The sequence below is a fragment of the Salvia splendens genome, chromosome 7, assembly GCF_004379255.2.
Source record: "Salvia splendens isolate huo1 chromosome 7, SspV2, whole genome shotgun sequence".
NCBI lineage: Eukaryota > Viridiplantae > Streptophyta > Magnoliopsida > Lamiales > Lamiaceae > Salvia > Salvia splendens.
In genome coordinates this window covers 7,453,608-7,509,373 of record NC_056038.1, presented here as the reverse complement: position 1 = coordinate 7,509,373, position 55,766 = coordinate 7,453,608, and the positions used below count along the sequence as shown (strand labels likewise).

General features: G+C 38.5%; 3 protein-coding genes and 2 pseudogenes across 4 annotated transcripts; 3 read left to right on the top strand and 2 right to left on the bottom strand.

Moving 5' to 3' along the window:
- The first annotated feature begins 8,413 nt into the window (after positions 1–8,413).
- On the top strand, positions 8,414–12,072 carry LOC121811625 (SNF1-related protein kinase regulatory subunit beta-3-like). 2 transcript variants are annotated; one of them, XM_042212500.1, is made up of 3 exons: positions 8,439–8,548; positions 11,317–11,414; positions 11,496–12,072. In XM_042212500.1, the coding sequence occupies exons 2-3, from the start codon at positions 11,343–11,345 to the stop codon at positions 11,805–11,807; spliced, it is 384 nt and encodes a 127-aa protein (XP_042068434.1). In that variant the 5' UTR covers positions 8,439–8,548; positions 11,317–11,342; the 3' UTR covers positions 11,808–12,072. The 2 variants fall into 2 exon arrangements, 1 of the variants encoding a protein (XP_042068434.1); XR_006052736.1 differs by lacking the exons at positions 11,317–11,414; positions 11,496–12,072 and adding an exon at positions 11,151–11,285 and having other exon boundaries at positions 8,414–8,548.
- Positions 12,073–25,581: 13,509 nt separating this feature from the next.
- Positions 25,582–29,321, top strand: LOC121810334 (annotated as a pseudogene).
- A 4,805-nt stretch (positions 29,322–34,126) lies between these two features.
- LOC121810333 lies at positions 34,127–38,451 on the bottom strand (annotated as a pseudogene).
- A 3,183-nt stretch (positions 38,452–41,634) lies between these two features.
- On the top strand, positions 41,635–46,503 carry LOC121742340 (ABC transporter G family member 3-like). The gene is made up of 12 exons (XM_042135453.1): positions 41,635–41,842; positions 42,247–42,922; positions 43,016–43,095; positions 43,381–43,667; positions 43,839–44,010; positions 44,244–44,357; positions 44,575–44,703; positions 45,045–45,236; positions 45,356–45,442; positions 45,556–45,828; positions 45,918–46,025; positions 46,160–46,503. Exons 2-12 carry the CDS (start codon positions 42,448–42,450, stop codon positions 46,415–46,417), a joined length of 2,175 nt encoding a protein of 724 aa, XP_041991387.1. The 5' UTR covers positions 41,635–41,842; positions 42,247–42,447; the 3' UTR covers positions 46,418–46,503.
- Positions 46,504–51,638: 5,135 nt separating this feature from the next.
- LOC121742055 (ABC transporter F family member 1-like) lies at positions 51,639–55,354 on the bottom strand. Its single transcript, XM_042135083.1, has 6 exons — positions 55,198–55,354; positions 54,880–55,092; positions 53,911–53,984; positions 53,608–53,818; positions 53,284–53,518; positions 51,639–53,066 (listed from the first exon to the last, which is right to left on the bottom strand). Exons 2-6 carry the CDS (start codon positions 55,090–55,092, stop codon positions 52,009–52,011), a joined length of 1,791 nt encoding a protein of 596 aa, XP_041991017.1. The 5' UTR covers positions 55,198–55,354; the 3' UTR covers positions 51,639–52,008.
- Positions 55,355–55,766: the final 412 nt, after the last annotated feature.

The following is a 55,766-nucleotide window of genomic DNA, read 5'->3' as shown; positions in this document are numbered from 1 at the left end:
CTATTCGCTTTAAATTTTGTAAAAAGGTTAAACAAATTCAAATTCAAAGTGGAATGAAGTAATAATCTACTGGAATGAAGTAATTAACTATTGGAATGAAGTAATAAATCTATTGGATGAAGTAATAAACTATAAATGAAGTAATACACGCCTTTGTCATTAGGTATTGCTCTGTTGTCACTTTGGTGATTGAATTATGCAATTCCCCTGGTGTACAAAATAGGTAACAGCCTCTCCCTTGGTAATTGCTATGTTGTTATTTTATTCAACTTGTATTGTTATTGGCTACGAATTTGGAGAAAAAAAATATAAAAATCATCGTTATTTAGATTTCTATATTACTTCATTCAACTAGACTATTACTTCATTCAGTTACATTATTACTTCATTCACCTAGATTATTACTACTTCATTATTTAACTATCTATATTACTTCATTTGACTAGATCACTACTTCATTTTATTCTATTATATTATTTCATTCAAATATTTTTATCACTTCATTCGACTAGGTTATTACATTAAGGGATTCTTGAGCATATGAGGAAGAGTGATCACTACTTCATTCATATGTGCATTTACTTCATTCAACAAGTATACCACTTCATCACAATAGGATTTTACTTCATTGAACTTCAATTGGGTTATTACTACTTCAGTCCATTACCTTATTAAATGAGGTTATAGCTTCATCAACATTGACATACATCATAATAAAGAGTAAACACTTCATTTTGAAAACACTTCACACTGTCTATTCGCTTTAAATTTTGTAAAAAGGTTAAACAAATTCAAATTCAAAGTAGAATGAAGTAATAATATACTGGAATGAAGTAATTAACTATTGGAATGAAGTAATAAATCTACTGGATGAAGTAATAAACTAAAAATGTAATTTGACAAAAATACACTCGGTTGAAGTAATTTGGCTACCTAATGAATGCGAAAATTTTCACTACATCATCTCATCTCATCCATTAAAAATGCATATATTGCTTGATTCGGGCTAGAGAAGCTTCGAGAACAATTTATCGTCATCCGGTTTGATTTAGAAGTATTTCTGGTGGAAATCGTCGCTGTAGATTGAAGGAATTTTGGGGAGCGGAGAAGAACAGTTGGAGAACTGTGTTGTATGTATAGTTTGCGAAGAATTAATATTGTAATGAACTAAATAACGCACTTGATGAAGTTATAACCTCAAATAATGAAGTGATATGAACATAATTGTATTATATGCATAGTTTGTGAAGAATTATAATTTTAATGAACTAAATAACGCACTTGATGGAGTAATAACATCAAGTAATGAAGTAATATGAATTGAACCGTGTTGTATGCATAGTTTGTGAAAAATTATATTTGTAATGAACTAAATAACGTACTTGATGAAGTTATAACCACATGTAATGAAGTAATTAACCACTGAAATGAAGTATCAAAACTACGGGAATGAAGTAACAAATTACAAACAAATAAATGTATCATTATATTGTCAGAAAACAAATAAATGAAGTAATAAATTACAAACTAATAGATGAAGTGATGGAACTATCTGAATTAAGTAATAGCTTGGTTAAATGAATTAATATATAATGAATGAATAATATTAGAAATGAAAAGAACCAAATGACTATTAATATTGACGTATAACATATTGTACTAATAAATTGAAAAATACCAGTGCAGAACTTATTTCCAGTAGGTATTACTTCATTCCAATAGGTTTATTACTTCAATCCAGTACGTAATAAATTGAAAATGAATATATTTTTACTTCATTCTAGTACGTTTATACTTCATTCAAGTAAGTGTATTACTTCATTCCATCCATTACGTAATAAATTGGAAATGAAGATATTTTTACTTTATTCCAGTAGGTTTATTACTTCATTCAAATGTGTCATTACTTAATTCAAATAGGATTTTAGTTCATTCCAATAGGTTTTCACATGATTCAACACATGTTTATTTCAAATTCATTGAATTTTTTTTACTTTATTCACCGTAAATAATAGCACAATTTATTCCAGTAGGTTTATTACTTCATTCCAAAAAATTAATACTTCATTATACTAGGTTTTTACTTCATCCAGTAGGACTCCAAATTCTTCTACAAAACTCTGCCCCAATAATTGAACAAATGGATTGACTAGGAATGTAAGTTACGAAGTAAAGACTGAGTAAGCTTCTAAAGCTGGATCCTTTAAGGAATTTCCCCTACAGACAACAAAAAGATAAGTTATTAAGCTCCAAAGAGATCAATGAAAAAATCAATATCATCGTTACACCGTTTTCTACTCTGTTAATCGCAACATGGAAAGTACAGAACAAACAACATGAAACAACTAGCGACAACAACAGGAAGAAGAGGGAGAACATACTCGGAAGAAATGATTTGCTCAAACAATATCTTCATCATATCAAGTGTACGCTTCATTCTCAAAAGATTTCTCGTGTTACTCCTGATCGTGCGCACGCAATCAGATCTAACATCGTTATCTATCATCACTGGCTGCACAGATACTGATTTTGAAGCCTCCACAAGATCCTTCACCTGAAATGAATCGTACAAGAAATTCTGCAACCATGTCGAACAATACAATACCAATCATACATCGCCTATCATAGTAATATATATATCGCGAATCAACGACTAGCTTCAAGGACATATGATTATGGAGCAAAAACATACTCCACATACCAAGAGAGATCAAACCTTACATTACATCTGTTCAATTATGGATGGTGGCTGGTACGACAGATCTGCCACTATGGTGAGGTGACGACGCTGAAAGGGCGTGACAGCCGTGAGAGTGACGGCAGCACATGCCATCTCACTCCGGCGATGGCAGCGGTACCGCGAAGGAGGGCCAAATGCGTTGAGGACGACGAGTTCTAGGGATTTCAATTTTGTTTAGAGAGAGAGAGAGATGGATGGAGGAGAGATTTAGACGGAGGAAATAAGAGAATATGAGATGGGGTAGGAGATGAGCTCATATATGTTTTGACCGAAATACCCCTGCATTGAAGTAAATTGTCTACCTAATGAAGGAGCGAAATTAATATAGCATGGTCTAATCTCATCCATTAAGCCCTAGATCTAAGGGTCCTAATTTGGTCTCTAGTTCGGTCTTTAAGAGTGGATTTGTGAATAATGAGACTATATATATATATATATATATATATATATATATAGGGATGTATTCATTTCCTTTTCCTATATTTCCTCCTTTTTCCTTCTTAATATCAGCCATTAGATTAGAGAAATGGACGGTCAAGATCAACATTGGGTAATTAATCCCGTGTTGCATTATTTGTCATATTTTGTGCATTATGAGGGTACAATAGTAATCTAATAATGGCTGGAAACCGCTACGAATAATGCACCACATGGTCACGAGTAATGCATATAATTGCCTATATAATGCACAATATGTGAACTGCAATGCATACGAACAAGATGTGCTGTGTTATGATGTTTGACACACGTATTTTGTTTCCCCTAAGGGTTTAATAAGCTTAGGGGCTAGGGTATAGTACGTAGACATGTATGTAATCTTCACATGGTAACGAGTAATGGATATAATTGACTATATAATGCACAATATGTGAACTGCAATGCATACGAACAAGATGTACCATGTTATGATGTTTGACACACGTTTCTTGTTTCCCCTAAGGGTTTAATAAGCTTAGGGGCTAGGGTATAGTACGTAGACATTACTAAATGCACGTATGTAATCTTCAATCCGTTGATTAACCCATATACACAATACCTCTAATAATGCATAATATACTGAGATAATGACAATTAACAGCTACATAATGCACTACCTAAACCAAATAATGCACATACGTATATTCCAATAACAACAATTTGTTAGTAATGTCTACGTACTATACCCTAGCCCCTAAGCTTATTAAACCCTTAGGGGAAACAACAAACGTGTGTCAAACATCATAACATGGTACATCTTATTCGTATGCATTGCAGTTCACATATTGTGCATTATATAGATAATAACATCCATTACTCGTGACAATTTGATGAATTATTCGTATCGTTTTATAATTTGTTATTAATGCGTACGTACTATACCCTAGCCCCTAAGCTTATTAAACCCTTAGGGGAAACAAGAAACGTGTGTCAAACATCATAACACATCACATCTTGTTCGTATGCATTGCAGTTCACAAATTGTGCATTATATAGTCAATTATATCCATTACTCGTTACCATGTGAAGATTACATACGTGTCTACGTACTATACCCTAGCCCCTATGCTTATTAAACCCTTAGGGGAAACAAGAAACGTGTGTCCAAACATCATAACATGGTACATCTTATTCGTATGCATTGCAGTTCACATATTGTGCATTATATAGTCAATTATATGCATTACTCGTGACCATGTGGTGCATTATTCGCAGATACCAAAATGTGGCAGTTACTTTTCCGTCAAATGTCAATAATAACCCTGTAATGCATACAACCACCTTCTATAATGCAACACGGAACCAGTTTTATAGAATCAATCTGATCCGTTGATGCCTTAGATCTAACGCGTAATATTAAGAAGGAAAAAGGATCTAAGATGTGAAAAGGAGAATAACGCTCCCCTATATATATATATATATATATATATATAGTGTTCTGCTGAAACTGAGAATCTGATGAATGAAGTTAGTACAAAACTAAAAAAGAATTGTTTTTATGTTATCAAAACTAGATAAAATATCACAGATCTATTTCACCTGCCGAGTGCAGACTGAAATAGTTCCCTCGGTTTTCACTGGTGTAACAGAAATAATAATACTAGGAGTACATAAAAAGAAGAAAACCAATTAACCAATTGTTTTCTGGCTTGTGGTGGCGATAGTCGTTTATTGCCGATGCAGCATCCTCAAGATTCTCATCAGGGTTGAGATCATCTGCAAATTAACCAACAACCCTTTGCCTTGTGAATCTTGATGATGCTACACCAGAAAACAACGACTCTCTATCTCGTCGTCTATGTATGTATCCGCACACAGATCCATGCAAAAAGCCTCCAATCAATCCAAAGATCAAACTCTATATGACTATATGTGTGTGTAGAGAGAGACTTGAAAAAATAATGACAAGGAAATACTGAAACTTAAATTCATATGGAATCGAGAGAGAGAGACGCAATGTGGCTTAAACAGAAATACTGATAAAAAAAGAAAAAAGAAATGAGGATGGGAGTAACGATCAAGAATCTCCTGCAATAAAAACAAGGGAGAAACAGAAATCAAGAAATCCAAATTAAAGGGCAGCAAGGTCATTGGATTCTCCAGCTCATACATCAGTTAACAACTTACAAGTATAGACAACGGTCAAGTTTAACAATCAATTAAGCAAATACTCTAAAATATCAGGGATTAAAAATTAAAATACTAAGAGACCGTTCTGATATAGACTGGTGGATTCATTAACATTTTAATTTGAAATACCAAAAATTACAACTCCACTAAATGGAATAAGTAATACTCCATGAATTAAATTAAGACTCTTTCCTAGCTCACGAACACACACATCAAGATGAGACCTGAGAGAGAGGCGAGGATATGAATGCGGCTTATAGATCCAATATAGTACTACTATTAAGGCATTGAAATTGCATTTGGACTGATGCTAATATTGCATGTGAATGTCAGTTTAATTCATGAAGTATACTAATCTATAAACCCTAATTTCTCTCTCTCTCTCTCTCTCAAGATTTGTGGAGGTCTCACCCACCCTAGTACACACATTAGATACCATGAGTCATTTTCATCCATGGCCAAACACCAAAGTTGTGGACCTGCATTAAATTATCAGTCCACTACAACAACTATTTCCCTTTTCTTTTCTCTCTTTTTTTAAAACAGGGAAATACGTGGCAAATGGGTGGTTAATTATTGGAAATTCATATGTTAGAGTTTTCTCTTATATACTACAATAAATCATTCACGTTTGACCTTTTAGTCCCATTTCTTTTAATGTCTTTTCAGAAACCATTTCTTTTAATGTTGAATATGTGTATATATAATGCTATTAAAAATGCATCACATATTTAATAGGAGTATATGAAATATGACAACGACCATTTAAAATAATACTATCGTCCAAATTTGCAATCTAAGGGTCACAATTAATCTTGCTTTTTCAATTTTTCTTAATGAAACGGTAGTTTTAATACTTTAACATATGTTTTCATAAAATTTTAAATTTTACATAAATTTTATTGTAAATTAATTGTTTTTAAAATTATACTCCCTCCGTCCGGCATTAGACATCCGTTTGAGCCTGCCACGAGTTTTATTTATTTGAAATGTTTAAAGACTTTGTGATATTTAAAGTTTGTCAATTGTTATTGAAAATGATATACTATAACACTATATAACTATAATCGAATACTTATGTTGATATTTATGATCGATGTCGATTGGTCATTATTTCCTATATATTATATGAACGATGATGTGTTGCTGATGTTGATTTTCAATTTTATGACCTCACTATTATATTATTTTTTTTATAGCTCAAATCACTTTAAGATCGATGAGCAAAGGAATCAACGTTCAGAATAAAATCATTGATCCAACAAAGACAAGAAAACAAAACACCTCAAACTAATACAAGCAAGCTAAACAGGAGGCGACCGAGAAAAGACTAAAAAGTGCATCCTCCAAAAAAAACAAGAAAACAAAAAACAAAGCTACCAAGAAAAAAACTGATTAGGAAGTAAGGCTGAGCTACATTTCACCTTAAATTTCACTAGAATTGAACTATCACATTATTTATATTTGTTTATTATACCCCATTAATTAATTAGAGCGTCATATGGTCAGAGAATTCTTATCATTTGTCAAAGTAATGATTAAGTAAGTGAATGCTTTAATAATATACCAAAAGTTATAACATGATCCTTGATTTATGATTGAAATTTAAATTAAGTTGGTTGCACATGATCCTTGATTTATGATTTTTGGCAGCACAAAAAAAAAATAATAATAAACTCTAATTATGGACACACTGAAAATAATAAAAATGATCAACTCAAAAATAAGATAGCTATACAGCTTATGAGCTTAACTATTTTTTTTTCTATCTTAATTAATTTGGATACAAAAAATGGGAAAAATTGATGGAAACATGAGCACGGCAAGGGCACAAGATATATATACTGATAATCTCACCTTAAGACGATAAACAGATTTTATCCTCAATAGTGATCCATACCAATTACCATAATAAATTATCTCACTTACCCTAAAAAAGACACGTACGTAGATGTGAAAAGTTTTATTGATTCATTCACCCTCATATAAATTGGATTGGATCCCTACAGTGTTGAAAACTTATTAAACCATGTTGTGAACTTTATTCATCATAAACAAAGTTCAAATTTGATCCTTTTTACATTTGCTCTAAAAAAAATTTAAATCTTTCAAACAATATATTTTAGTCTAAAGTTAACCTTTTCTGTTACACTTAATGGAAAAACGTGACCAAACTAGTGACTTAGTTATGAATTTAATTAGTCATTAATCTAATTAATTTAATATTAAAATTTATAAATATTTTTTTACCTATAATAAAGATTAACTTTAAATCTAAAAAATATTTTATAAAAATTAAATTACATTAAAATTTATAAATTATTTTAGCTATAGTTTTTTACCTATAATAAAAATTAAATTTGTGAATATATAAATTTTAATTCAATTATATTTTTATTATAGGTAAAATAATTATTTTATAAATTTAATATTTTTTATTATATGTATTAAAACATTTTATGATATTAATATATTTTCATATAGGTTAAAAATATTTTATAAATTTTGATATTGAATTAGTTATGTTAATTTTTTTAATTATATTTATAATTAAGTCATAATTTGGTCAAATCATGTTTGACCGTTAAATTTAACGAAAAATGTTAACTTTGGACAAAAACATATTGGTTGGGTCTAAAGGTAACAAACTTATTATAAAAGACCAAAAAGTTTTTTAAAACAAATGTAAAGGATAAAATTTGGACTTTAGTCTTCACCATACTACAGCTTTGGTCCACTTTTCTATTTACATTTTTGTGATACAATGCAATTTTAGAATAAAATGAATTTGTTATCTTTTTCTTTTTGTTCTTGTATTACTCAAAATTATGAACCAATTTTTTTATAATAGTATTTAACTAAAATTAGTTATTTAACTTATTTAGGTAGTCATTTATGTTATGTTTTGGGCATAACTATGAAATTGGGCCTGATCTAGCAATATGGCCGAATCATTCACCTTTCCATTCAATTCTATTGAGCCCATTCACTTTACTAGAATCTGACCAACTCATTTTTTAATTATTTAGTATTTATTTACTTATTTTTATGAGATGATTCGAATATGAAAATTGTTTGTCATGACTCATGAGAATATTGTAAATCGTCTCTCCCTCTCTCACGCACGCACGCACGCACGCACGCATAGAGACACGCAGAGTGATACGATTCTTTTGAGAATCTATCGGCGGATTCTACAAGGTAGAGTAACATTTTCACCTTATTTCTTATGCAATTCAGAAATAAATTTGTGTATCTTCTTTTACGCGTTCCGTAATTTGTCATGAATTATTGGGTTTTAAAGTATATTTTTCTCTGCCACTCTTTCACCTGTACCATTATTCAGGTACAAAAACTCGATGTTCAAGTTCTTGTTGGAATTTGGTCGGGGATTAAATTGAATTCTGGAATTTTTGTCTTCCTTTTCAAAGTTTTATCTTGCTCGTATCATCAATTTCGTGATTTATTGGATATCCTCTTTACCGTGTGTGTCTAATTTGTCGAATTATGTGATGGCAATTTTTTGAAATATTGCATGATAGTAATAATTTTTCTATTCAGACGAACTTTTGGGTTTTTGAAATTTAATTTGAAAATTTCCGGCTTGAATTTCTAGGGTGAATTATTTTTAGCTTGTCTTGCTTATCTGAAGTCATTGTTCGAGTTGTTGCTGCAGCAAGTGGAAGATACATGTGCCAATACTGCCTTTAGATTTGTCCTTTTTTTTAATTTTCATGAGTCTTTTAGTTTAATGATGTCACTGGATTAATTTTGTTAGAGAATGGAACTTGCCCTGTCAATGCTTTCATCGTTAGTAGTATGCTAGATGCTTGATGATCATGAAGGTTCAAAGTTAGTTTTCGGTTAACATTTGCTACTTAGCTATGCCCTGTTCCATCAGTCTTGGAGAAAATCAAAAGATAGGACTTTTTATACTTGGTCTTCAGTCTTATGTATGGAAGGCAAATCCTGTTGAAAAATTATTACCTTCAATTCTAGTTGAAATATATCAAATGCTCAAAATAATATGTATACCGGTTCATAAAAGTAGTATATATCAGTAACTAGATCTGAACGTATGAACCGTAGTGATTTTATTCATATTTGAATGGTGTATGTGCATTGCCATAGAATTTTATTGCAATATACGGATGCTGTAATGAGTATGAATACTGGTTCATAACAGTATTATGCCAGTAACTAGATCTTAAGAAGTAAACCATGTTCAATGAATACAGTGTATATGCATTGTCATGTGTCTGCAGGGAAACCAAGTAATCTAAATTGATTTAAATGTTGTTCCATGCTTTCTAGCTGCATTAGAAATGTGCAGAAGTGGAGATAAAGCTTCATATTTGTTTTCTTCTGCTCACTCATGACTCATGAGTATGAGCTCACCGAGATATTTGTAATTTTGCTGTTGCGAGCTCCTCACCCGTCCCTCCTATACATAGGGCCAAGGGCTGTAGTTAGTTTGCTGAAAACAAATTTGTTAGATCTCTACTTTTGCAGCTCCAGATATTGAAACTCCATGTGAAGTAGGCTTCGAGGTCATAAGTCCATTTGCGATATTTTATCCTCTTTATTGGCTGTAGTGACTAGTGTTCTCAGGTTGGAAAGAAGTAAGCAAAATATTCACCTCTCCCTTTAGTTTAGAAAAGATTACGATCTTTTATCTGCTCTATTTTGGAAGAGCTTAACCTTCCATTTTTCATCTAAGTACGGAAGGGTGATAACTAACTGCAAGAGGTCAAGAAGAATTACTCGTTGCTGAATACAGAATTTAGTAGCACATCTTTATTTTCCAAAAGAGTGTTTTATTTACTTAAATTAGATTATAATGAGTGAGAATTATCTTTTCTCAAATCTCTAGTCAAGGTCTACTCCTGAACACTCAGAATGTAATGAATGGTCTATGGAGATTCTTTTTGTCAACTGTTTTGGGTAACAACACTGTGGGCCCATTTCGATGTATGAATTATTTGTACATGACGTAGTTATATAATATCTTATACATGAAAGGGTATTATACTGTCTTGTATCAACAGATTTTCATATGTATTTGTTCTGTCAAATTTAGAAATGGGATATCACTATGCCTTGACACTTTTATCATATAGTCATTGTACACTTTATCCTTTTTGGTAACCTCTGAATAGAATCTTAATTTGGAATATATACATATGATGGTGCTTGCATTTAACTTTAAGGAGCAGATAAACTCTTTGTGAGATTATTATAGGTGAAAAGAATAACTATAATACCAAGGAAAATCTATAATCCATGCCAAAAAATTAGTTGAATTCGAATATCATCTGTATTAGTTGCATACTATGTGAATTTATCCGCATAAAGAAGAAAATTAACGTGACTTCCATGATTCTCCAATCCTGCATTTTTGAATTGCATCTAAGTTATCAGTTAAAGGTGATAGTGATTTACCTGAACGATTTAGCTGGACGAGATGTGGGCCCCAACATATACTTTCTTATGATGTGTTCTTTCTGTCTTGTCTTCTACAACTTGCATTTTTTCTCTCTGCACCAAAAATGATAGTCGCCTTGTATGGTGGATGATATTCACTGTAACTCACGATATAGCTAACACAGCATGTCAGTTTTTGTTGGATTCTCGGCTGTGTATATGTTGGCATATCCCGGCTCCTATACCAAGATCTTCTTTTGGTTTATTACCAAAATATATATGCACTGGGGTCTTCTTTATACATGATTGATGTAATTTTAAGTACTACTAGTATTAGTGAATTTATGTCTCATTAATCAAAGTTTGTTGCATTCACCAGCAATCTTTGTGGCGTCATGTTAAACTCTCTAAAACTCTCTCATCAGATCTGATTACGCGGTGTGGAAGTGGTGCTCAATTTGCCAAATTCGATGCTTGATAAAATTTAGTGTCTATAGCATTATTCCGACAATTGGTAATTGCAGAACTCTCTATTCTTATTGCAGCTGAATAATTCCAGAACTGCTAACAGATGGAATTTTGCAATATTTTTTCAGGCTCCTTTGTCCCAGAAACAATGAACCACCAATATGGTGAAGACCAAGTAAGTCTAGAAAACCCGTTCCAATTAGTTGTGTGTGCGTGCCTTCTATCAACTCACTCGTAAAATGACACTGCTTTGTAGGATCGAGTGAGTGTAGCCGGATTTGATATCCCCAGCTCTCCCGAAGCAAGTTACAACAACGTCTACCCTGGAAATGAAGACGAGGGGCGAGAACCACCATCCCTACCTCCCCATCTGCAGCATACTTTGTTGAATCAACCTACGATGAGTGATCCTTGTGCACCCCTCCCATCACCACAGAATGTTACACTAAATCATCTTTACATAGAGAATCGAGAACATCCTCGCACAGTAGTTGCACTTGGGGTCACTCATCGTTTTCGTTCAAAATTTGTCACTGTTGTGCTCTACAAACCTGTTCCAAGAAGATGAAGATAAAGCAGCAGCAGCAAGAGGTGATTTTCTTGATCACGGACCTCACCATCTCCTTAATTTGGCCTTTCTTTTATTTGTATCATTGTTTGAGTAGTGGTAGTAGGACTTAGCAAAACTTGATTTATTTAGCATTGAAATTTATGTTTCATCAGGTTGATGTGGTGAAAATTTATGTGTTAATTAGAAATTACATGTGAAGTATATAAATAATTACAGTATTTAAATAGTTTGAAATAGATCGGATGCAGTTAATTGGGCCTAATTATGATTTGGTGTTCCATAGCCTCTTTCTGTAATTAGACGAGTCGAGTCATTAACTTATGTTCATATTTCATACCAAAAGGATCAAATCGAATTAATAAATTTAAACTAGGGAGTCGAGTGAGAATTTTCACTTAATTTTAATAAAGAACATTTTAACAAATACTGTTGTTCCTTTTAAGAGAAGAGAACATTCCTTTGCTCTTTAGCTCTTTTCCATTTTATTCCACCAGAGAGAAATTGATTTCTTTTCGGAGTATTCAATACCTATTGTGAATTCATTACCTTTTCAAGAGGAGTGTGAATCCCTTAAACAAAAAATTTATATTTATATCGAATTTAGTGATGAAATTAATCATTAAAACCTCAATATAAAAAAGGAGATTAAAAAATTGAGTTAATAAGTCACTTTAGTTATTTTTTCATGGAAAATAGGTGCCTAATATCACGAAACTTATTAAAAAATTATTTTTTTCCTACGAACTTTGAACTTAACATCCGATTAAAAATTAAAAAAAATATTTTCCCACTTCCCAAAAAATTATATCCGTTTTCTACCCACTTTTAATTATTTTTCAAATTTTCCCCCCAAAAATACACATTTTCATCTATAAATACCCCCACTTTTACACCCAAAAATTCACACCACACTACACAATTCTCATCTACATTCTCTCATTTCCATTCTCAATTCTCAATCTTTCTTCCACTCCAACAACATAACAATGTCCGGCCACGACGATCACTCCCCTCCCACGGTTGGAACCCCGAGTGGTTCGGTTCACAACCGTTTCCTAGTCCGGAAACCGAATATTCGGCCCCTCCTCAAACCCAAGGTTCGGAAGTTCGGGATGGCTACCGGCCTTACCCGATCGACGACTAAGATGCCCCCGAAGGGCAATACGGGTGGACACCCGAGCCTAGAGCGAGGTCGAGTGGCCCCTCCCAAACTCGGACTCTTCCTACTCGCGGTGTACGCACACCGTACACTCCGGCGGAGATGGAACAATTGTTCAAAGCGTTCTAGTCAATCTCCGAAGATCCGGAGGTTGGCACGAACCAATCCGGCGATCATTATTGGTGGAGCATCTGTCGCCGGTACAATAAAAACCGGTCGGCTGGAATAATCGAGCGCAACGAGAGTATGGTGCGCAACGCCATATACAGAGTTAATGAAGAAATCCAAAAGTTCCAGGGGTATTACCTCCAGGAAGAGCGGTCGGAGCGAGGTCGACATCGTCAGTTCCGCCTTGTCGACCTACCAATCCATGAACTACAAGTCGTTCAAGTACCTCAACATTTGGCAGGAGACGCGGTCGCATCCGAAGTATAGGGGATGCGTAACATCCTCCTCTAGCGGCTCCTCCAAACGGTCAAGGTCGGTATCCCTATCCGACGCCGGCTCCGAAGACGTGGCTAGCCAACTTGCCGGAGCTAACTTGAGTAGCCCTGACGCCGGCCCGAGAGGTTCCCAACGCCGACCGCAAGGAAGGAAGAAGGCGGCGGCCAAGCGTCGTCGCGCCGCGACTCCATCCGCTCCCGTTCCCGCTCCCTATGTGCCACCTCAACCCCCCACCAACTCGTTGTGGGGGGTTTTGGCCCAACTCAATTTGGCCGATAGGTCAAATATGACCCCGAGCAACTTCGATCGCATGTGACGATGATACGGGGTCTCCAAAGAACGTTGGAGGTATTGCCGGATGATGACTAGTCTTCCCCGGATGTAATTTTTAATTTTTAGTTGTTTAATTATGTAATTTTCATTTTTTAGGATTTTAATTATGTAATTTTTATTTTTTAGGAATTTAATTATGTAATTTTTAGTTTTATTGTAATTTGTAATATTATTTCGGGTATTTTTAATGAATTTTAATTTTGTGGAAATGTTTTTATTTAAATTGAATAATAGAATGGTGGGACCCTTGTGCTCGTCCTTACGGAAGAGCACGGATGTGAGTGTTGTGCTCTTGCCTAAAAGCAAGCAGAAAAAGTGGGGCCGGGTGCACATCCGTGCTCGCTGGCAAGAGCACGGATGTGGATGCTCTAACACGTCAGATTTATTTCTTTATTTTTTAAAGTAAATGATAAAAAGTATTAATCTTTCATTTGATTCCACTCCATGTGTCTTCTGTTATTGATATAGATATGTCCGTTGAAATATATATTGAACAGTTGGATTTTTACTAACAAATTTTGTTCTTTAAATCGTGGAAAAATATGTGACATCGACTCTAAGAAAAGAGATTAGAGAGTGGATAATGCTAGTGATCGTTATTACTCCATTATCAGTGAAAGAAAATGGTGAATTATGTGTAAAAATAATTAATATATCAAGGATAATATATATTGTGAGGCAATCTCTACAAATGTAAAGAGGTTAATATTTGTTAATATATGATGAAAATGAAATGATTAGGAAGAGAGAGGATGTAAATGGAGGATAACAAACAAACAAATAGTACTACTATGTAATAAGTCATAAGTACGGATGCGAATTGAAAGGCTATCATAATGATACGGTATAGAAGAGTTTATCAAAGGATACCAATCATAATGATATGATACGGTATAAAATTATTTTAATCTTATAGTAGCATTAAACAACAAACTCTAAATATCTTTAAATTACAAATCATCCATAAAAATACTAGGATAATAACAATGTTATTTGTAAGATCTTATATTAGTTATATGTATAACCATATAAGCATTAACAGATCAAGTTTGGGCCGAGAATGGGCCTAACCTAATTTAGTAAACAAATGGCCTGCTCTACCGGCCGGTGGGCTCTCAGGAAGAAGAAAGGTGATAAAAAAACTCTTGTTAACAATATAATAACCATCAATAAACTTACACCACCAAGTTTACAATAGTAAGCAAAAATGTTTTACTAATAACATTAATGCATTTAACAAATGTGACTTGTTAGCACATACATACAGAAAGAAGGACAAAAGAAAGAGATGAAACCATGGCAAAAGGATGAAGATAAAAGGAAATCCTAACAAATACTGTGTGGAAAAATGGATGACATAAACCATATTCAGCAGTAGTAGATGGTCTGATTCAATGAGAATTGAATTATAAGCAATCACCCAAATTTGCAGTGAACAGAAAGAACACAATTAGATTCAGCATCATTTACTAGGATTTAAGACACAGGTGTGGTGTAGTGTATCAACTTCTTCATTAGCAACTTCATCTTATCTCCAAACTCAGCCAATACCAGAGACCAGTCAAATACCTATGTTTCCAAATTCCAAAGGCAGAAATCTCTTGGTGCTAGAAAGCAAACTCATTTTGTCATGATTTTCCAACTTCATTCCAACATCTAAAACAAGTACTTATTGCCAATTCCAAAACACCAAGTTGTGACTAGTTAGTTACATTATTACACTGCACACCAAACTAGAAGAATATAAAAGTCCAAAAATAAAGCCTTCAACAAATGCCCACCCCTGCGTTAATGAACTAGACATTGATCTTTTCTGACTCATCCATCAAACAATCCAAAGCATGAACGAATTTCGTAAGCCAATAATTAATACTCCCTCCGTCCCAAGATAAGCGACTCGCTTCTTTTTTGCCCTCGTTTTGAAAAAATGATATAAAATAGTTAGAGTGGAGAGAGAGTAAAGTAAGAGAGAGAATTATGTAGAGGGGAGTCTTCTCTACATAATTCTTACTCTCACTTTACTTTTTTTCCACTTCAATTATTTTATATTATCTTTCCAAAATGAGTGCGAAAAAGAAGCGAGTCGTTTATCTTGGCATGGAGGGAGTATCTTAAACCAACCCCAGATATCACCTCACCAATTATCCATTCCGACTTATACAAAACCTCTCCTTAGCTACCTTTCAATTAACTCAAACAAGAATAACTGACACCATTATGAACAACTGCGCATTTGTAGCTAGTTTTTTTCATTCTTATAAAAGAATTAAATTCACAATTATGGCTACATAAAAACCCATCAAGAAAACACAACCAAACACTTTGGAGTACATATTACAGCGTGTGTTTATTCACAATAACTACAGTGGCCCGATTTCTCACTAAAACCCCTTTTCAAATTATTAAGAGAGTAAATTCAATGCGCATAGGGAAAACGCGCAGTTGATTCCGGAGTGGCAAAATTGCAAGAACGAGATTACATTAAAAAAAGATTCAATTTTTATGCCATCTGTCAACAACTAAATCTAGCACATTTTTGTCAACAAAATAGTACTAAAAGAAATGATACTGGTAAATTAAAGCTTCGGGAAATAATTAGTAGTATAATTGAAGGAAACAGCCATTCTCATTGTAAATAAAAATTCTTGAATGCATTGGTATGGAAAGAGGGGATATAAAGGTTTACTTTAAACAGTGCAAAACTAAAATACTACTTGAGCATGATTTTTAAAGGGGGTAGGTTTTTCTGAGAACTTTGATGAAATATTGTAAAATTTGGACCTAGTCTAACCGAAAATACAGTTTTTCATAAACTGTGATTCATATCTGAGTAAATAGATGTGGGTAATTCAAATAATTAACTAATAATTAAGCTGCACTATGTATAAAGTAATGTACTGTACTAGTAATTAATGAAATTAAAATCATTTAAATATCCTTTACATCTTACTCTTACTATTAAGTTACCCGGGGCCACACCCCTAGTTGTTATTGGTGATTATTTTGAAGAATTTCATATATAAATTAATCTAATCTTATACTAGTATCAAACAAACAAGTTCTAAATATTTGTAAATTACAAATCATCCAGAAAATTTATAGTTAACAAGAAATTAAGAATATCAATGTGTAACAACTTATAAGTTACTAGTACTATATAACCTTATAATAAGAATATTTAGGCCTGTACTGATTTAGTAAAAAAATGCCTGCTCTATGGGCCGGTGGGCTCTCAAGAAGAACACTGGTTTTGCAGATAACAAAATTATTAGAGCATCTCCAATAGGTTAGGACGTCAAATAGCCCTCAAATAGCCTTCACACTGCCACATCATCAGCACTACAATTCTCATGCCACATCAGCTTGCCACATCAACTGGACATCAAATAACCCCCACATAGCCTTCACACTACCTATCCACATCACTAATAACAATTATATAATTTAATTTACACTCGTATCAACATACGGAATTTAATTTACGAGACAAATACGGAAAATTCGAATAATAATATTAAAATTTAAAAAGTACATTAATTTTAAAAAAAAGTACAATGATTAAAAAAATTACATTTAAAAAATTACATAAATTTGCATAAAAACTAACGCCTTGCAATCCTCCGCGCCCACAACTCTTCAACTAAATCCTTTTGCAGTCGAATACTCGTTAAAACAAGTGGTGCGAATGAAAATGAGGTTCAACGCGCGTATATATAGTGTTTTCGAAAAAAAAAAATTAAATCCGACGCCGGTTTGGCGCCGATCCGGGACGCACAATGGCGCCCGTGAGGATCGGCGTCGGAACCGGCGTCAGCGCGGGAATCGGCATGGCGACGCCGATTTTGACGCCGATTTCGCCGACGCCGGTTCCAATGGTTCGGCGTCAAACCGGCGTCGGCGAAAAATCGGCGTCGCGGTGGTGACGCCGGTTATTGGAGATGCTCTTAGAGAGTACTAAAACAATACAGTACAATTGTAAATTTGTAACAATATAGAACACCACCTAGTTAGCAAAAATGTTTTACTAATGACATTAATGCATTTAACAAATGCCACTTGTTACCACACACATACACAATAATAGTAAAACTCAGGTGTAGTGAATCAACTTCTTCATAAGCAACATATTATCTCTTAATTAGTGCAACAAAACAAACTCATTTTGCAATGATTTTCCAGCTTCATCCCAACAAGTTTAGGTACAGTACATTATTACACAACACACCAAACTACAAGAATAAAAACGTCCAAAATAAAGCCTTTAGCAAATGCCACCCCTGCATTAATAACTTGGAACATTGATCATTTCTGACTCATCCATCAAACAATTTAAAGCATGAAAGCTTTTCGTAAGCCACTAATAATATCTTAAACCAACTCCAGATTTCACCTCACCAATTATCCACTCTACTACTTTATATCAAATCCCTCCTTAGCTACCCTTCAATTAACTCAAACAAGAATAACTCTCACCAACTCATCCACCATTATAAACAACTGCGCATTTGCACTTTCTTTCATTCTTATAAACGGTGATATTGATATATACAATTGAAGAATTAAATTCACAATTATGGCTACATAAAAACCCATCAACAAAACACAACCAAACACTTTAATAGCTACTACATATTACAGCGTGTGTTAATTCACATTAACTACACTTGCCCGATTTCTTACTAAAAAACCTTTTCAAATTATTACGAATGTAAATGCAAAACTATTCAATGTTTATGCCATCTGTCAACAACTAAATCTACCATATCAATCTGCAGTTCCATGAAACACCACAAAATTAATATGATTGCAAACTAAAGCTTTGGAAAAATTATAATTGAAGGAAACAGCCATTGTATTTTGTTATTAATTGTAACCTGCAAGTTTGGATTTTATGTCACTATGTTAGTGCAGTATTTGCATATATTTTCCCGTTTTCTTTTCTTGAACTATCACTTCAAATTCGCAGAGTACGATGGATAATTTAGTAGAAGAAATTAAAATTCTTGAATGCATTGGAGTGAAATGGGGATTGTTGGAAATTCGAGATCGGAGCAAGATCAAAAACGATTCAAGAACACGAGGATATAACGTGGTTCGGCCTTTCGAGCCTACGTCCACGGGAGAATCACGAAACACCTTTATTTCTCATTATCGAGGTTTACAATCATACAACTCATGAGTACACTCAAGAATCAACAATCTATCTTCTCTCAAGAACTCACATCAAGAAACGAAGATGATACTCACTTGATTCCTCACAAAGATAATGCACTCACTCTCTCAAGTTGTTGATTGTGTTATGAGCTCTCAGCTGAATCTCTCGCTCAATTCCCAGATTTGGAGATGCTCTTCTCTCAGCTAATATGTGCAACACGGCAATACTTATAGGAATTGCATTACTTCATGCAGTTGAAACAGTCGCTGCAAGTCTAACAGCTTAGTAGCCGTTGCACAACTAAATCTTGAACTCTTTCTTCTTGATCATGTGTTGCACACTCCACGCTCGGTTCCCATGCACGATCACTCGTTATCATCTCAAAACTCCTAACAATCCTCCACCTTTTGAGATGACTCAAATACTTCCTTCTCTCTTCTATGACTTCTTTCCGGCCACTCCTTCCTTGATCATCTTCCCTTCAAATTCACTAAGTTCATATAACCTTTGAACTTGTTGTCCTATGTTGATCCCATTATTGCTCAGCGTCAATCTTGACTATTCTTGTCAGTATACAATTATTCTGACTCCGAGAATCATCTCTAGATTCTCCTCCATCACTTCCTTGATCAGCTACAACGCCTCCACCGGACGATAAAACCTCCACCTAATCTGAATCTTCCCCGTTCAGAATTGGAGTTGCTGATCCCTAGAGATATGACACATCTCTCATGAGTGATATTTCAATTTCTGTCAAGATTTATGCCACCTTCATCGCTTAGGATCGCTGCCTGGACCGCAGAGCCATATACACGGCCTCATCGGTTTGACACTCTTGCAGAGCTGCTGCACCTTCAGGATCCTCTTCGAACCGCTAACGAGCACGACGTCGTCGACGCTGCTCTTATTCATCTTCGCATCTCTCATTCGAGATCTCCAACAGACCGAGCTTCTCCTTGAGTACCTCGATTTCAGATTTTGCATCATGCAGCAGATCATTCTAAGTAGACTTCTCTGATTCACGTGCTTGCTCAGAATTCCCTTGATCAAGTTTCAATCCCCTTGATCAAGTTTCTTCATCATTGAATCCACTTGATCAAGAGAGCCTGCAGCCTCACCAATCACTTGAAGCTCTCTGGGATTCGACGAAATAATTCGTAAGCCTGCTCCATATCCTTACCCCTCGCGTACCCTGAGACCATTGAAGTCAATGAAACGACATCCTTCTCAGGCATTTCATCGAACACGCTCAGCTCCATGGCCAAATCGCCACACTTGACGTATCCCGACAACAAGGAGTTCCAAGAAATCACATTTCTCTCCCGAATTTCATCGAACACCTTACGCACAACCACCTCGTTGAACGTCACGAATCCGAATCCCCTGGACCTTCTCACGATCGATGATGGGATCAGAAATCCTCCAAGATTTCTTCGTATTCTCCCTCAGCTCGTAGCTGGCATTGCTCTGATCACCAAGCACCTAACAGCTTCCTCTGCCTCCTCAAGATCAGAGACTCTTCGTGGCTTCCGAATTGAATTTCTTCATCTCCTTTCTTGTTGTAGCCATGATCTTGCGTCTTTCTTTCCTTCGAAACTCTTCTTCCCACAGACGACGCCATTTGTTGGAAATTTGAGATCGGAGCAAGATCAAAAACGATTCAAGAACACGAGGATATAACGTGGTTCGGCCTTTCGAGCCTACGTCCACGGGAGAATCACGAAACACCTTTATTTCTCATTATCGAGGTTTACAACCATACAACTCATGAGTTCACTCAAGAATCAACAATCTATCTTCTCTCAAGAACTCACATCAAGAAACGAAGATGATACTTACTTGATTCCTCACAAAGATAATGCACTCACTCTCTCAAGTTGTTGATTGTGTTATGAGCTCTCAGTTGAATCTCTCGCTCAATTCCCAGATTTGGAGATGCTCTTCTCTCAGCTAATATGTGCAACACGGCAATACTTATAGGAATTGCATTACTTCATGCAGTTGAAACTGTCGCTGCAAGTCTAACAGCTTAGTAGCTGTTGCACAACTAAATCTTGAACTCTTTCTTCTTGATCATGTGTTGCACACTCCACGCTCGGTTCCCATGCACGATCACTCGTTATCATCTCAAAACTCCTAACAATCCTCCACCTTTTGAGATGACTCAAATACTTCATTCTCTCTTCTATGACTTCTTTCCGGCCACTCCTTCCTTGATCATCTTCCCTTCAAATTCACTAAGTTCATATAACCTTTGAACTTGTTGTCCCATGTTGATCCCATTATTGCTCAGCGTCAATCTTGACTATTCTTGTCAGTATACAATTATTCTGACTCCGAGAATCATCTCTAGATTCTCCTCCATCACTTCCTTGATTAGCTACAACGCCTCCACCGGACGATAAAACCTCCACCTAATCTGAATCTTCCCCGTTCAGAATTGGAGTTGCTGATCCCTAGAGATATGACACATCTCTCATGAGTGATATTTGAATTTCTGTCAAGATTTATGCCACCTTCATCGCTTAGGATCGCTGCCTGGACCGCAGAGCCATATACACGGCCTCATCGGTTTGACACTCTTGCAGAGCTGCTGCACCTTCAGGATCCTCTTCGAACCGCTAACGAGCACGACGTCGTCGACGCTGCTCTTATTCATCTTCGCATCTCTCATTCGAGATCTCCAACAGACCGAGCTTCTCCTTGAGTACCTCGATTTCAGATTTTGCATCATGCAGCAGATCATTCTGAAGTAGACTTCTCTAATTCACGTGCTTGCTCAGAATTCCCTTGATCAAGTTTCGATCCCCTTGATCAAGTTTCTTCATCATTGAATCCACTTGATCAAGAGAGTCTGCAGCCTCACCAATCACTTGAAGCTCTCTGGGATTCGACGAAATAATTCGTAAGGCTCCATATCCTTACCCCTCGCGTACCCTGAGACCATTGAAGTCCATGAAACGACATCCTTCTCAGGCATTTCATCGAACACGCTCAGCGCCATGGCCAAATCGCCACACTTGACGTATCCCCACAACAAGGAGTTCCAAGAAATCACATTTCTCTCCCGAATTTCATCGAACACCTTACGCACAACCACCTCGTTGAACGTCACGAATCCGAATCCCCTGGACCTTCTTACGATCGTTGATGGGATCAGAAATCCTCCAAGATTTATTCGTATTCTCCCTTAGCTCGTAGCTGGCATTGCTCTGATCACCAAGCACCTAACAGCTTCCTCTGCCTCCTCAAGATCAGAGACTCTTCGTGGCTTCCGAATTGAATTTCTTCATCTCCTTTCTTGTTGTAGCCATGATCTCGCGTCTTTCTTTCCTTCGAAACTCTTCTTCTCACAGACGGCGCCATTTGTTGGAAATTCGAGATCGGAGCAAGATAAAAACGATTCAAGAACACGAGGATATAACGTGGTTCGGCCTTTCGAGCCTACGTCCACGGGAGAATCACGAAACACCTTTATTTCTCATTATCGAGGTTTACAATCATACAACTCATGAGTACACTTAAGAATCAACAATCTATCTTCTCTCAAGAACTCACATCAATAAACGAAGATGATACTCACTTGATTACTCACAAAGATAATGCACTCACTCTCTCAAGTTGTTGATTGTATTATGAGCTCTCAGAGCATCTCCAGTGGGCGGACATCCCACTAGGACATCCACTAGGACATCCCAAAAACACCTTCTGCCACGTCACTAGGACTTCCCATCCCACTGCCACGTCACTAGGACATCCCCTCCTATGTCCACCCTTCCCACTAGGACATCCCGCAATAAAAAAATCACAATAATTTAATTACGTAAAAACGGAAATATAATTTTGACACGGAATACGAGAAAGCAAAATACGGGCAAAAATACATTTTCATAAAATATAAAAAACACATAGTTAGAAAAAAGCAAAATACATACTCATTCAAAAAAAAGAAAAATACATAATCCAACATCCCCAGCTCACTCCGCGCTGTCCTCGTCGCCCGTGCCGCCCCCGTCGCCCGTGCCGTCACCGTCGCCCGTGCCGCCCCCATCGTCCCCTCCGCTAATCTCGGCGCCATCATCTCCAATGGGGGGCATCCCCAAATCGCGCCGACATCCATCGATGACATCCTTCAGCATCCTCTTGTACAACGGATCGGTCGTGCTATGCCACCTATGCATGGTTCGGACCAAGCTTGTCGTTAACTGCGCGCGGGCGAGGCGGTCGATATCTTCTTGGGGAGCAGGGGCCTCCGATTCGACCTCGAAAGACCCGCTACCGCCGCTGGTTCCCCTAGCCCTCCGCCGACGAAGGCGAGAGTCTGATTGCGGTAGCGGGGACACTTCGTCGGCTTCCGGGAGCTCGTGCGAACCAGCACTGCTGCTGTATTCACCGGAAGCGTTGATCTTCGTCCGCTTCGCCCAGCCCGATTCGACTCCCCCATAAAACTTTGGGGAATCCTTCACCACGAGAAAGGCCTCCCACTGGTCGAATTGTTTGAATTTCAAGGCTTTGTCAGGGTACTGAGCAAAGGCATGGTTCCGGACATCCTCCTCAGACATACCGCTGCTTGCCTGGCGGAGGTTGTTTTGGTAGAGGCCAGCAAATCGACTAAGCTTAGGCCTAAACCGCTCCCACTGTTTCCGGCACTGTTCGGGAAGGCGACGCTACGCCCCAGCTGGTTTGTGTGTGTGGTAGGCTTCAGCGATCCGATGCCACAGTCTGTCAATATGCTGGTTGGCACCGACATAGGGATCCTCGACAATTGCAATCCAAGCCTTCGCAAGCGCGACGTTTTCCCACTGGCTCCAGATCGTCCTCTTTCCCGTCTCCTCATCCTCCTCCTCTGCCACCGTTCGTGAGGAAGACCCTGGGGCTTTCCCCTTGCCCTTGCCACGTCCCTTCCCCCTGCCCCCGCTCATATCATCGGGCGTCTGCCTGACTGGAGATATCCCCAACTCCTCTAAAGAGAAAGTGTCTATGCCTGTGAACTGAGTATCCGGAACATAAGTGGAAGGGGTATCAGTAGACTGCATATCCACAACCGGTCGATAGACACCGTCCGCTAGTGGTTCAGGACCCCTGCCACCCCCTCCCACATGCATCATCCCCGGCATCATCCCCGCCATCATCCCCGGCATCATCCCCGGCATCATCATATTTGGGGTCATGCCCCCCATCATATTTGGGGTCATGCCCCCCATCCCCATCCCCGGCATCATCATATTTGGGGTCATGCCCCCCATCCCGGCTGCCCTGGGCATCATACCACCCATACCACCCATCTGTCCCATCCAGTTGTACATATAAGGGGACATCATCCCACCCATGGCCCCCATCTGTCCCATTCCCGGTACCGTTGTCGCATTTCCGCTTACGTTTCCCTCCAGGTCGATGGGAAACGTCGGAGTCTGCGACTCGCTCGTGGCCGGGGAGTTCCTATCGTTCTCCATTAAAAGTAGAAATGAAATTTGTAGAAAAAGAAGAGAGAAACTTGTTAACAACAAGTGGTGCAAATGAAATGAAGTTCAACGAGCCATATATATAGGGTTTAAAAAATATAAAAAAATTCGGACGTCCGAGCGGGACGTCCGACCCTTGCCACAGTGGCGGACGTCCGCCCGCCCGTCGCAGGGACGTCCGAGGACACCCGACGTCCTCACGGGACGTCCGTATCCGACCCTAAACGCCACAGTGGCGGACGTCCGGGTCGCCCGTCGCGACGTCCGACCGGATGTCCGACCGGACGTCCGCCATTGGAGATGCTCTCAGCTAAATCTCTCGCTCAATTCCCAGATTTGGAGATGCTCTTCTCAGCTAATATGTGCAACACGGCAATACTTATAGGAATTGCATTACTTCATGCAGCTGAAACTGTTGCTGCAAGTCTAACAGCTTAGTAGCCGTTGCACAACTAAATCTTGAACTCTTTCTTCTTGATCATGTGTTGCACACTCCACGCTCGGTTCCCATGCACCATCACTCGTTATCATCTCAAAACTTCTAACAGGGATTATAGGTTCGCATTTAAACCGTCCTTAGTTTGATAATGCAAAACAAAAATAATTTAGCATGGTTTTAAAAGGGGGCAGGTTTCTCTGAGAACTTTAATGAAATATTGTAAATTTTGGACCTAGTCTAACCGAAAATACAGTTTTTCATTAAATGTGATTCATATCTGAGCAAATGTGGGTGATTCAAATTGAAAGGTACAACTTAACTGATAATTAAGTGTAGTCTGTATAAAGTCATGTAGTTAAGTAGAATTTAATGAAATTAAAATCCTTTAAATTTCCTTTACATCTTACTATTAAGTTACTCGGGGCCACACCCCTTCTATTTTCGTTCATGATCACGTTTTAGTCATATTGCTTATACCATCCACAATAGGAATAGTCCAGCAATAGCCCGGCCATAGTCTAGCCACTGCCACATCATCAAAACAAGCAAATAGCCCAGCCATAGCCTAGCCACATAATATCCACATCACTATTAACAAATATATACAAAATGAAATAATTAACAATCACACAATATACGAAATTTAATTTACGAGACATATACGGGAAAAGTTTAATAATAATATTAAAATTTTAAAAAGTACAATAATTTAAAAAAAATACATTAATTAAAAAAAAATACAATAATAAAAAGGAGTGCCAATTCACTCCTCGTCTCCGTCGTCGCCGTCTCCGTCGCTATCGCCACCATCGCCGCCGCCACCACCGCCGCCGCCACCGCCGGTCTCCCCCCGTGCCGCCTCGCCCGATGGGGCGCGAGCGAAGAATTTGAGATCCTCGGTAGATTGGCCAAGGGGGGATGCCGACTGGACCTCCTGGGAAGCCCCGGCGTTCCCCCTCGCCTCCCGCTGAGCGCGCTTGCGCCCCATCGGGCGAGGTCGGCCACCGACCGAACGCTGCGTGGGGAACTCCTGCGTCGTCTCGGGGAGGTCGTGGGAACCACCGCTGCTGCCGCTGAAATCGCCGGTGTAGTTCAGTCGTTGCTTCTTCGGCCAGCCAGAGTCGACACCTACTCGGAACTTCTCGGACTCGTTCAGCACAAGATAGCAGTTCCAGTAGGTGAAGTCCTTGTATACCCCCTTCAGTGGGAAGGCTTTCTCAGCTATTCTCCTGCAGTCCTCCTCCGTTTGGCCACTGCTCATCATGCGGAGTGCGTTGGTGTACAAACCCGAAAATCGGGAGACCGCACCCCTGATTCGGTTCCAGGCCTTCCGGCAATCCTCCCCGTTGCGTGGCCTCCCCTCCGGGCAAAATCTCTGGTAGGCTGCTGTTATCTTGCCCCACATGTTGACGATCCTCTGCTCGTTCGAAACGAGAGGATCGTCGCAAACACTCACCCAAGCCTTGCAGAGCGCGACGTTCTCCTTGTCCGCCCACCTCCTCCGTACCTCCTCCTCACCCGGCTGCGACGACTCGCCGACCTTCTTCTTGCCCTTCTTCGCGGGGGCGCCACGCCCCCGCTCTGCCCCCCCTTCAACGAGAGTTTCCGGAGCTCCGGGAGTATCAAACACCAAGTCATCTAAGGAGAAACTATCAAACCCCAAGGGCGTTTGGGTCGATGTGTGCAATGAACCAGTCGAAAAATCTAAACTGGGGCGATAGACATCCCCCGCCGTCGTCGGGGACCCCCCAGAAGTCCACTGTGTAGCCGGTACGACCCCCGAAGTCCCATGTGTCGGCGGTACCCCCCGGGCATCATCTGCATCCCGGGTGCCCATCCCGTTGGTGCCCACCCCGGTATCGCCAGAAACCCCCCCGACGGACTCCCCCCGTTGGCATCCCGGAAAACATCTGCTGCCACGGGTACATGTTGTAGTACCCGGGCATCTGACCCCATCCACTTCCCACGGGGATCGACGGAGTTTGTGACCCGCTACTCCCGGAACTAGGCTCGTTGTTGAGATCCATTTCTCTTGTTGATCTTGTACAGAAATTAAGATAGAGAGAGTACTCGTTAAAACAAGTGGTGCGAATGAAAATGACGAGCAAAGCGCGTATATATAGTGTTTCGGAAAAAAAAAATCGCGCTAGGCGGTGCGCTGGGCGATCCGGGCGCTGCAATAGCGCCGAGCGGACCGCCCAGCGCCACGCGACCGCCCAGCGCTGCGCAGTTTCTCTCTCCATTCGCCCGCTGGGCGACTGCAATAGACCGCCCAGCGCCGGCGCTCGGCTGGGCGGCATTGTGGATGGTCTTACAATAATTTGAAGCCCCTCTTTTTCACAGTACTATAAGGTTCAAATGTAGTATTACAATATACTGTATACATATCCTTTTTAAGAATATATGTATACAGTGTATACATATGACATACTAGTACTGCAGTTAATACATGTATATACTATTATGAGTTTTGAGGGCAATAAATTTAAAACTCGGCAAGTCTATCTCTAACATAAAAAAAATAAAGATAAAAAGCAGTAGGAAAGTAGATCACTAGATTGTATAAAAGTCAATAAAATTTTTACCTAGTTGCATATATGCACTCATATAATTGTCCAAGAAAGTGTTATGCAGATCTAGTGATAAATGCAAAATGTCCTCTTATAAATTAGCTCTTCTGGTAACTCTTGCTAAGTTGATTAATTCGCATAATTTTAAGTAGTTTTTCATTAGTACTTAAGCTTTTCTAACTCCAATTTTTTTGTTGTTAGATCAAGGTGAGAGAGCTAGCTCAAGGATCTAAGCCCAAAGGAGCCCCATAGTAAAGGTTAGATAGATTTTGGTATAGATAGCCCTATTAATCACCAGCCACAGGATTCCTACCAACGAATTGACGGATTAAATGTGATCGCTACTTTGCAAGTATTGACAATAATTTCCTTAAAAATGAAGTTGGATCCTTTATTGTATGATGCATTAATACATTGATGGAAAGGTAGAAACCTGAAGAAAAAGTAAATAATTAGTTGTAATTGTGATAACAATTAGACTAAAGTCTCAATTTGGTCCTTAACATATTGCGTTTTTTTTTATTTTGGCCCAAAACATTATCTTTTGAATTATTCGGTCTCTCACATTTGAAATCGGATCACATTTGGTCCATTTTGGACGGTTCCGTCAAATTTTTGAAGGTTTTAATTATCGGGTCACAAATCCGTCACTAACTGGGAGAAACTGATCTGTCACTAATTATCGTTTTAGTCATTTACGTGTAAGTTACATAAATTAGGAGGAAATTGAGGCATGAAAGTACTATTATTAGAATAATGATAATTAAATACTCTCTCTGTCCCCGATTAAGAGTCACTCTTTTCCATTTTGGTCTGTCCCCCATTAAGAGTCACTCTTCCTACTTACCATATTTGGACATCAAAATTACCCTGTTGGCAAAATTTACAAAAAATGCCATTATTTACATTAAAAAGAAAGAAAAGTAAAAAAACATTTCTCCTTCCCTTCGTCTTCTTTAATTCCTGTCTCCTCAATTTCTCTCTCTCTCTCTCTCTCTCTCTCACACACACAGAGTCACCGATGAAGAAAGCTTCACATTGCGGAGTGCAATGTTGTTAATTGGCGGGGACACACGCTTCCAACAGTTATGAATCAGCCCAGTTCCATAGACCCAACAGCGCCGCCGCTGTCGCTGTCGCAGCCACCGCGATCCTCCTTCAGCTGCGACCGCCACCCCGCCGAGAACTTCACCGGCTTCTGCCCCATCTGCCTCTACGAGCGCCTCACCACTCTCGACGGCAACTCCTCCGCCAACACACCCTTCTCCTCCCGCCGCCCCTCCTCCGCCGCCATCAAAGCCCTCTTCTCCTCCTCCTCCTCCTCTGCCGCTGCGAAACCAGCCGCCACCAACAGCAGCAGCTTCTTCCCACCTCAGAAGCCCTCGAAGACTTCCTTTTTCCCCTAGCTCTGCCGCACAAAGTCATTCTCGGCGTCCAAGAACGAAGCTTTGAGCCAATTCTTCGAGCCCCAGAGGAAATCTTGCGATGTTAGAGGGAGAAACACTCTCTGGTCTCTCTTCTCCCTCGACGACGGCGGCACCTCCTCCAGCCAAAATCCCGCAAACGGCAAAAAAATCAGATCTTTAGCGGCAGAGAGGCCCGTTTTCAAGGAGACCGAGAACGACGACGATTTCTGTGACCCGAAAAATGCAGAAATTGATGAAATTGAAAAATCCCATTTGGAGAATTCAAGAAACGAAGTTGAAGTCGAGGTAAATGAAGGCGAAATAGTTGAAGAAGAGAGTAATGTGAAGAAGATAAAGAAGCACATTGATCTCCACAGCCAAGAGAAGAAGAGCTCTGGCGGAGGCGGGTTTTGGGCGGCGGCCTCTGTTTTCAGCAAGAAATGGCACAAATGGCGGCGAAACCAGAAGATGAAGAAGGAAAACAATCCCACATTGCACTACCTAATTCCATTTATTACACCACATATTCAAACACTTCCTTAAAACTCGTGCCCGGTCAAAGAGTGACTCCTAATTGGGAACGGAGGGAGTAATATATTAACTAACTAAAATATAGAATATTAAGTGGTACCAAATAGTAGTACTTCTACTACATTTTATTGTTGAAAATCGACGGACACGTATTTACATGTTTCTATATGTAGCCTAATAAAATTTGGCTCTTTTTCTATAAGTACACAATTACATACACTTTCATTTAATTATAAAGTCTAATAAAGTAAATACCTATATTTATATACTTTACTGTTGGGATTTACGCACACAAGGCTTTCACACACTCAATAAGATCACACACACACTCACTGTTGTATGAGATCACACAATGCAGGAAACACACACACTCACACTTTGAGTATTGAAGATGATAATCTTGGAGAGAAAACTGGAAAACTCTTTATTGATTAAACTCTATATTCTAAACTACATACATGGTGAGCTATTTAAAGCTCTATAATCACGTAGCAACTGCTACTAACTAACTACAAGAAGAATCAAGAAAGCAAGAAGAATAACCGCTACATCTCGGCTAACTAACTGCTGCTCCAACGGCTAGTTCGGCTAGGTTGCTTCTACCTTCTCGGTTCAAGACCGAACTCCTTCTTCGGCTCAATACCGAACTCCTTCCTTGGCTTACAACCGAACTCTTCCTGCTCGGCTCATTCCAGCTCAACGCCGAGCTTCCTTACCGATCTTCCATACCGAGCTTCTTTACCGCTGAGCTTACCGACTTCTGCCTTCTTCTTCTTCTCGGCTAGTTCCAGGCTAGTTCCAGCTCGGTAAGCCGAGCTTACCGAACTCCTTTCTAGCCGAGCTTCTTCCAACTGAAATGAGCACTCCATTATTACAATTCTCCACCTGAGGGCTCATCTCAGTTCTTGCACAAACATTGATCCATTTCTTGCAATGATCAAACTTGTCTCTACCTAGAGACTTTGTTAGCATGTCAGCCGGATTGTGCAAGGTGTTAATCTTAATCACCTTCACTCTCCCCTTTTCAATCTCATCTCTAATGAAATGCAACTTTATGTCTATGTGCTTGCTCCTTTCATGAAAGCCCGGATGTTTAGCCAAGCACATAGCTGAGCTGCTGTCACAATGAATCACCATTGTCTTTTGGTCAAAACCAAAGTCAGAAATCACTCCCTGAATCCAAAAACTCTCCTGTACAGCTGCAGTGAGAGCTATATACTCTGACTCTGTTGTTGAGAGAGCAACAACACTTTGCAACCCTGACTTCCAGCTGATTACAGTTCCAAACATGGTGAAAAAATAACCTGTTTGGGACTTTCTGTTGTCCAGGTTTGCAGCATAGTCTGCATCACAATAGCCCTGCACAACCTCCTCAGATTCACCTTCCCAGCCATTGAACACAATCCCCCAGTCCTTAGTTGACTTCATGTACCTCAATATCCACTTAAGAGCATTCCAATGCTCCTTCCCCGGGTCTGCCATGTATCTGCTAGTCACTGAGATAGCATGAGCCAAATCTGGTCTTGTACAAATCATAGTGTACATAACACTTCCAACCACACTAGCATAAGGGATAGCCTCCATCTCACCAGCCTCTTGCTTAGTTTTAGGGGCTTGTTCCTTTGATAGCTTAAAACTCTGGGACAGAGGAGTTGATGCAGCTTTTGCATTTTCCATTTTGAATCTCTGCAACACTTTCTCAATATAGTCAGTTTGCAGCATCCACAGCTTCTTGCAGCCTCTATCTCTCTGAATATGTATGCCTAGGATCTTCCTTGACTCTCCTAGATCCTTCATTTCAAAGCTTGACTTCAGATCTTGTTTAACTTTCTGAATTTCTGTCATAGAAGGCCCTGCAAGTAGCATATCATCCACATAGAGTAATAGGTAGGCAATGGGAGTCTTGCCTGCCTTCTTGATGTAGATGCAATCATCATATTCTGACTTGGAGAAGCCAATCTTCTTCATCTGTGCATCAAACTTCTTATTCCACTGTCTAGGACTTTGCTTAAGTCCATAAAGACTTTTCTGTAACAGGCACACCTTGCCTTCTTCTCCAATCTTCACATAGCCCTCTGGCTGTTCCATGAAGATAGTTTCCTCTAGATCTCCATTGAGGAAGGCGGTCTTCACATCAAGCTGTTGTAGCTCCCAGTCAAGCTGATTCACCACAGCCAATAGAATCCTAATCGAAGTGTGCTTCACAACAGGTGCAAACACTTCATTGAAATCGATTCCCTCCTGCTGTGTAAAGCCTCTAGCCACCAGCCTTGCCTTGAACCTGATTCTGTCTTTATCAGTGGTTTCTACCTTCTTTTTAAACAACCACTTGCAACTGATCAGCTTCCTCTCCTTTCCATCTGTATTCAGCTGGTGATACATTTACAAATACTAGTTTTATGCATGTGTACGTAGAGACGGATAAGTGACGAATTTGTGACGGATTAGTGACGGATCAGTTTCTCCCAGTTAGTGACAGATTTGTGACCCGGTAATTAAAACCGTAAAAAATTTACCGGAACCGTCCAAAATGGACCAAATGTGATCCGATTTCAAATGTGAGGGACCGAATAATTCAAAAGATAATGTTTTGGACCAAAATAAAAAAAAAATACAATATGTTAAGGACCAAATTGGGACTTTAGTCTGACAATTAATATGGTGTGAGCATAAAACATGGATGAAGTTGGTGGAGAGGTAGAGACAATAAAGAGCAGCACATGGTGAAAACCATAAAAACATAGAGTTACTCAACTGAGGAGAGAGAAGCAGAAACGGGGCCTCTTGTCTACAAAATCTAACCATCTACTCGTATAAATAAATCCATTTCTTGTATTTAAAATTAATAAAAATAATAAGTAGGCATGCCTCCATGCATATTATTAATTATTTGACTTTATTTCTTTGGCAGAAATTCACGAGCATTCTCACCTCTCGTCACACATCTTCATTCCAACACCACCTATCTACATGTCGATTTCAGCTGGTGATACAAGGAAAAATAAAATAAAAACAAAACATATCTTGCCCTATAATATATGAATGGTCTTAAGTGATTTCAATATAGATAACTAGGAGTATAATTCTATTTTATTTTTATATAGTACTACTAATTATTAGTGGAGTTACCACGGGCACGAAATTACTCAAATTTGAGTTCTTCTAAGTTGTAATTCAGTTAAGAGTCACACCTAAACATTAGGCTACATATATGATATGTATGCATTTATTGAAATTAAAAACCCCCAACCCCAAACACATAATCAATATACAGTAGATAGCATTTATATTATTCACTAGAAAAAAACATTATGAGCACGCATTGGAGGTGTGACTATGAAAGAGACGTCTACCTATACACACTTCACCGCACTCATGTATCTACATATATGCCTTTGTTGAATCCTCTATATAAGCATCCATATTTCTATCTCATTTTCCATATAAACCATCAAACATATACTCTCTCTCTTATCTTTTTTTCTCTTCTTATAGAGATGAATCGAATCATGTCTACAAGTATAACCTACATGGCATTCCTCGTCCTTGTCCTACTCTTCTCTCCTGCAATGTCAAGGCACTTGCCGATTCTACAAAGCGCGCCGTCCACAGCCCTGCCGGTGGAAGCGCGAGATGAGATAACGACTCCATTCAGGAACCACAGGCAGAAAGCCTTTCACCGCGAGGCAATCAAGAACTGCATGCCGAAAGGGTCCCGCCGCTCCTCCGCCCCGAGCCGATACGTCAATTATCACACCTTAGGCTCGTCGTCCAACTGCTCCGGCAGCCAGCTGACGCCGCCGGCCACAGCACCATAGCCATTTTTATCCATTTGAATTAACGAAACATGATTTCTATCTGTTTATTAGATTTTGTGCTAATGTTTTCGCATTGGAAAACTATGTATGTATGCATGCATGCATGTATGTCTATAGAATTGTATTTTAAATTTTTTTTTCTTTTTTTTTTGGGTGGCTGTGAAATGAGGAGTTGTTGGGTTTGATGTAATGAAGGAGAAATTATGTGAGATTGTTATTGATCAAAATATTTTTCAACTAATAGGGGGGCCCTAGTGACACTGTGTTCGGATTAAAGTTAACTCTGGTAGGGGCACGTTTGCTTCATCGATCGTACCATGCCATAATTAAATGTTTTTTAGATGGTAGTCTATTATAGGGGTTGGTTCATTTATACTACAATAAAAGTGATCACAATATGTTAGATGCATCGCAGAGGTAGAAAGAGTGATAGTATTAAAGTTATACGCGCGTTGGTTTAATGAGATCGGCTCCATCAAATTAAATATTGCTGCGCCGCGGTATATTTATAACCTATTATAACTTATAGATGATAAATTAAATATTCGTATTTTGTGTAAACTTAATTTCCAGGGAAACAGTATTTTGAAATTAAAAGGGAACACGTGATTCCCATCATATTCTCTTTCTTTCATTCCAACACACTCCATTACTAAAAAATTATATTAGATTAATTTTATCAATTTATTCTATTACCTAACAAATCAGGTGAAATACATACATAGACATTAGGCAACGGCCCCAACAGTTATTTAAATGCTGACTTGATTTAACGAAAACACGATGTCGATTTTCTATTTTGTCGAAGGTGTGTCTTGACTGTTTGAGTAAAATATTAATGCTGAAAATAACACTAAGCTAATCTGACATTGTTAAAACATTGCAATTATTACCACCACCACTTTTACTTTTTAATGCAATCACAACAATTTTGAGAAAACGATAGAACTACATCACTGAATAAAAAAACTTGAAATGCTGTAATTGGAGAAAAGCATGTGAAAATGAAAAATATGGAGTATTTTAAAGAAAATCCGCTTTGTAGTGTGACAGGCACAGCGAATGAATATACATCAACAAATATCGTGTATACCTAAGAAAACAAACCTGAATACAAACAAAACGTGAAATGGCCGGCGGCATAAAGGAAAAGGCACAGCAACAGAGTAGAAACGAACACAATTTCTGATATCATCCAAACATTCCACAGACTCATCTGCTCGAGAATGACAACCTTCGGTCTATGGAGCTAAATCCATAGACGAAGGGGATTCTAGAGTGCATAATATATGAGAACAGTGCCACCCGATTATTGCTGAGAGTCTAGGCAGCTTTCTTTGTAAATAAATGTAAGTGGTGATCACCTCGTTGTGTGCAGAAATTGAATTTCTGAGGCGAGCAAAAGTAAAAAAGCATAGCTCGCAGCACCTAACTATACAAATCATCTTCATCAGCTCCACCAGCAGATGATGCAAAGGGGTCCGATGCAGCAGCAGTCCCAGCTGGTTGGTCAGCAAAACGGAATTCAGTTCCAAACCCACGTGACTGCTGCAAGGTCTGAGCAAATGCCTGGTATTTCCGTATGTCAGCATCACTCACACTTCTTCGAGCATAATGCCAGTGGGTAACAATCTGGCTGAACTCACAAAATACCAGAGGCCAAAAGAGTAAGCATAAATTATCAACGCCAACACAAAATCACTTGGATCAAGTCCTCGATACCAACGTAAGAAGCAGCATACACAATATTTTCTAGTTATAAGCTACCTCACCGCTAAGAATCTTACTCAAACACCTAAAACCAGGGAATTTAATTGAGTCAATTCAAATAGCAACTGACATTATGAATAACACAGCAGAGAGCAGTGTGGATGGACTTTTCCTAATGTTGACTGGTATGTAATGGGAATATGCATAATTTTCAAAACTGAAAGGATAACTCTACTTCAATGATAACCAGTATTGTGGTCCATGTAGGATACAAAAAGAAAGAACCAGAGAAGTTAAAAGGGAAAGCTAACAAGAGTGGGAAGAAAAACATACTTTCTCAATATTCTCTCTTATGGCATATTTGCAAGCCCTCTGGCATATTTCGGTGATATCTGCTCCACTAAATCCTTGAGTATATTTAGCAAGAGCTCGGAGATCAACATCCTTCGATAGTGGTGACTTCCGAAGACATGCTTTGAAAATCTGATGGCGTGAATCTTCATCTGGCAGGGGGATGTATATTAACTGGTCAAGGCGACCAGGCCATAAAAGTGCTGGATCAATAATGTCAGGTCTGTTAGTAGCCCCAATTATGAAAACAGTCTTCTTGGCATTCATGCCATCCATCTCAGTGAGAAGCTGATTGAGAACTCGGTCAGCGGCACCACCAGCGTCTCCAACACTGCTTCCTCTCTGCAAGGATACCAAAAAGCTTTGCCAGTAAGCCGTAACTGTATTTGTGCACAAATACGAAAACTGAATTTGCAGTCCGCCCAGACTACAGTAACATAATCGAAAGTAAAACATTAGTCAGCCTATTCTAATTATTCAGAAATTGGGAAGGTATATAACCTGTGTAGCAATGGAGTCAAGTTCATCAAAGAAAAGGACACATGGAGCAGACTGTCTAGCCTTGTCAAATATTTCATGAACACTGTCTTCACTCTCTCCAAACCAAATAGTAAGCAATTCAGGTCCTTTTACACTAATGAAATTGGCTTGGCACTCATTTGCAATAGCCTTAGCTAGCAGGGTTTTTCCACATCCAGGAGGACCATAGAAAAGAACACCCTTTGAAGGGGACATGCCGAATTTCTCAAACTTTTCTGGATGTTCCACAGGATATTGAACAGTCTACAACATAATAAACAGATTATGATTAACTGAGATGAACAATCGCATATAAAATAAGCAAAGTCAGGTCATCATTAGCAACTTATATTACCTCCTGAAGCTCTCTCTTAACATTTTCGAGCCCTCCAATATCTTCCCAGCTGCAATTTGGCACTTCAACAATCAGTTATGACAATTAGCAAGCATAATTTACTATTATCAAGTGATTAAAAGGGTAGGCATAAAATTCAGCAGAACATGCACTTACTGTCTCTCGTAAAGCAGAGGGGTTGCTTGTTCCAAGAGCAGTGTGGAAGTGCTCATTTGTAACAGCCATGGAGTTTAGTATCTCAGCATCTATTGTATCATCTTCCAAATCAATGACATCCATTTTCTCTCTGATACACTGAAGCGCTGCTTCAGTGCAGAGAGCTGCCAGGTCAGCACCAACATAACCATGGATGTATTTAGAAATCCTCTCTAAATCAACCTGCAATACCATTAACTTCGTCAAAAAGATGCTCATGTAAATCTTGTTATTTATAAAAGTTCAAATTCTTCATTATAGAAGTGCAGTACATACATCCTCGGAGAGTTTCATATTCTTGGTGTGAATCCTCAGCACCTCGAGCCGTCCAACTTCAACAGGAACACCAATATCTATTTCTCTATCAAATCTACCAAACCTTCTAAGAGCCGGGTCAATGCTGTTAGGTCGGTTAGTTGCTCCCATAACAATGACATGGGCGCGAGATTTCAATCCATCCATGAGAGTCAGAAGCTGAGAAACGATCCTCCTTTCAACTTCACCATGTGTCTTCTCTCGCTTGGGTGCTATGGAATCAATTTCATCAATAAAAATAATTGATGGGGCATTCTTTTCGGCCTCCTCAAATGCTTTTCTTAGGTTGCTTTCACTCTCTCCAGCCAACTTGGACATAATTTCAGGCCCATTAATCAAAAAGAAGAACGCACCATTTTCATTAGCAACAGCTCTAGCTATCAAGGTCTTTCCCGAACCTGGAGGTCCAAAAAGTAAAATTCCTTTAGGTGGTTTGACACCTATACACTTGAAGAGCTGAGGATGCCTCAGAGGCAATTCCACTAATTCACAAATCTGGGCCATTTGCTTCCTAACACCCCCTACATCATCGTAACCCACCTAATCCAACCTATCTTCATCCTCTCGCCTCAAAGGCTCCCCTTCAAGAAAATCTCAGTATCAGGGGAAACAACACAATACTCCCCAGGATCAGTCTCAATGACTTTAAATTCCACGCTTCTCATTCCTCCTGTAACCAGAAGATGGTCACCTTTCCTCACTGGGCGATATGCTTCCAGAAAATAGGCTGCACAGATAATATCATTTTCTCATTAGATTTAGAAGTACGAGATAATCTAATGGAGTTAATGTTCCATGAAGCATGTAGTGCAAACTATTAAGTTTATTACATTTAGGGGCTTAAGTTTCAGGTATACATCAAAAAGATCCCCAGCGAGACGTTCAATGGTGTCATCCAACGGCAAAATGTGAACACGCTTCCCGTATTTCACATCTGGGCACTGGTGCACAGATACAACATCCCCAAGCCGAACCCTCAGGTTCGTCCTCACAACTTTTTTCATCCTAATTTTCGGCTCTTCGCAAGTATCGTCAGCAAGGGCAATGCAGACAGTATCCTTTCTTTTCTTTCCCTAAAAACAATCAAATGCATCTAAATAAGAAACAGGATGGCCAATATCGTAGTTCCAAGGACTAATACTCTGTTAAACCAATAGCATATACTCCATGCCCCGTGAAACAGTAACACAAATAATACACTTGGAAATATGCTCAAAATTTGAGTAACACCGAGTTTGGAATTGGAAGTCAAGATTGGCATCCATAATAGGTTAGTTCAAAATCGGTAAATAGTCAAATGCATTAATATTACTATATAAAATCAGCTCGGCCTTTTTAAATTCCCCAATTTTACTACTCCGTACATAAAATCAGCTTATAAGAGCATGATCCCATTCGTGAACCATACTCACCGCAATCAGTAAGCAATCAGCCCCCAAATAATTAGTCCATTCAACATGATTTCAACTTATGAGAATCTTAAACAAAACTACAAACAAAGATAAACCCTAACCCAGCCCCATTCAGAATTGGGAGGGGGGGAACCCGATTCAAGGAAAGTAGACAGCCGAGAGTAAAAGGAAACCTTGAGCAAAATAGTATCTTCACGGAAAAGCTGGAGCTTTCCATGGTGGCGGGGTGGAGGGAGACGACGGAATTGTCATCGTTGACCGCTTCATCAACAACCAGGCGATTGGGGGCCTTTTTCCTCTCCAAGATCGCCGTCGAGAAGTCCTTCCCAGTTTTCCTGTGTCGGAAAAAAAAAATACTACAAGGTCAGATTAGCGGCATTAATTCACCAAAAAATAGCGGGAAAAAGAAGCACCTGAATTGAATTTAGGTTTCCGGCTCACGAATCAGAGTCGGGTTGGTGAAGCATGGTTTGAGCTAGCTGAGAATCGAGTATCGGAGAACACAATGATGCTTGTTTGTTTGGATTGGGGTAAAATAAAAGGAACTAACGGCGGTGAAGAGAGAGAGAATCTAGTGTAGATTTATAGGGTTTTTGTTAGAAGGCAACGTGTATTTAATAATTTTACCGCCGATTTACAAGTCCGTAACTACAAGTCTACAACAATCTTTCGCGGTCAAATAATTCCCCATAATTTGTTGTTAAAGCATGTGAAGCTGTGATTAATATACACACGTGATATAAATTTATTCTCCTAATTCACATCCAATTAAAAATATACACGTGACATCGTTTAGTGTTAGCGTGTAAAGCTGTTATTTATATACACACATGTTACATGTCATAAATTTATTCTTCTAATTTAAATATACTAGTTTCCTTTTATATAGGAGTACAACTTTATTGGATTAGTTTATTCGTAAATTGTGATTATGCATTTTGATCGTCCCAAATTAAAACAAAATTACAATGTAGGAGTCCATCAACATATATATATGCGGCCCACTACAAAGTATGGACTTGGGCCATTTTGGACTACGTTACATTACGGGCCATCTAATTAGGGTGTGGGCATCCACAAGAAGCCCAGCCTGGTCCTCCCTTGTTGTTTGGCCCGATATATTAATATCAACATATGTATATCCATAATTGTTTTTTCATTTTTAATCAAATTATAAAACAACAATGATTCTGAAGCCTAAATAAGAAACAATGATGGCTAACAGCTCGTAATTGATTGGAAACATTCACCAATCTTCCAAATTATTCCAACTCATCACCTACATCGCTCAAACTTGCCATACAATCAAGAAAAATTAAGCTACGAATTATTTAGTATATTTTAGTACACTTAATTTTAATGCTAAATAGGCTCAATTCCGGTTCACCACCGCCAAAAAATTACAAAAACAAACTTCTGCCTAAAAAAACAAACATAAGAATTAACAACCACTTGCATGTATGATGTATATTCCTCGAGAAAGGATACATTTGATAATATAAGCATAGAGAGAGAAAGAGAAGTTTATCCTCATTGTGTGCTGGCATTCTGGCTACATGCACCAATCACCAATCATAGTTACCAATAGTAGCAAATCTTGTAAACTAATGCCCCTCATAATTTTGCTTCCCATTTTTGTGTATTTAATTGGATTGAAGAACCAATTAATCCATTTATTTTACTCTTAATTATACTTCCCCCATTCTTCAATTACACACTTACTAATATACTAAAAGATAAGATTCTTGCACATTAATTTCCTATGACCGATTTAATGATTTATCCATTTATTTTACTCTTAATTACACTTTCCCATTCTTCAATTACACACTTATACTAGCCTGCACTGCATCAGATTCAGACCCCACTAAAAAAGCTACTTCTACAAAAGAGGGAACTCATTTACACACTACCGCGCCTCTTACAATTATTTGTAAACTATAGAATGTCACAACACTGATACTTTAAGATACACAGTTCTAGTAAATATTATATAAATTTTAGGTGACAAACATTTTTATATAAATAACTTTTAAACCCACAACAATATATACTATAAATATCCTGAAAATATAAACATTGGTGAGAATCCAATGCCCCGAAAACCTAAGGGTTCCTCCGCAAGGTTCGTCCACGGAGGGTGAGTCAGGGCCTAAGATCAGGCCGAAAGGCGTAGTCGATGGACAACAGGTGAATATTCCTGTACTACCCGAGCAAGAGATGGTTATCTGTTCAAGAGTGTAAGGTGTCTCTGTATTTTCAGGATAAGAAGGGGTAGCGAAAATTCCTCGAGCCGATGTTCGAGCACTAGACGCTAAAAATATTTAATTAAATCTGAAACTATCGCGTGTCCATTTTTTGGCCTTGGAATATTGATGTAGCTCGGCGTTTTTCAGTATTAGAGCACAAAACAAGTTCATTTTGTGCCATGTCATTTAAAAAAATAAAACTTTAACAGAGGTATCCAAAAGCTATGTCAAGTTATCGGGAGCCAAAAAATTAGTTAAGAATATAAGAATATCATACAAAAATTAAAAGTTTAATCAGATTTTTGATAAAGCAAATAGAATAATTTAGAATTTAAAGTAATACTACTATATACTAAAAAATTTATAGATCATTATTGTGGAGTACTTAATGTATGCATCTTTTAAGACAAAGAAAATTCCAATAAATCAAGTTGACAACGACTTGTGTGTTATTTATAGTTATATTCTGTTGCCAGACATGATTCGGCGCAAATAGCTTGTTCAAGATATAAATTTTAAAAATAGAATAGTACTCCATTTGCAATATTCACGATATGAAATGAAACACTCAAAAACTAAGTGGAATAGAACAAAAGGCATGTTGCCCGGAATAAATTGGGGTCAAAAGTTTTATTAAAACTGCAATCTTTAATGATCTTTTCCACTTTTTTAATGGAGATAGTATCAAATTTTCATATACTATATTTTTCCTTTTTTATCAATAAATATAACCACACCCTAACACTCTACACTGAAAAAATAGAACTATTTTTTTATAGACAAAGAGAGTACTTACATTATTAGTTCAAATTTTCTCTAGCAATATTTTCCGCTTTTTGTAGATCCATTTGGTATTTGGTGATGACGAGTTTCCAAATATTGATTACAACAGTATTTTTGAGGATGGCACGCAATGCGGGTACAACAACAACACGTAATATGGAGACTTGGGACAAATGAACGTCTACTTAACCAATACGTACATCATGATAGAAAAGAAGCAAATAGATGCTTGATGGTGAATTATTTTACCCTAAAATTCGCGATTGGGACTTAGAATATTTGTCGTTGCCAACACGGCGGCAATGAGAAAAGAGTAATTCCAATAGAGGATGGTCAAGTGTGGTCACCAAGGCCTCTCGACATTGCAAAATGCACGTTGGTGATCCGACAACTCGCAATTACCGGTGGAAGTTCGGCTTTTTATTATAAATCTTAATTATGATATACAGCTTAGAAAAAATAATAAATATAAATAATATAGTAAGTATTTAAGTTTTAAATATATTTATATAGAAAATATTAAAAATAATGAAGATAAGCACTTAAAATATTCTTCTATAAATATTTAAAATTTCAATGCTTTTTATAAGCGGTGAACTGTTATTACCTTTATTCATCATCTCTCTTTGCTAGACTTCTTTTCTCTTTCTTTTTATTTTGGCTCCATTATAATTTCCTCACTGGAGTTCTCACTTATATTATATGCAAAAATCCAGAACCCAGATCCAACCGTTGTGCATTTTCTCGCTTCACCTCATTTCTGATCTCTCTCCCTCTACAAATATTGCTGCAATTGCAAGGTGTCTTCTCGATAAGAGCATTTGAGGTATCCCAGAAACGCTGCTGCTTGTTATTTTTGTGGGCTTTATCTTTTTTTCTCGCATCACATTTGTGATTTTTTTGGGAACCGTTGTGTTATTGGGTGCCAAGTTCTGATACTTGTTTAAAGTGACAACTTGGTTAATTTCATTAGGAAAAGATTTGAGCTTTATGAGGATAGGATTATACATTTTAATTATTCTGCTAAGAAGTTTATGAGAAGCTCTTGAATTCTTGTGCTCACAATATTAAAAAAATGTTTAAAGGTCTTGGAAATTTCAGCTGGACTTTGTGGCAAGCAAAGGGAGCATGAAATCCTTCAATCAAACTGTATATTATATATAAAGCTTTGTATGCTATAGTTCTCAAGTTTGATTTTATTAATGATATATAAATGGCTGCTTGAAACAGTGTTTCATCATATGCAATTATTGGCTCTGATTGCTTTGTGAGGCTGATTCAGCTAGCTGATGTTACTCGAGGTTGGGATGAAAGGCTGAAGATTAGTTTCCTGGAGAGATTAATTCTTGAAAGTTTAATGGCAAGTGTTTAGTTTGTTAGGCTTGTATATGACAAACGAAGAACTTTAGAAGCACCTTAGGATTTGAAAAGATGGAAGAAATACAATCCCAATCAGATCACTATAGGTCCTCATCATCTGAAGCTAGTAGCCCAGCAAGTAGGGTGCCTTCAAGCAATTTCTTCTACTTAAGAAAACCGGGTGCATTTAGACAACCTATTTCATTTGAGGACTCACCTGACTGGGAAGATACGGATATTGAAGTGAAGGTGGACGAAGGGGGAGCTGACTCAATTAATGCTGCTACTACTCCCGGCTCCCCTTCCCTTTCGAAGATCAATAGTGGCTCGCTTCCATCACCCCCTTTGCCCGAGGGGGCTAATGTTGCACGAAAGACTGCAGGGGCCTCAATTGCATGGAAGGATTTGACAGTCACTATAAAGGGTAAGAGAAAGTACTCTGATAAGGTCATTAAGAGTTCAAGCGGATATGCATTCCCGGGGACAATGACAGTAATCATGGGTCCTGCCAAATCGGGCAAGTCAACGCTCTTAAGGGCTCTTGCAGGTTTGTGTCTTTAATGCCATTTCATTTGTTTATCCTTAAGAACTAGTTGTATTATTGAATAAATGTGATTTTCCTCTTTTTCCTGTAATTCAGGGAGACTGCCTGATTCTGCTAGAACTTATGGCGAGATATTTATTAATGGTGTCAAATCGCGCTTGCCATATGGAGCATATGTGAGTTTTTTTTAAACCATAATTCTCATGATATGGTTTCTTGGGACCTATTTCATCTTATATAGGGTAACTCATTGTTCACGATCATCTTATTGTCTGGAAACAAATAATTGTATAACTGAATATTGAAAAAGATTAATGTTTTGATATTAATAATGTACGCAACTCACTTGGTTGCAAAAGTCAAAGTAATTGCCAAGATGGAACCATTATACATGCCATGTTGGTCCTATTTTACTTTCATGGTATTGAAGGTTGATTTAGAATTTTGTTGCTTTGCATTAGGGATTTGTTGAAAGAGAAAGCGCTCTTATTGGATCATTAACTGTGCGAGAGTACCTTTACTACTCAGCATTGCTTCAGCTTCCGGGCTTACTTTATAAGAAGAGGAGTGCGGTGGAGGATGCCATTCATGCCATGTCATTGGGGGATTATGCAAATAAGCTCATAGGGGGGCACTGTTATATGAAGGGTCTTCGCAGTGGTGAGAGAAGACGAGTTACAATTGCCCGGGAGCTCGTGATGAGACCACATATCTTATTTATTGATGAGCCTCTGTATCACCTTGACAGGTTCATTTCAATTTTTATCCCAAATCTAGTGAATTATCCTTGCAGTGGTGATGTGTGTCACAGTCAGAGCTATGCTATATTGCTCATGCTTATTTGCTACATCTCTGTCTTTGTTTGACTGAAAGATCCTACTCGTCTTTCAACTACTGACAAATTCATTGGCACGTCCAGTGTATCGGCACTTTTAATGATGGTTACCTTGAAGAAGCTTGCAAGCACGGGATGCACTCTAATATTCACCATTTACCAGAGCAGTACAGAAGTGTTTGGCCTTTTCGATAGAATTTGTCTTCTCTCTAATGGAAACACATTGTTCTTCGGGGAAACCCTTGCTTGTTTGCAGGTAACAAACCTGAATATAAGTTTAGTAGAACTTATTGCGGTGTTTTTACATATTCTTGATAAAATAGAATTGGATACCTTGCCCATAAACAAGGATGTTACCTTATAAGTAGTGTCAGATTTGGTAAAGTTAATATATTGCTGGCTTTCTTTTTGCGGTATTAGGTTTTTTTTATTAACATTCCATTTTAGCATTGGATTAAGATATAATTACTCATTTTCTTGTTTCTGTAGCATTTCTCGAATGCTGGATTCCCTTGCCCAATCATGCAAAGTCCTTCCGATCACTTTCTCAGAGCCATACATACAGATTTTGATAGGATTATTGCCATGTGCAAAAACTGGCAGGTATTCCTCTCATGCCTTCCACTGCACGAATGATCTAACAGCTGGATAAAATCTCTCATGAAATTTTCTTGTTCATCCATTACACTATATTGTTAAATATCGGTGTCTTCTTATGCCTGCCATTATATAAAGTTGATTTAAAGATCATTCATGGGAGTCGTTTCAGACTAGCATGTTCGATGTGGTGTATTTATAATGAAGCCCGATGTTATAACAGGACGACCATGGGGAGCTTTCATCAGTTAATATGGACACTGCTGTGGCGATACGCACTCTTGAAGCAACATATAAATCATCTGCAGATGCTGCTGCTGTCGAGACTATGATTTTGAAGCTCACTGACAAGGTGGAGAAATATCCGGACGAACACTCTTGCTTTATAAGGATTCACATTATTATTTGTATCCTTTTAAGTTGTTTTATAGGGTTTTCCATTTTTAAGCATGGAGTTGGATTCTTTGCCTCTTCATTATTGAAAAGAAAATTACTTTATATATTCATGTAATTATTTTAGATATTGTTTGTAGATGGGCAGATCATGCAAGCAAAATTGTACGTAGACGAAGTTTACATGTAATTCTTGAGATAGTTGCTGTTTGTCTAGCGATCTGTGATCTCACGGAGCAAATAGCTAATGTGATCTTAGCTTCAGTTACATTCCTAATTAATGTTTTGCTACATCTGCAGGAGGGTCCGTGTCTCAGAAGCAAAGGCAGGGCAAGCTGCGCCACCAAAATTGCAATACTGACTTGGAGATCTTTGTTGATCATGTCTAGGGAATGGAAATACTATTGGCTTCGTTTAGTTATATACATATTTCTGGCACTATGTATTGGTACGGTATTCTCTGGTTTGGGGCACTCGCTATCTTCAGTCGGGGTAAGTTGTCTATTCCAACAAACAGTTCAAGTTGTGCAATCCTAATTGAAATAGGTGTGATACGATGTTCTACTTATTAACTTATGCCTTCTCTCTTTAATGCTTCTTTCTAATTGCAGACGAGAGTTGGAGCTATATTTTTATTCGTATCTTTTACATCGCTTCTGAGCATAGCTGGTGTCCCCGCACAGCTCAAAGACATCAAGGTAATTGAAGATTCCTTACTTTCCTATGGTAGATTACGAGCCTGCATTACTTTTCTCTGTCTAATCTATCATCCAAATAAACACCTCCTTAATGTAATAACTACATCACACAGATCTTCATCTGTGAAGAGGCAAACCAGCACTCTGGGACATCAGTTTTTCTAGTCGGACAATTACTTTCAAGTATCCCGTTCTTGTTTCTCCTCTCCATCTCATCGAGTTTGGTCTTCTATTTCCTAGTCGGGCTGAGGGACGATTTCAGCTTGTTGGTGTACTTTGTCCTCAACTTCTTCATGTGCCTTCTAGTTAACGATGGACTGGTGCTACTCGTTGCTACTATCTGCCGAAACACTTTAAGGAGCATCATAATATTGGTGAATATGCATGTAAGTTGGTGCATCCAGCTACGCGATTGAGCTCGTCTAACAGCACATTTTTCATTTCCGTCTAAGTAACGCCAATGATCATCTTTCAGATGGTAATGATGCTTGCAGCGGGACTCTTTAGGATTCGAAGTGCGTTGCCACGGGCAGTATGGATGTATCCTACATCATACATCGCTTTCCACACTTATTCTATCCAGGTAATGTTGAGATCCGTTTTTCTTGATCCGAAAACACTAAGCAGTGCAACACTCGTACAATGCTCTCTTTAATTAGAAGAAACTCTTCCCCATATTGGTTCGGATAGGATGAATGAGCTTGTATTGTGGTGCAGGGGCTCTTGGAGAACGAGTACAGTGGGACGTCGTTCGCGGTGGGGCAGGTGAGGTCGTTATCAGGTTATCAGGCCCTCCAAAACGTATACGATGTATCGGTTGACAGCGACTCCAAGTGGAAGAATTTGGTGATTATGTTTCTGATGGCGGTTGGTTATCGCCTTCTTGTTTTTGTTTTGCTGCAGTTTCGTGTTAGAAGGGCCTTGTTTTCTCGTTGCGTTTCACGTTGTAGTAAAAGCACCAACAATCCCAGATAAAACCAGCCATCGCTGAATGTAGTCACATTTTGTTGCCTTTTTTTTTGACGAGGTAAAGATGGAATCTCTTTTTTATTCTCTAAAAATTGAAACTTTTCTTACTCATATAAAAACCCTAATATTTATACCACTTATGCATTTACACGACAAATAATTAGAACCCCTCTTTCGCTGCATTAAAAATTGGGCAAATTGCACACAAAAGCTTCATGTATGTTCAATTTCTGATTAATACAACTCTAAAAATAACTGATTAGGAGTATATTATAACTCACTCTTTTTCAATTGTCACATGGCCAAAAAATTGTGCATCCATCATGTCTTCATTTTTTGATGATGTCTTTAGCAATTTTCTTTTACTTTGTCTAAATACGGAGTACATATAGAAAATAAAGACGCATAGGATGCCAAATTATGTGACAATAGATAAAATTGTTACTCCTATATGATTGGCTATTGTTGAAAGTTGGGTGATCAACTGAAAATTAACTAAATTTTAGTATGATTTTTTTTTATAAATTTTCGTAAAATAATTGTGCGAGATGATCATTGAAATTATAGATGGTATGAAAAAATATGTAAGGTACGCAGACAGAGAATTCAACTATACAATATGCCAATATAGACTAGTTAATTTAAATGATGTAGGATTCTATGAATGCAATCTCTTGCAACAAAAGCTTACCTAAAGCTTTCCACGTTTCCACCTCATGTGTGAAGTGAATCTGATAGGGTCCTCGATTTACTGAATCTCGCCGAAGATTATCTCCAATATCTTTTATTTTATTTGATTTAGTATCTCTTATTTTAGTTAGTTATATTCATATCTTTTGTAATCTTTTATTATCTTTCTTGATTAGCAAGATATGTTTAGGGTTTAGAATTCTATAAATTATAGAATTCTCTAATATTTTGATTCATTGAGAAATAAAGTTAAAACTTATTCTCATTCCGGTTCTGGCGGAAATCGCCCCCTAGCACCTCAACTAGGGTTTATCTTTCTTTTATTCTCGTTTCAAACGTGCGTGCTCAATCCCGATAGAACAAGGTTCTATCAATTGGTGCTTCCATTGTTTACTCTTCCTCCATCACATCAAATTCTCTATTTCTTTTCCAACCACACGCTAGATTTCTCCTCACACTCCACACTCACAAAACAATACTCATATAGTCATATTTCCATGGTTTTTCTAGAACAACACGCTATCTGCGAGATGCTCATGGACTTACGCCGTGAAGTCGCTGCTCACGGCGAATTTCTAGCCAATTTCAGACATCATACACTGACCGAGGAGCCTCCGAAAAGCCTTGTCGAGCGCTCACCTACACATCAGCCGTGGAATACTCGGCCACCGGACCAGCAGCCGGTCACGGGACCTCAGCGGGGTTGGTCTCTTCCACCATCGGTCACAACCACACCGCTGGGTATCAAGCCCGAAGCCCTACCACGCCTCCGCCTCGAACCACCACGTTTTGACGGAGAGCATGCCCTGGATTGGATCGGTAAGATTCAAAGGTACTATAACCACCACTACACACCGCTAGATGATCGTCTTTATCTTACACAATATTTATTCGATCATCCGGCATCAGATTGGAGGGAATATTGGGAGGTTATTAACAAAGGTAAGAGTTGGGAGGATTTCTTATTGGCCGTTCATGACCGCTTTGCTCCGGAATTAAACGAGGATGAGAGTTTAGAAGCAAATAACAAGGAGGCATGTAAAGCGGGAGATATAGTCGTCAATCCTATATTTGATTCTGGAAATATTGTTGTCGAAGGTGGAGGTAGTGTCTTCAACACCTCATCTGAGTCTGATCAGCCAGCTGAGACCGTCGCTATGAGGGAATTAAATGATGTTGATTCCCGCGAGGACGATGACTTTCAGAATGCGAATCGACATATTCGATGGGTTTCCGGCGATATTAACCCCTTCACACCCGCAGAGACTGGAGAATTGATGTCTGATGGTACCTATTATCTAGATGACAGATTACAGGTTGCACGCATGCTTCCGATGTGCAATTCGCTTCCTCGCGATGTCATCCCGGTTGAGAACTTGGAGTGCCGAGAGAATTCTTTAGAGGTGGTCGTGGATGATGGACTAGTGGCTACTATTGTTTCTAAGGAATCTCCTGCTACTGTGGAAGATGATGAATTAATACTTGATTTCGAACTCACAATTTCAGAGGGAAGGGAGACTGTACCAGTTCTTGATCCCAAACTAGCAACGAATGTTATTTCATTTGCGTCGCAATGGAAGACTGGCATGGTTGGCCCGTACACAGGCTATGGAATTGTATCGCAGTTCACTGTTGATGCAATGTGTGAGAGGGAAATGATGTGCCCGAGGTTGGCCTCAAAAATTATTTTGGCAGGTTGCTTCGTCGATGCACCAATTGTCAAGGAATTCGGTTGGAAGGAGATCCTTATTGGGTACAATGATAGCTATGATGGAAGAGAATTAGTGTCCTACTTTTGTGCGATGAAAGGAGTTCGTATTTTTGACCCTGGAGATTTTGAGAGTACTTTCACCTTGGACGAGACACTCATGCTCTTATTTCATCACCCACCTTGAGGGCAAGGTGGTTTTCAACGGCGGGAGAGTTGATAGGGTCCTCGATTTACTGAATCTCGCCGAAGATTATCTCCAATATCTTTTATTTTATTTGATTTAGTATCTCTTATTTTAGTTAGTTATATTCCATATCTTTTGTAATCTTTTATTATCTTTCTTGATTAGCAAGATATGTTTAGGGTTTAGAATTCTATAAATTATAGAATTCTCTAATATTTTGATTCATTGAGAAATAAAGTTAAAACTTATTCTCATTCCGGTTCTGGCGGAAATCGCCCCCTAGCACCTCAACTAGGGTTTATCTTTCTTTTATTCTCGTTTCAAACGTGCGTGCTCAATCCCGATAGAACAAGGTTCTATCAGAATCATGAGCCTCTTTGGAGGCCTGAGGGCCATGGGTGGTAGAGGGGAGATTAAGACCCTGCCACTATTTTTATTTCTTTTTTATATTGTTAGTTTTATTTAAATTGACCACTATTACCTTTAGCTCTTATTAAATTGATGCAATAAAGATTATTTGTTAGAAATTAGAGGTTTATAAGGAATTGAAATTAATATAGAACGAAGAAAAATACACAAAAAAATGGTTTGAGATTGAAAGCAAAAAATGTAATACAGTACTACAAAGTATATAAAAAAACAATTCAAATGAATTTGTAAATGGAGTAGTTACTTGGCCTTGATATAGGAATAGCTAATCAAAAGTAGTTACACTCCACTCTAATTATGGAATTCTAATTGTGATTAATATATTAGTGGATAGTGGATATATACACGCATTTGCCAACATATAATTAAGCAAAGTGTAACATGAGGTTCCTGAGTTCTAGACCACACAAGAGACTGATGAAATTCGACACTTTTCAACTACAATAGTATTTTGTTCCATATTAGAGTCTGCATTTAATAATCCATTTTATAGTGTGACCTTTCGTGAAATTGTCAAACTTTAATTATGTGCGATGCTCACCCATTTTTTCATATATACTTTCATCCCGTATTTTAACACAATGATGAGATTCATGCCTGACGTTTAAGTCTTAATGATCTCAAGTAGAATTTAACTACGTTCTTTATACATTGATGAACTCAACTTTAAATGTTAGTAATTAATAAATATCCATTAGATATTTTACTTTGATGACGGGGTTTTGATCCTTACTTTTCTACCTTTAAATTTTGATCCTTGTGCATATGAAAATCAAACATGCCTTTTCTGTTTTCTCAATAGCTATCAATACTCTACTAATATAGGAGGGTTTATAAATATCAATTCCCTGCTAATTTTATCAATAACTTCCAGACATGCAATAGTATTATTTTTATTGATATTTCCTTCTGTTTGGGTAAATATTGGGAATTTGACCTAGTATTTTTGAACGAAGACACTTTCTGGTTTCTATTGGGGACCATTTTTCTTCTTTTTAATGGAAATTCGAATTTCATGCGGTTCTTGGATATCTTTTACTAGTAATACTAGTATTTTCTATTTGTGTTGAAGGGAACGTGTTTGTTTAAGGATAAAGTTACCCGTACACACGCTCACTTATGCATGTTAAATAAATAGTACTCTCACTTAATTACTCTCGTGTTATTCTCTTACTTACTTTACTTTCTCTCAATTCTAACTATTTATTACTCTCTACGTCCCACAATAATTGTCACTCTTATTGTGGGCACAAGTTTTAAGAAATGTAAAGAAAAGTTTGTTGGAAAAGTTAGTGGAATGTGAGACCCGCTTTTTTATATTGGTTTTAGAGCATTCACAATAAGAGCCTATCTTCGGAGCCTATCTCGGAGCCTATCTCCATTTTTTCCTGTCACGTTAGCAGGACCATCCCAGAGCCTATCTCCCTGCATTTAGAGTCCATCCTAGAGTCTATCGCATTTCCACAGCATCACTATTTTATTTCACTCTTTTAATTTTTATTGATATAATAATTAAAGACAATGTAAAATATACGACATTTTAAAAACTAAATAAAGCATAAATGTCTAAATAATATAAATAAAATTACATAATAAATTCATTCTTCGATGTATTACAATATTGGAAAACATAATACAACGAGAAACGAATTTGAATAAAAGACATTTCTAGTGACAAAAAATGTGAAATAGAGAAGGATGTGGGTGTGTGAAATGAAGGAGAGGAGATTGAGGTATTTATAATAGGAGAAAATAAAAAAAATAATTAAAAAATAAAAAAAAGGAAAATCGGCTCCGCCATCAGCTCGAGCCTCCGCAATGGAGGCCCATGCAGAGCCGATGGGGCCATCGGCTGAGGCCATTGATCGGCGCGGGGGCGAAGGCGAGGAGGAGGGAGAATCGGCCCTCCCTCCACAATGGTGACTGGTCGGAGGCGAGGGGGGCGATCAATCGGCCTTGGTGATCACCCCCATTGTGAATGCTCTTATAATAAAATGTGAGTGAAGTGAGTTAGTGGAATATAAAACTTACTTACCCTTTATGGTAAAAATAAAATGTAACAATTATTGTGAGATGGACCGAAATGAAAAAAAATGACAATTATTGTGGGACGGAGAGACTATCATTTTTGCAAAACAAAATCCGAATTGAAACGCCTCACTTGTTGGTACCGATGGAGTATTAACTTATTGGCCTAATTTAAACCAAGAATATGCATCCTACAACGTGAATCCTAATATAATAATATGAAGCTAAAGTCGAACAATATCCGTACAACACCCAAAAGCACACAAATGAGATGCCAGTCATTATATTGTTTATTAAAATACTAGATTCAAACATTATATGATTCAAGAACGACAATGGCAATTCAATACATCAACATATTAGTGGAGGGAGGAGACACCTCCGCCGCTTGGACGCCAGGGTATTTGCCTCAGGAAGAGAATACAGCAGCCAGCACCCATTTCACATCTATCTATCTCCTTTATGCGCGACCACAAGCATCATCGCCCAGTAGAATACCCGTCTGAGCAGCAAAGCTATGATGAGGAAAACTAGCCCGTGCGCCACCATCTCACCTTAGTCGAACAAACCAGCTCTCGCCCTCAAGTGCCGCTTGAAGTCCATGATGTCTCCCTCCCACCGAGTCACCGCCTGATTCTCGCACACCCATATCTCTTTCGCAACCTGGTTTATCAGTCTGAAATCGTGGCTAACAAGAACCAAGCCACCATCCCAGTTATTAAGTGCCTCCGCCAGTGAGTCGATTGTCTCAATATCCAGATGGTTAGTTGGCTCATCCAGCAGTAGCATGTGTGGCTGCCTCCAAGCCAGCCACGCAAATATCACGCGGCTCCTCTGCCCATCAGACAAGTTCTTCATAGGCATCACTTGTGCTTTGCCAGTTAGCCCAAACCTTCCAATTATGGCTCTCATCTTCTCTTCTTCATGCCCAGGATACTCCCCCATCATATATTGGAGAGCTGACATTTCCACATCAAGTTTCTCAGCCAAATGCTGATGGAACTGTGCAATCCTCAAGTGGTTATGGCGGCGAACCATGCCATCTTGAGGAACCAAATCCCCTGTCATCAGCTTTAGGAGTGTGCTCTTACCAGCACCATTAGGTCCAACCAATGCCACTCTCGAATCAAGGTCCACACCAAAATCCAAATTCTTGTAGATGAGATTATCAGGTGTGTAGCCAAACTTCACTTCCACAAACTGAAGAACAGGTGGTGGGAGCTTTCCAACATCAGTGAAATTGAAAACAAGGACTTTATCTCGGGCCACCTTCTCCGTAAGACCACCCCGTTCCATCTTCGCCAAAGTTTTCTCCTTACTCTGGGCCTGACGGGCAAGCTTAGCAGATCCATGACCAAACCGTGCAATGTATTCCTTCATTGACGCTATCTGCTCCTGTTCCCACTTATATTGTTTCATCTGGTTCTCCTCGAGTTCAGATCTGGTTTGGACGTACTGGTCATAATTTCCAGAGTAGAGCTTTATCTTCTTACTCTGCATATGTATGATGTTCGTGCAAACTCCATTCAAGAAATCCTGGGAATGTGAAACCACAACAAGAATTCGCTCAAACTTCTTCAACGTCTCTTCTAACCAGACACATGCCTCCAAATCTGTGCACATTAAAAAGTGAATAAATTAAGATAAAAAAATTATAAGAGAAAGCTAAAATAGTGTGTAGATAACCAAGCAATTGACACGATCAGTTAAAAACTACTACAAGAAAAAGGAGCAACATTGACATTGATATAATATGTTCATAAAACAAAAAGTCACGAGTCTATGGGGCCACATAAATACTCTGAAGGTCATACTATCTACTGAGCATACCAAGATGATTAGTTGGTTCATCAAGCAACAATATAGTGGGATTCATGAAGAGAGCTCTTGCTAAAGCAATCCTCATCCTCCAGCCACCAGAAAAGTCGCGTGTTTTTTTCTCTTGCATTTGCTTTGTAAAACCAAGACCAAATAAAATCTCAGCAGCTCGCTTTTCAGCAGTGGCTGCATCCAATGCATCCAACCGTTCATAAATGCGTTCAAGGGCTTCTCCACCACCATCATCCTACAACATATAAGACATGAAAATACATTGGTGTAATGCAATTATTATGAGAAAGAAAATAAAAACCGTTCTTTAGCAATGAAATATACCTGGGTAGACAAAATTTCAACTTCTTTCTCCAATTTCAATCGCTCCTCATCACAACTTATAACAGCCTGAAGCGAGGACATATCAGAAGCTTCAATTTCTCTGGAAAGGTGATAAATATCCATGTGCTCTGGAATTGGAAGCTCACGGGCACCTATTGAAGTAAGAAGAGTAGACTTTCCACAGCCATTCAAGCCAAGCAAACCATAACGTCTGCAAAGATAGGTAGCAAACATAATGTTCAAGTTAATTATTAAATTATCATACAAATAAGAAAGTATATAAATCCAAGGAACACTGATTACCTGCCATAGTTCAGTTCTAGTTCAGAGTCAACTATTAGATCATGGCCATGGAAAGTCAGGGAAAGAGATTCTATCTGCATGACACAATAAAAAAACCCTCTATCAGATTGCGTTCAAGAGACGGTACATATTATACAAATTTTTGGACAGAAATATTGTTGCTCGGTTTTAAAAAATGACAATTCGTACACAAGTTACCTAATACAGAGCATTCCTTACAAGGTTGAACTTATTGGATAGACAAGGCGCTCATCTAGGTGCACCAAGCTAGCAACAATAAACTAAACATGAGACTTCACCAGAAAACATTAAAAAAAGACAAAGAACCCATATTATTAGAGGATCATGTGATGCTAATTATTTTCTTTTCAGGCCTAGTCTAATTAATGAAGTATTCTGTAAACTCTAAGTGCCAATTAACAACATGATACTAATGTCACAAACTCGATGTCAGGAAGTCAAGTTGCCATAATCCACCTACTTGTTATGCCACTAGCATTATCAAAAGTATTCCATGTAAAAACACATAACACTATACAGTGCAATCTGATGGTGAGATTATATTTTGACAGCTACAGCCTGCTTCCAAGTTTCATACAGTATTTGAGGGGCTATTATGCAGTCTCAAAATCACAGTTCAATAACTAAATCTAACCTTATAACTACTCGACACGGTGATAAACCATTCAAAACCTCATTCAAGCCTCAAAATTAGTTGGGAAAAGGCAGATAAGAGACACGGATGGATAAATTTCTGTTTTTGGTCTATGTGAACATAAATTCACATGTACATAAATAATGCACAAACAGTGCACGATTTGTCTACACAAATCCAGATAAAAAACAAACATGGTGGTCGCGCAAAGAAAATTTATCAACAAACAGCAACCCCTTTGTTTTAAAAACTGAAAAAGTATAAATTCCTAGAAAAAAACGCAGTCAATAGAAAATAGGGGATCGAGTGCTCACCCGAATATCTCGGGACAAAGGATGGGAGCAGAGAACACCGGTACACGTCCGATCAGAAATGACAAGATCCCCAACTCCGCTGGACAGACCATCAACATTGCTGCTACCGTTCTCAGGCGCAGCCGCCTTAGATGCTGTGGCCTTAGCGCCTCTTTTAGCGGCGGCCGCGGCCTTCTTCTGAGCCGCCTTTTTCTTACTCGCATCAGACACCATCTGCAAAGCAAAACTCAATTCTCTGACCACAAAAGAGAAGAAATTCGAAATCGAATATATAGAAACGCAAAATCGCGTGAAAAGAAGCAGCACTGGAAAATTTACGTTGAATTCTGGAGAGAGCTGCAGCGAGATCTAGGGTTTGGCAAAGCTTCCTTTAGTCTCGGGCAAAGCTTCGTGCGGCAGCTTTGGAATGAAGAGAAATGCGTGAATAAGGGTTTGGGTTTGGTGGTCGTAACTATATAGAGGTGAGCGAGGGAGGAGGTGCGCCACGTGGCAACGAATGAAAGGTGCGGATTTACTTTAACGGTGGTGCTGCTAGAGCTTACGTGCTTCATTTAGATACCTAAGAGCATGCGTAACGCTTGGGGCCGGGCCGCAAATTGCGAGTCCCGGCCCGTCCCATGCATTACACGGAAGTGCGGCACGGCTCAGGACCGTCCCGGTGACGCGTGACCGGCCTGGGGAGCGTCCCGCGTCCCGGCCCGGGACGGGGTTGCACGGAGACGGGCCGCAAGTCCCGCGTCCCGGCCCAGCGTTGCACGGTGACGGGTCGGGCCGCAACCAAATATTTTTTTTTTTTATTTTAAATTCGAAATTTTTTTCTATAAATACTACACCATTTTCATACACATTCAACTTCACATTCAACTTCAAATCTCTTCCTAAAATTC

Coding starts and splice junctions, on each gene's coding strand:
- LOC121811625 (XM_042212500.1), top strand. CDS start 11,343: ATGGAATTTTGCAATATTTTTTCAGGCTCCTTTGTCCCAGAAACAATG. Junction 11,415..11,495: donor ACCAATATGGTGAAGACCAA/GTAAGTCTAGAA, acceptor ACTGCTTTGTAG/GATCGAGTGAGTGTAGCCGG.
- LOC121742340 (XM_042135453.1), top strand. CDS start 42,448: ATGGAAGAAATACAATCCCAATCAGATCACTATAGGTCCTCATCATCT. Junction 45,237..45,355: donor ACTCGCTATCTTCAGTCGGG/GTAAGTTGTCTA, acceptor TTCTAATTGCAG/ACGAGAGTTGGAGCTATATT. Junction 46,026..46,159: donor TCCACACTTATTCTATCCAG/GTAATGTTGAGA, acceptor ATTGTGGTGCAG/GGGCTCTTGGAGAACGAGTA.
- LOC121742055 (XM_042135083.1), bottom strand. CDS start 55,092: ATGGTGTCTGATGCGAGTAAGAAAAAGGCGGCTCAGAAGAAGGCCGCG. Junction 53,985..54,879: donor CTTTGTCCCGAGATATTCGG/GTGAGCACTCGA, acceptor TGTGTCATGCAG/ATAGAATCTCTTTCCCTGAC. Junction 53,819..53,910: donor CTAGAACTGAACTATGGCAG/GTAATCAGTGTT, acceptor CTATCTTTGCAG/ACGTTATGGTTTGCTTGGCT.